This window comes from Natator depressus, chromosome 3 (assembly GCF_965152275.1).
Source record: "Natator depressus isolate rNatDep1 chromosome 3, rNatDep2.hap1, whole genome shotgun sequence".
Taxonomy (NCBI): domain Eukaryota; kingdom Metazoa; phylum Chordata; order Testudines; family Cheloniidae; genus Natator; species Natator depressus.
The window spans coordinates 191,768,627-191,840,715 of NC_134236.1; the positions used below are offsets into that span (position 1 = coordinate 191,768,627).

Sequence of the window (72,089 nt, forward strand, 5' to 3'; positions counted from 1 at the left end):
AATATTTAGGAAAGTCTTCCAATCATTCTGGAAATGATAGGAGGAAAAAAATCAACAATTATTGATAATCCTCTCAAATAAAACAGCTTTCATTTAGCATTGGTTTGCATATTGGCTTTTTCACTGATAGATTTGAGGCAGACATATACATAAAATAAAATCATAAAATGTAATTTTAAGAAAGTGAGAGAGGCATAAAACTTACATTATATGAATTCTGCACCAATCAATCTCGGGTACATCCTTAACTTTTCATTTTGTAATCTTGGAAGCAAAATGTGCAAAAATTGCCATTGCAAGCAGGGAATAAATGCTTTGATAGACATGTAACAATGCCTCTGGATGGGTTGCCTGCAGGGACTGAATTCAGGACCTCAGAATCTAAAAAGCACAAGCCTCTTTTGCTAGAACTATAGGACCAAGGTCTTAGCTTGGAGGCAGTAGCAAACTCATAAACTTCTATAAACATCTGAGCCACCAGAAGGGACAGAGCCACACAGTCAGCATGGGTTACACATAGCTGAAAAGCACTACATTAATGCTAACTCTTTTTGTAATTTTATAAACCTGAACATTCATAAAAGCTTGTTACATTTTTCTTTGTTCTTGTAGTTAAAACATCACTTGAACCAGGAGATCTGGCTCTGGCACAGATTTTCTGTGTGACCTTAAACAAATCAATGAGTGTCTCTATGATTCATTTTCCTTATCGGTAAGATGAGGCCAGTTAGGTGAGAATTAATTAACTGTTTGTAAAGTGTTCAGAGATCCTTTGTTTGAAGGCAGTCTGAAAGTGCAAAATATTATTATATTTACGGATACTGATTTCAGTTTCTGGTTTTACCTTTTGGCCAGTAAACTGCATTTTCACTTATCAGTCTCTCTACATTCATTTTTAACTTTGACTGCATAATTCTGCAGTTGTTCCAGTAGGAATACATGAGAGAAAATCATGAGCTTAAGTCTTTTAAAAAGCAAAGAAATGCTCATGAAAGCTCCAGTGAGACAAAACTACTTAATACTACTATTAAACATTAGTTACTACTGTGCTCTGCTAACGGACAACACGTCATATCCCAGTGCCCATGCTACTGCTATATGCAACCAGGATACTATTGGCAGTTTAAAAAAACCATCAGAGGAACCTTGTATTTTTTATTTTTATCATTCTGTTATAAAATTTGGATTGGTATTAGTCTATCAGTTATTTTTAGTTGAAATTGAAGACCAGAACCCCAGTTCTACTGAAAACAAATAACTACTTGATCAGAAAATCTCTTTGCTTCAGAGCAAACTGGAGGTAGGAGGTGTGATGGGTTCGGTCACAGAGACCGCTTTGGGACAGTCAGCTGACATGCTGGAAGTACCTTTGAGCCTGTTTTCCCTGCCAACTTGGGATTCCAGAACCCTGCCTTGTTGAGCCAGACACGCTAGCCTGCTGCAACACAGACTCAGGTCTGGTCCATGCCCCCAAAGCTGCAGACTTTAACCAAAAACTGCTCAGCAAGTCACCTATCTGCAACACCCAGACACCCAGCTCCCAATGGGATCCAAACCCCAAATAAATCCGTTTTACTCTGTATAAAGCTTATACAGGGTAAACTCATAAATTGTCCGCCCTCTATAACATTGATAGAGAGATATGCACAGTTGTTTGCTCCCCCAGGTATTAATAACTTACTCTGGGTTAATTAATAAACAAAAGTGATTTTATTAAGTATAAAAAGTAGGATTTAAGTGGTTTCAAATAATAACAGACAGAACAAAGTAAGTCGCCAAGCAAAATAAAGCAAAAACATGCAAGTCTAAGCCTAATACTTTAAGAAACTGATACAGGTAATATCTCACCCTCAGAGATGTTCCAATAAGCTTCTTTCACAGACTAGACTCCTTCCTAGTCTGGGCCCAATTCTTTCCCCGGTACAGTCCTTGTGAGTTCCAGCAGACATCTTAAGTGGAAACTAGGGGTGTTCTCATGACTGGCCCTCCTTTTGTTCCGTTCCACACCCTTTTATAGCTTTGGCACAAGGCGGGAATCTTTTGTCCCTCTGAGTCCCCATCCCTCTTTCTAAATGGAAAAGCGCCAGGTTTAAGATGAATTCCAGTTCAGGTGACATGATCACATGTCACTGTAAGACTTCCTTCTTCATTACCTAGGAGCTGTCTGACACATACACAGGAAGGCTTGCAGGTAAACAAACCCATTTACAGTTCATTGATTCTGAAGCACCCTTAATGGCTTCCACTTAATATGCTTACATCAGTAATACAAGTTTATATCTTATCTTCCTAACTCCAGACACAGAAATAATACATGCAAATAAATAGGATGAACACACTCAGTAGATTATAAGCTTTGTAATGATACCTTACAAGAGACCTTTTGCATGAAGCATATTCCAGTTACACCATATTTACACTCATGAGCATATTTCCATAAAACATTATGGAGTGCAACATCACAGGAGGGAAGACTCACATTTACCACCTCATATTGGCTTAATTTGAATACTGATATTTTCTTATTTAGAACTCAGTCAGCTACCTTTCAGGAAGCTTATTAACTCTTTTAATGCAACATTTTAAATTGCACTAAAGAATGGCATTGATGGATTAAGGTTAAAACAGACCCAGATACACCCCAAAATAGGTGTGCCTTTCCCCATCCCAAAGAGACCGGCTCTCAACTTACTTTCCCCCAGACACTTCTTCCCAACCTAGCCTGCTGTAGAGATGGGTTTATGAAAGATTGTGATTTGGAGATGCTCCCTGATAAGGGACAGTATTATGAACATAGGAATTTGGAGATGTGCCCTGGAAGCAGGGGTTGGAACACCACATGGCTGCGTGCAGCAGCTTACCAGTGACACTCTCCCATTTGTTTCATGAAAGTGTTATTCCTTTCTCATTCCCTGGTTTGTTAGATAATGAACCCCAAGATCGTTACACCCCCCATATCCCTAAGCAGACTTCTCCTGACTCCTCCCTTCTCCAGGCTGGACTTGTCTTCCTCTTGCTCCAGAGACCTTGACCCCACATGAAGCAAGGCAAGTACATCCCACCAGGCAGCCAGCACTAATCAGCTGGGTGCTCTTCTGTCTCTGACCAGTGGGTGAGACCCAGCTGCCTCCATCTACAGAGACTGGATTCCAGTGATCCTATCTGAATTTGCCTCTGAAGAGCTAGGCTGCAGTTTTTATGTACAGTAAGTTTCAAAGGAACCTATGAGTATAGGGTATGCCAATGAGGCGGTGAGTGAGTATTTTCAAGGGCTTCTTATGTGGTACTGCATTGGCGACTTTCTTAACTAGGGTTGCCAGGCGTCTGTTTTTTGACCGGAACGCCCAGTTGAAAAGGGACTCTGGCAGCTCCAGTTGGCATCGCTGACTGGGCCGTTAGAAGTCTGGTTGGTGGCACAGCAGAAGCCCGGGGCTAAGGCAGGGTCCCTACCTGCCCTGACTCCGTGTTGCTCCCGGAAGCAGCCACCAGGTCCCTGCAGCCCCTAGGTGCTGGGGCAGTCAGGGACTGTGAGGCTCCGCGCGCTGTCCCCACCCCGAATACTGGCTCTGCAGCTCCCATTGGCTGGGAGCCAATGGGAGCTGGGGGGGGGGAGTGGGGCGGTGCCTGCAGGAGCAAAGGCAGCGTGCACCTCACAGAACTGCCTGGCCACCCATGTGCCTAGAGGCCACAGGGACCTGGCAGCCGCTTCCTTGGAGCCACAGTAAGTGGTCCAAACAGGTTTACACAATATTTTTTTCTTGCCTGTAGGAACAGGGGGAGGGGGAAATGGCATGACCTTTTTTCAGCCAGGAATGGAGGTTAAAATATGGGTTCCTAACATGTCCCTTTATGTCCACAAAGAGAAGGAGGCAGGGAGGAGCCTCTTACAACATAGTTAGGTACAAACTAGGTATTGCAACTGTTTAAAACTTATACTGTAGCTGGGAGGGCCTTTGGGTTTGCAAACAAATGATAGTTCTGAAAAAGCTAGTGTCAAAACACAGCCACGTGCCTCACACTGGGCACTGAAAACGTTTCAAAGCGGGGTTGATCAGAGCGCTACAGAACTTTCAGTACACAACAGCAGGGACCACACGAACACTGACTGTGTGGCAGGCTAGTAGCGCAATGCAGATTTATACCCCAGCCTGCCATGAACTATGTCTACACCTCAGAGCTACAGCTCCAGTACTGCAGCTGTGATGCCATAGTGTAGGCACTTCCTGCATCAATGGAAGGGGTTTTCCCATCAATGTAGGTAATCCACTCCTCTGAGAGATGGTAGCTAGGTTGATGGAGGAATTCTTCCATCAAACTAGCTGCATCTCCAGTGGAAGTTAGGTCACCCTAACTACATTGCACAAGGCGTGAAATTTTTCATAGTCCTCCTAAGCAACGTACTAGGTCAACCTGAGTTTTAGGTGTAGATCAGGCCTACGTATTCCTATAGACGAGCCATCAAATACTGCAACAATGGGAATGATATTAAAATCCCATCACTTTCTGACCCTGAAAAACCAGCAATACATCACATTCCTCTTGACATGGGTCACACTGAGAGAGAATGTGATGGTAAACAGTTGAAATGTTATGTTCACACACAAAGCTTGTCCACACGTTCTAAAAACTGTTTTGGTAGTAGGTCTAGGAACCTCATCAGTCTGAACCATTTCAATCTGAATTGTTTTAGTGCCAGTTTGGACGTGGACTAGCTGAAACAGTTCAAGTAGTCTTCTCACATGTCCCACAGCATATGGGTAGCTGTCACAGAGCAGGTATACCCCATCACCTCTTTAGTGGTACTATGTCCCTGCAGTCAAGTTCAAATGACTGCCTCTTCTCAGGGCGGTGCAACCTAACGGTCCGAGTCGGGGCGGGAGCTGCTCTTAGATTCCAGGCAGCACAGCCTACTGGCCTAATTCTGTGAGGAGGGCCCTGTAGCTCAGAGACGTCTGGGAAAATGGCCAGCATCAGTGGGCATCCCTAGAGTCAGGGCACTCTGGCCCAGAGACCATCGGACCGCCCTTCAGCGCAGGTCTGTATGGCCTAGCCCCCAGGGTCTGTGGGGCCGCCCTCCCGTGCAAGGCATACAATTCCAATAAATTTGGAATTTTCAATGTATTCTTATTTTAATGACACACTTGATATTTTTCCTAACAGAATGTAAATATCATTAGAAATTTAAATCAAACAATTTGCAATGTATATATGTTATATTTAGTAGGGCTGTCAATTAATCGCAGGTAACTCACACAATTAACTCTAAAAAATTTAATAACTCGTGATTAAAAAAATTAATCGTAATTAATTGCAGTTTTAATCGCACTGTTAAACAATAGAATACCAATTAAAATGGTATTTTTGGTATTAAATTAAATTGTATTAAAATTAAAATGTATTAAATATTTTTGGATGTTTTTCTACATTTTCAAATATATTGATTTCAATTACAACACAGAATACAAAGTGTACAGTGCTCACATTATATTACTTTTGATTACCAATACTTGCACTGTGACAAAATGACAAATAAAAGAAATAGTATTTTTCAATTCACCTCATACAAGTACTGTAGTGTAATCTCTTTATTGTGAAAGTGCAACTTACAAATGTGGATTTTTTTTGTTGCATAACTGCACTCAAAACCAAAACAATATAAAACTTTAGAGCCTACATGTCCACTCTGTCCTACTTCTTGTTCAGCCAGTCACTAAGAGAAACAAGTTTGTTTACATTTATAGGAGATAATGCTGCCCACTTCTTATTTACAATGTCACCTGAAAGTGAGAAAAGGCATTCGCATGGCACTTTTGTAACTGGCATTGCAAGGTATTTACGTGCCAGATATGCTAAACATTCATATGCCTCTTCATGGTTTGACCATTATTCCAAAGGACATGCTTCCATGCTGATGACGCTTGTTAAAAATAAATGTGTTAATTAAATTTGTGATTGAACTCCTTGGAGGAGAATTGTATGTCTCCCGCTCCATGGTTTTACCAGCATTCTGCCATATATTTTGCGTTACGGTAGTCTCGGACGACGACCCAGCGTATTTTGTTTGATTTAAGAAGATTTAAGAACACTTTTGCTGCAGATTTGACAATACACAAAGAAGGTTCCAAAATCAGATTTCTAAAGATAGCTTCAACACTCAACCCAAGGTTTAAGATTCTGAAGTTCCTTCCAAAATCTGAGAGGGACGAGGTATAGTGCATGCTTTCAGAAGTCTTAAAAGAGTAACACTCTGATGCAGAAACTACAGAACCCGAACCACTAAAAAAGAAAATCAACCTTCTGTTGGTGGCATCTGACTCAGGTGATGAAAATGAACACGCGTCAGTCTGCACTGCTTTGGATCGTTATCGAGCAGAATCCATCATCAGCATGGATGCATGTTCTCTGGAGTGGTGGTTGAAGCATGAAGGGACATGTGAATCTTTAGCGCATCTAGCACAAATATCTTGTGACGCCGGCTACAACAATGCCATACAAACTCCTGTTCTCACTTTCAGGTGACATTGTAAACAAGAAGCGTGCAGCATTATGTCCTGCAAATGTAAACAAACTTGTTTGTCTGAGCGATTGGCTGAACAAGAAGTAGGACTGAGTGGACTTGTAGGCTCTAAAGTTTTACATTGTTTTGTTTTTGAATGCAGGGTTTTTTTGTACATAATCCTACATTTGTAAGTTTAACTTTCATGATAAAGAGATTGCACTACAGTATTTGTATTAGGTGAAATGAAAAATACTGTTTCTTTTGTTTTTTACTGTGCAAATATTTGTAATAAAAATAAATATAAAGTGAGGACTGTACAGTTTGTATTCTATGTTGTAATTGAAATCAATATATTTGAATATGTAGAAAACATCCAAAAATATGAACAGCATGATTAATTGTGATTAATTTTTTAAATCGCTTCACAGCCCTAATATTTAGCAAACAATGGATTACATATTTTTCTTCAAAGTACATAAATATAATTTTTAGGAATTTTGCAAACATATCCACTACATGTTATATTATTTAACCATGCACTGCATGCTGGATTTTCATGCACAGCGTGTCAACATTGCATCAATATCATAATTAGAAAGTTAGCATTCAAATAGATTTGCGGTGCATGCTTATCATGATTAGCAAAAGCATGAACTGCATATTTCTCTTAACAGCACACCAATATCATCATTAGAAAATCAGGAGTCAAACGGATCTGAAGCTGGTGCATATGTTAAACATGTAACACAGAACCCAGAAAGACTTTCTTTAGCATAAGTTTATATTTGCTCATAATCACAAGAGCTATCTTGATACCATCTTTTACAGGAAAACCTTTAAAATACTGGTTTTAGAGTAGCAGCCGTGTTAGTCTGTATCCGCAAAAAGAAAAGGAGTACTTGTGGCACCTTAGAGACTAACAAATTTATTTGAGCATAAGCTTTCGTGAGCTACGGCTCACTTCACTTCAGAAAATACTGTTTCTGTAAACACAATATGATATAAACCTTTTCAATAAACTCTCGTAATAGTGCATTGGGATTCATGAAGGTATCATAAAACCATTTGCGTAACACTTCTAGTATACTACCTTTAACTTCACAGCAAAAAGCTTTGATTTTGGGGGTAATCTTAGTACTGAGTACACATATGCAATTAGTTATTACTAGTTCCTCTTTTTGGTTTAAATTATATAAAAGGTTTTTAAATGCTGTCTCTGTTTATCTTATAAAGTTGTGGTTGTCTGCTATTTTTAAAATGCGATACGGTAAAAGAATGGCAGCTTGATAAAATGTATTTATTTCATTAGTATATAAAAAGTATTACTATAACAGTATTAATAAGATTTTAACTTGATGAAAATGTGAAGTAGAGAATTGCTAGAGAATTAATGGTCCTATCACTCTCACTGTAAACTAGCAAGCAATTAAAGATTCTTCCAAACGCAGGTACAGATTTTCTGTTTTGGTATTGGTCTAATGTGCTGATTCCTGGTTATAAAGAATGTATGTAGAAGTTAATATTTTTCCTCTCTGATTTCATGTTATTTCTGAAAACGTTTGAAACAAATCAAGTCAATATGCAAGGAATGAAGCAGGTGACCCATGTGGGAAAAAAATAGCATGAATCATAGAATATTAGATTTGGAAGACACCTCAGGAGGTCATCTAGTCCAACCCCCTGCTCAAAGCAGGACCAACCCCAATTAAATCATCCCAGCCAGGGCTCTGTCAGGCCGGGCCTTAAAAACCTCTAAGGATGGAGATTCCACCACCTCTCTAGGTAATCCATTCCAGTGCTTCACCACCCTCTTAGTGAAATAGTTTTTCCTCATATCCAACCTAGACCTCCCCCACTGCAACTTGAGACCATTGCTCCGTTCTGTTATTTGCTACCACTGAGGACAGCCTAGCTCCATCCTCTTTGGAACCCACCTTTAGGTAGTAGAAGGCTGCTCTTAGATCCCCCCTCACTCTTCTTTTCTGCAGACTAAAAAAGCCCAGTTGCCTCAGCCTCTCCTCATAAGTCAGGTTTCAGAATAACAGCCGTGTTAGTCTGTATTTGCAAAAAGAAAAGGAGTACTTGTGGCACCTTAGAGACTAACCAATTTATTTGAGCATAAGCTTTCGTGAGCTACAGCTCACTTCATCGGATGCATACTGTGGGAAGTGTAGAAGATCTTTTTATACACACAAAGCATGAAAAAATACCTCCCCCCACCCCACTCTCCTGCTGGTAATAGCTTATCTAAAGTGATCACTCTCCTTACAATGTGTATGATAATCAAGGTGGGCCATTTCCAGCACAAATCCAGGGTTTAACAAGAACGTCTGGGGGCGGGGGGGAGGTAGGAAAAAACAAGGGGAAATAGGTTACCTTGCATAATGACTTAGCCACTCCCAGTCTCTATTCAAGCCTAAGTTAATTGTATCCAATTTGCAAATGAATTCCAATTCAACAGTCTCTCGCTGGAGTCTGGATTTGAAGTTTTTTGTTGTAATATCGCAACTTTCATGTCTGTAATCGCGTGACCAGAGAGATTGAAGTGTTCTCCGACTGGTTTATGAATGTTATAATTCTTGACATCTGATTTGTGTCCATTTATTCTTTTACGTAGAGACTGTCCAGTTTGACCAATGTACATGGCAGAGGGGCATTGCTGGCACATGATGGCATATATCACATTGGTGGATGTGCAGGTGAACGAGCCTCTGATAGTGTGGCTGATGTGATTAGGCCCTGTGATGGTGTCCCCTGAATAGATATGTGTGCACAGTTGGCAACGGGCTTTGTTGCAAGGATAGGTTCCTGGGTTAGTGGTTCTGTTGTGTGGTATGTGGTTGCTGGTGAGTATTTGCTTCAGGTTGGGGGGCTGTCTGTAGGCAAGGACTGGCCTGTCTCCCAAGATTTGTGAGAGTGTTGGGTCATCCTTCAGGATAGGTTGTAGATCCTTAATAATGCGTTGGAGGGGTTTTAGTTGGGGGCTGAAGGTGACGGCTAGTGGCGTTCTGTTATTTTCTTTGTTAGGCCTGTCCTGTAGTAGGTGACTTCTGGGAACTCTTCTGGCTCTATCAATCTGTTTCTTCACTTCCGCAGGTGGGTATTGTAGTTGTAAGAATGCTTGATAGAGATCTTGTAGGTGTTTATCTCTGTCTGAGGGGTTGGAGCAAATGCGGTTGTATCGCAGAGCTTGGCTGTAGACAATGGATCGTGTGGTGTGGTCAGGGTGAAAGCTGGAGGCATGTAGGTAGGAAGAGCGGTCAGTAGGTTTCCAGTATAGGGTGGTGTTTATGTGACCATCGTTTATTAGCACTGTAGTGTCCAGGAAGTGGATCTCTTGTGTGGACTGGACCAGGCTGAGGTTGATGGTGGGATGGAAATTGTTGAAATCATGGTGGAATTCCTCAAGGGCTTCTTTTCCATGGGTCCAGATGATGAAGATGTCATCAATATAGCGCAAGTAGAGTAGGGGCGTTAGGGGACGAGAGCTGAGGAAGCGTTGTTCTAAGTCAGCCATAAAAATGTTGGCATACTGTGGGGCCATGCGGGTACCCATAGCAGTGCCACGGATTTGAAGGTATACATTGTACCCAAATGTAAAATAGTTATGGGTAAGGACAAAGTCACAAAGTTCAGCCACCAGGTTAGCCGTGACATTATCGGGGATAGTGTTCTTGACGGCTTGTAGTCCATCTTTGTGTGGAATGTTAGTGTAGAGGGCTTCTGCATCCATAGTGGCCAGGATGGTGTTATCAGGAAGATCACTGATGGATTGTAGTTTCCTCAGGAAGTCAGTGGTGTCTCGAAGGTAGCTGGGAGTGCTGGTAGCGTAGGGCCTGAGGAGGGAGTCCACATAGCCAGACAATCCTGCTGTCAGGATAAACCAGTCATAAACCAGTCGGAGAACACTTCAATCTCTCTGGTCACGCGATTACAGACATGAAAGTTGCGATATTACCATAAATGAACTTCAAATCCAGACTCCAGCGAGAGACTGTTGAATTGGAATTCATTTGCAAATTGGATACAATTCACTTAGGCTTGAATAGAGACTGGGAGTGGCTAAGTCATTAGGCAAAGTAACCTATTTCCCCTTGTTTTTTCCTAACCCCCCCCTTCCCCTCCCCGACATTCTTGTCAAACCCTGGATTTGTGCTGGAAATGGCCCACCTTGATTATCATACACATTGTAAGGAGAGTGATCACTTTAGATAAGCTATTACCAGCAGGAGAGTGGGGTGGGGGGAGGTATTTTTTCATGCTTTGTGTGTATAAAAAGATCTTCTACACTTTCCACAGTATGCATCCGATGAAGTGAGCTGTAGCTCACGAAAGCTTATGCTCAAATAAATTGGTTAGTCTCTAAGGTGCCACAAGTACTCCTTTTCTTTCCTCATAAGTCATGTGCCCCAGTTCCCTAATCATTTTCATTGCCCTCCGCTGGACTCTCTCCAGTTTATCCACATCCATTCTGTAGTGGCAGGCCCAAAATTGGATACAATACTCCAGATGTGGCCTCACCAGTCCCTAACAGAGGGGAATAATCACTTCCCTCGAACTGCTGGCAATGCTCCTACTAATGCAGCCCAATATGCCGTTAGCCTTCCTGACAACAAGGGCACACTGTTGACTCATATCCAGCTTTTCATCTACTGTAATCCCCAGGTCCTTTTCTGCAGAACCGCCGCTTAGTCAGTTGGTCCCCAGCCTGTAGAAGTGCATGGGATTCTTCAGTCCTAAGTGCAGGATTCTGCACCTGTCCTTGTTGAACCTCATCAGATTTCTTTTGGCCCAATCCTCCAATTTGTCTAGGTCACTCTGGACTCTATCCCTACTCTCAAGCGTATCTACCTCTCCCCCCAGCTTAGTGTCATCTTCAAACTTGCTGAGGGTGCAATCCATCCCATCACCCAGATAATTAATTAAGATGTTGAACAAAACCGGCCCCAGGACCGACCCCTGGAGCACTCCGCTTGATACCAGCAGCCAACTAGACATTGAGCCGTTGATCACTACCCGTTGGGCCCGACAATCTAGCCAGCTTTCTAGCCACCTTATAGTCTATTCATCCAATCCATACTTCTTTAATTACTGGTCATGCAATTAAAGATGGCATCATACTGGTCATGCCCAAAGAGGATGATTTAGCTTGGAGGCTCCAAAATAAGCAGCCAGTTAAGGATCCCAAATTGTATTTATTCTAAACAATTTTATTTTTAAAGTCAATCCCTTTGGAGGTGGCCTGATCCATGATTTTCAAATGGCTCAGCTTAGCAATGCTAAAGCTCACCATGTTTGGTGACGCACACCCACAAACACCCTCTGCATATGTGAGCTAGTCCCTCCTCCTCCTGATCTGTGAGGGGTGCCCTTGCAATCACCCCCTCCCTGGGTGGGAGGAGTCCCTTTCAGGCCCTTCCGTGTAGGGCGGGGGAGGCTGGGGAGTCCCGGGGAGACCCTTTCAGGCCCCTCTGTATGGGATGAAGGGGGAGACCCTCTCAGGCCCCTCTGTGCTGGGGAGGAGGGGGAGATTGGGGGGAGTCCCTCCAAGGCCCCCTTGTACATGGGGGCTGTCTGTGTAAGCCGAGTGGTGACAACCCTGTAGGGCTGCCCCCTCTAACAGCTGGGGGGCACCTTCTTGTGCTCAGGTGCCTGCCCTGGCCAGGGATAAAACCCCTCTCCCTGTCTCTGAGAGGGCCCCCCCCCGGGCATTTCCATCAGCACTCGCGTCGCCCCCGCCTCAGCCCCCTTGCCCAGCGGGCGCGGCCTCAGGCTCATGACTGCACTGCGCCTGCGCCACGTAGGTCAGTGCACCTACCCCCCCCCCCCACCGCGCGGGCCGCACTCCGCCTCGGTCACGGTCGCGGTACACCCCTCTACCACCATGGGACCAAGCCCCGCCCTCTCCGATTATGATTGGCCAGAGGCCCAAGGCCAGCTCTTATTCACCGCCTGACTAGCGGACGCTGAACCCACACCCGCAAGGCCCCGCCTCTTCTCTATCTCCCTTTCCGGATTAGCTTGCGTCACCTTGACCCCGCCCGATAAAGCTAGCTTCTTCCTCAGATTGGCTCTGGCTCCCGAAGCCTCCTCGGCTTTAGTCACTTTCCAGATAGGTCACGCCCCAACAGCGGAACTTCCATTGGCCTCTCGCCCAGCCACTCAGGATGGACTCACCACCCAGCACCCCGCCCCCGGACAGCGTGTTGTGTGTCCATAACCGCCGCGGAGCTCCGCCCGCGCCTTTTTGTGGCGTCATCCACCTGCGCCCGTGTTCCGGCCGGTCCCCAGGGTTCCCCTTCTGGCCTGAGCCCCACAGCACCCCCCCCCCCCCGACCACAGCGCCCTGCCGGTCACCGTTTTATTTTCCGTACAAGCCCAGCGTAGCAGCGTTTGGCGCCTCGGACGCTCCCCAGTCATCACTGCGAGACACCACTTGACTGGCGTTCAGGAGAGAGCGTAAGGCTGGCAAGTATGGGCCACGCGTAGTTCAGAGGCCGTTATTAGCGTCATTATTCATTATCCCTGGACCCGAAAGGAGCGCAGTACTTCAGCTTGCCAGCTAGGCACGAGTCGGCTCCCGAGGAAAATGGATTACAGTGAGACTAGCTCCTGCTGCTGTCAGACGCGCTTCGAGAGTCAGAAAAATGCTCATACCTTGTTACAGTGTTGAATTGCAAAATTAGCTGCTGGTGTTAGGGGGCGGCAGTTTAATTGGCAAATCAGTCCTCAGTTTGCACGCGGTTTTAAACATGCGTGTATAAAGAGAACGTAGTCTTGGTTCGTTATTTTTTTTAATGAACACTTTTGGGGTTAAAAAATAAAATCGGTCTGAATCAGCAAAGAGGCTGGATAGTATAGTACTGCAGACCCTTGGTCAAGAAAACATGAAACATGTAGCACAGAAGAGTGTGCTCGGGATTATGAGAAACTTAGATATAAGTGTGCTTACCAGAGTTCACAGGTGGTATATCCAAAAGGCGACCTGTTTGGGGTACTTTGCAGAAAGCATGCATAGCTTTCTCGTAAAGGTGTTCCTCTTTTCAGGGCTTGTAAGATGTTTAGAATTTGTTTCCTGCACATGCAGGACTGTTTTGCTGCTCATGTGAAATGAAGGCTTCTGCCCAATGTGCAGTTGCAGTCAAAAGTGCTCACAATGTTAGGATGCATGAAGAATAGGATGGTGAATAATGCAAAGAATATTACAATTATTTTATATAAATCAATGGGATGTGGCCTGATTTGGAATTCTGTGGGTAGTACTAGTTGCCCTATTTCAAAAAGGATATTGCAAAACTAGAAAAGGAGGTTCAGAGAAGGACAGTGAGAATGATGAAGGGTATGGAAAAACTCAAATGAAAGAGAAGGTTGGGATTGCTTACCTTAGAAATGTGACAAATAGGAGAGGGTATAAGAGTATATAAAACTAGGGGGTTCACACACTTTGTAACTTGTTTCAGAGTAGCAGCCATGTTAGTCTGTATCCATAAAAAGAAAAGGAGTACTTGTGGCACCTTAGAGACTAACAAATTTATTAGAGCATAAGCTTTCGTTAGCTACAGCTCACTTTATTGGATGCATACAGTGGAAAATATAGTGGGGAGATTTTATATATACAGAGAACATGAAACAATGGGTGTTACCATACAGACTGTAACAAGAGTGATCAGGAAAGGTGAAAAGAAAAGGAGTACTTGTGGCACCTTAGAGACTAACCAATTTATTTGAGCATAAGCTTTAGTGAGCTACAGTGAGCTGTAGCTCACAAAAGCTTATGCTCAAATAAATTGGTTAGTCTCTAAGGTGCCACAAGTACTCCTTTTCTTTTTGCGAATACAGACTAACACGGCTGTTACTCTGAAATCAGGAAAGGTGAGCTATTACGGGGGGGGACGGGGGACCTTTTGTAGTGATAATCAAGGTGGGCCATTTCCAGCAGTTTACAAGAACAGTAGGAAGGGAAATAAGAAAAGGAGTACTTATGGGACCTTAGAGACTAAAAAATTTATTTGAGCATAAGCTTTCAGTTTTACTTGGTGTAATGACACATCCACTCCCAGTCTTTATTCAAGCCTAAGTTAATTGTATCCAGTTTGCAAATTAATTCTAATTCAGCAGTCTCTCGTTGGAGTCAAAAACCAGTCTGAGAACACTTTAATCTCTTTGGTCACCTGATTACAAACCTAAATGTGGCAATTCTTCAACAAAAAAACTTCAAAAACAGACTCCAACGAGAGACTGCTGAATTGGAATTAATTTGCAAACTGGATACAATTAACTTAGGCTTGAATAAAGACTGGGAGTGGATGTGTCATTATACAAAGTAAAACTATTTCCCCTTGTTTATTTCCCCTCCTACTGTCCTTGTAAACTGCTGGAAATGGCCCACCTTGATTATCACTACAAAAGGTGTGTCCCGTGCGTCGTCGTCATCATGTTCCCCCCCCCCCCCCCCCCCGACCCCCTTTGCTGGTAATAGCTCACTTTTCCTGATCAGTCTTGTTACAGTCTGTATGGTAACGCCCACTGTTTCATGTTCTCTGTGTATATAAAAGCTCCCCACTATATTTTCCACTGTATGCATCCGATGAAGTGAGCTGTAAATTTGTGGCACCTTAGAGACTAACAATTACTCTTTTTTTTTTTTTTTTTTGTAACTTGTGTAGGCCGAGCTTATTGTATGCATGAGGGGCTTCTTGCATCCCTCCCTTCCACAAGTTCCCAGTGTGCCACCCTCCCCCCTCATTCCACAGCTCCTCCATCCTTTCCTCATACTAGGTCTCTGTGTCCCCCTTGCCCTGTAAGAGCCCTTGGCATGGGGAACAATGTGCTCCCTTTCCCTGTGTGCCCCTGGTCCACCATTCTCTCCATCGGGGTTCTTGTGTGCCCAGCATGCCTCAGTTCCCCATTCTCCCCACAGTGCCAAGGGCTGTGTGCCCCCGGTTCCTCCTTCCCCAGCCCTCTCCCAGTCCTCCTTCCCCCATGCCAGGGGCTGTGTGTGCTCCCAATTCCCTGTGTTCCCATATACCTCTGTGGAAGCAGGAAATGTCATTTTGTGCACAAGAAGCTCTTGTAACTAGATTGTTCTCTAAAATGCAAATGCTCTTTAGGAAGCATTCCAGATGTGCATAAAGAAAGCTATCGCTGTGATTGCTGATGGATCCACTGACAGGTCTGTAGCTGAGCAAGAGTCAGTGTATGTCAGATTTGTCCAGGAGGGAAAACCTATTATGTAAGCAAAAAGAGCACAACATGTGGAATCTAGGACAGGTAATGATATCACACAAGGAATAAAAACAGTTTTAAGGGTCATGGGAATCAGGTTGAAGAGCTGTATTGAATGTAGATGGTGCAGCAATGACTGTGGGCTGTCAAGCCAAGTTTAGACACGCTTTTTTTTGTTATGCATTGTGTCAACCACAAGATTGAGATTTTCTGGGTCTCAGATAAAAATCTTCAACAGTTTGAACTTAGTTTGAAAGACATCCTTACATTTTACTACTTCGTGCCAACAGTTTGCAGCAGCTTCTATCTCCTTGGCATCAGCAGGATCTTGCTGACCATGAGCTCTTTTGGAAATACAGGAGGACTTGTGGCACCTTAGAGACTAACAAATTTATTTGAGCATAAGCTTTCGTGAGCTGTAGCTCACGAACGCTTATGCTCCAATAAAATTGTTAGTCTCTAAGGTGCCACAAGTCCTCCTTTTCTTTTTGGAAGTACAGTATTCATTATATATGCTGGGCTGCTAATCAGGTCAAAGCTCTGAATGCAGTGATGAAAAATGATCATTTGTCTATTGCCCAAATTTGCAGAAAATGAGTCAGGAGCCATTGTAGCTTTTGGGGGATATTCTTAAGGAGATGAGGACAGGCAAATTTGTGGAAATACTGTTTTTTGTGATGATTTAATTATTATTGTGATGGAAGCCTTTCTCTCAGAAAGGGTCTCTGGTTTGTGGAGGCTCTGCAAAAGCTGAAAAGTGCTATGCTGGTACTCACAACAGTTGAATGTGCTTTCCAGCTCTATCATGTTTTCTCTGCTGGTCTGACGGGGATTAGGAGCAAAACATCTGTGGACACAGTGACAATGAGCTATTAACAGCCAGCAGCAATGATTGTTGTTTGATTTTATATTACAGTAGTGTCTAGGAGTCCTCGTTATGGGCCTCATTGTATTAGACACTGTAGACACACATAGGAAAAAGATAGTCTCTGCCCCCAGGAGTTGACACTCAAAGTAGGGGACATTCTGCATGATCAGATCTACGTTTCAAACCAGATGTTATGCATGATATTATGTAGGTATTAAAATTATACTCAAATTTGAGATAATTGTTCAACCTGCTAAGCTTTTTACATATCCATGTTTTATTAAATATTTGACTCGTAGGGAGGTTAATCCTCCATTTGTTAGGGAATTCATTTGGCGAAAGTGAAATCTCATTTGAGAAGGTAGTGGAAATGGCTAACACCAAAGCTGGTAGCGCTTAGAAATATAGATAAATATTGAAGTGAACAGTGAAATATACTAAAATATTGAAGCAGCAGAGTAAAAAATTTTTTCTTTTCTGTTTGACTATTACGTAGAATCCAATTACACACTCTTTTCAGCCTAAATCTGTGGTTTTAATTCAGCAAAGAATAGGCGACCAAAAGTGTAAACTTCTGAATTTCTCTTTTTTTTTTTTTTTTTTTTTTGGTGTAATGTTGGGTGGAAATGTTCAGTATTTCAACTCTGAACAAGGATGGATTGATTTAATTTGAAATGTTTTAAATCACCAATTTTAATCAAGATTAAATGAGCAAGCAGGAAACCTTGATTTAAAGCGTCAATTTTAATCGTGTTTTGCATTTGTACTTTTTAATTATTTTCCTAAAGAAAAGTTAATTCCATTGGTTGGAGACCATTCAAACATGTTGATTTGCAGCTAAATACAACCTTCACACTAAATATTGTACTTCTTTTTGCTAACTAGGCAGATAAGCTATATTAGTGCTGCTTCCTGCAGCTCCCATTGGCCGGGAACGGCGAACCGCGGACAGTGGGAGGTGCGGGGCTCCGTGCCTGCGTACGCTGTAGATAAACTGGACTGACCTGCCAGCGGCTTTATCCTGATGGGCCGGGTGCCAAAGGTTGCCGACCCCTGAGCTATACGTATACATATTTAAGCAATTATGTCGTTTCACATATATTTATTTAGATTCTTAATGTTTAAATTTTTTGTTAGAAAATGGTGACATTCATTTCTTATTAACTAGGTGATTATTTTATTCATGATTTACGTCATGAGTAAGAAAGGAAATTGAAAATGCCTTTTTTGTTCATTTTTAATTGAATTACAAAATATTTTTATTAGTTAAAAATACCGTATGTGCTGGACACACAAGGAAAAAAAGTAAGTTTATCAAAACATGTTTGCATTTAAAACTAACTGATTTATTAAACAAATGAAGTATTATGTATAGTTAATGAATTGAAATAAGTGTTTCTGGTCACCATATACTTCAAGATTTTGGAACTAGTAAATTTCATCCTCACACCTCATTGTTTTCCTTTTCCGGACTATGAATAAAAATATTTAATGCTTTTTCAACTCCAGATTGTTTTTTCCACTTTGAATTAACTTGTCATTAAAATGAACTAGTTGAATAAACTGAATTGAAGGACGTGTTCTCTCTGCATCTGCAGAAGAAGCTACTGCTGTCAAAAGCTGGTTTAACACTTCAGCAGACTCTTGTTCCAGGTGCTTAGCCAGTGATTTCCACTAGTTCAGTGGCTTGACACTCTTTAAGACTTTGGGCAGCAAATATGTATTGTTTGAATATTTTTTATTTAGTTTAAATTACTTCAATAGATTGTAAGTTTAGGCTGTATGGTAGGTTAATTTTTAAAAATTAACCTATTTAAAATTAAATTTGAAATTATGACAACCTATTTAATTTACATTAAAATATGCTTTAAATAAAAAAATTGATTTTTTTATTTTGAAAGTTTGATTCCCCCCCTCCTTTGACTTATGTATGTAACTTCCATTAATAAGAGCTGAAGTTGCATGCTGTATCTTAAGTAATAGTACCTGATGCCTGATTAGAATTTTTTCCCTCTCTCACATCATGACTTAGTTTTTGTTACATCTTACATCTGTTTGTATCTCTCTCCACCCCCCACCCTTTACCTTTTTATGTCTGTCACCTGAGCTTCAATTCATTTTAAAAACAGCGTGTACAAAGTTATATTTGCTCCCCAGGAGAATCATAACATTGCCTGCGTATAAATTAGTATTAGTTAAATTATTTACAGAATCATCTAATTTAACTCCCTTTATAATACAATTAAATCACAGGTCAATAGATAATTTAATATAGAAAACTAATGTTTGGTAGCATTTTAAACTTCAGCAAATGGTTGCTGATTGTGATCCACTTCTCTTTTTCTGCGTGGTCTTCAGATGATGAAATCTTCTCTGTCCCTCCTTCTGTGTGGCCCCTTATGTTTTCCTCATCTTCTCCTGAAGAATGAATGTGTTCCTTGATATGCATATATTCTACGTTGGTCTGGAGATCAAGCAGCATATACCTGTTGGAGTTCCTATATCTGCATTGGTATTTTTGAATAAATGAGAATCCTCATCAGGCAAATGCATTCTAATGCTTTTTTGATGATCAGCTTAAGTATTATAACACCTTCATTATTACTATGGCTCAGTTTTGTGGTTAAATGTATTTGGAGAATGGGAGGGCTTTTTCAGCTACATTTGCTCATATCAGCATGTTGGGTTAATTACTGCAGGGCAACCTTTCAACTGAGATTTAAAAGCCAGGATCCCATCTACTGTATGTTGACATTAAAGCACTAATGTCACATTTTTCATGAATAATAGTTTGCCTCTGTGTCTTTAGCCAAAATACTCCTCTTTACTGTGCTGAGTGCCATGTGTGGGATGCAAACTTTCCTCTATCCCAGAAGTGGCTATACTCACTGTTGGATTTTTTGGTGCCTTGAATTCTATTGAGATTAAAGGTGGTATAACGATAAAGTATTATCAGCCACAAGTTACCCTTCCAGCAATATTACAGCCCCATTTATCCAAACCCATTTGCCTGAAATGCTGTCTTATTCAAATCTCTTATTCTCCTCCCTACCCTGAATTCTTCTTAGGAATTGCTTACCCAATAGTTTATTCTCCAAACTATCCAGATTCTCATTTAACTGAATGTTTTACTGGCCCTGCAATGTTTTGGAAAAATGGGATTGCTGTGCTTAACTAACAAACAAAAAAACTGATTGAAAGTTGGCAAATCCAACAGACAAAAGTATACAGCAACAATCCAGGAGAGGAACTAATCAAGTCTGTGATAAGTTTATTTTGAACTTGGAGGTAATTGTTTGTGGTTTAATAACTGAAATTTAAGGATTGAGGAGGACAGGATTGCCCCTAGATATATGGAGTCATCTATGTAGTCTTATTTCCCCTTCAGCATCCTCTATCCTGTAGATGTGAACGTGCAGCCTGCATGTTGATTTTGGCCAAGACCACTCACCCCCCAGCTCCCCATCCAAAAAAAAACAAACTAATTTTGTGAAGATGCATGTTTTCTAAAGTAGTGTTAGTTTTTTCTTTTGTATTTAATGTTATCAAAACCATTTAAGCTAACTGCTGCCTTATTGTTGGCATGTGCCAGCACTGTAACATATCCTGTGTAGAGATTAGTTTCACTGAAATAACAGTGTAGTGAAAAGAGAGAGGTCCCCAAAGAGCAGGAGTAGGAACTTGGAAGTTCCTGTTGCAACAAACAGAAAACATGCAAGTTCAACAAATCCATTCCCATGCTGAGGAGGGGGAGCACGCTTCTCCTGTCAGTGGAGGGTACTCTGTAGGTGGTGTTAATCAGCTTTGTTCTAATGTGTGGTTAATTTTCATTCTCATGTCGCACAGATGGGGAAACTGCATGCAGGGTCAACTAAGTCATTAGTAACTTCATTCTTGGTATGTGGGATACCAGAGTTAGCAAAAAAAATATTTTTTGTCTGTCCCTCTTCTCCCTTTCTTTTCCGTTTTTCTGTCTTCTGTTCTTTTGGTCCAGATCGGGGTATGGAAAAGTATGCATCTATGCTCATTTAATAGAGGTATTTTACCGATGGCAACTGCAATCATGTGATCCTAGCCAATTTTAATCAGCAGTAGAATGCCCCCTCTCCCCCCCGCCCCTGTACATCTGTCTCTGGACAGGTCCAGCATGCCTTTGACCTCAGCCAATGTCTCCCCTAAGAGGGGGAAGACTTGGTAGGGCTCAGGGAAAACTCCAAAGGAGAGGTGCTCGGTCTCTCACCAGAAGGAGCCAACTTCCAAAAGGCCGTGATCGCCTGCTAAGTCTACAGTATCAGAGGCCTCAAACTCTTGACTCAGTACTGTGAGGGCAAAGGACTCTTCCTTTGGTACCAGTGGGGTCGGGAGATCCCAGAGTGTTTCTCTGAAGCACGGCTCCAGCAGGCCCTCACAGTACTATCTATGAAGGGAGGCCTAGGACATATACACTCTCTTTAGAACAGCACCATCTACACCACACTTACCATTGATGCCTTCTCATTCAGCACTGTTGGTACTGGCAAAATCGAAGCACCAGACACCTTTGGCCCCATTGCCTACGTATTCCAGATCAACAGTACCATCCACCTCAACTGTTACATTGATACCAACCCACTCGGTACCACGGGAATTCTGCTACTCCAAGGACTTGTCAGTTTTAGATGAGCTGGAATCCCCACTGCTTGTGAGTACCAAATGACTCTCAGTACCAAAACCCTAGTCTCTGGATTACCACTGCTTCCTGGGAGTACAAGATTCTCTGCCTTTGTCTACTGGGGCCACCCCTTTGGAGGACATTGAGGCAGATGAAGGAGGCATTCAGTCAGTCTCCTCTTTATCAGTATGAGATTCACCTCCACATAGGTACAGGAACCCCTACTTTGACAAGGATATTTGTCTACTACAGGAATGGCTGGATCAGTCCTGGGTACCACCCACTCTGCCATATGGGACACCCCCCCCCCCTCAAAATGGCCATGCTGGGATGCTTGGATGGTGTATCAGGAGCAATTTGCCAGACCTCTGGCTCCATTGCACCAAGAGGCTAGAGCTACACGGTCCCTCTACCAAATCCCCAACATGAGGAGATCTTTGAAGAACAGGAGACTAGGGCGGGTAAGGAGGCCACCCCTCAAACTCCTGTTTCATCTTTGTTTCCAGATAAGGCAGTCATGCATCCGTCGCCATTGATGGCTGATGATTTTTGCCAATTCTAGGACCTTGTGAAGAGGGTGTCTGACACCCTTCGTATGCCTTTTGAAGAAGTTAAAGACTCACAAGGCTTACTCGTTTGTGACCCTCCAATTTCAGATCACAAACTGTCAGGTGATCATGGCCAAGTATGACTTCATGAATTACAAGTTTGCAGCCCTTTTATTGAACATCTTCCACAGGAGCATAGAGAACTCTTTCAGATCATCATGAAGGTTCAGTTATAAGCCAGAACCTCTCTCCAAATCTCATTCAATGCCCTGGACACCTCCACCATATCCATCTTCACTGCGGTTGTTGTGTAGCGCGTCACAGTTCCAGCTGTCGGGGTTTCTGAGAGAGTTTCAGAATACTGTTGAGGACCTCTCGTTTGATGGTCAGAAGCTCTTCTCAGGGACTATGGATGAGTCCCTACACACACTGAGGGACTCCAGAGCCTGTTGAGGAGGTCTCTGGGTACATATACTCGTACAAACAAGGAGATTTAGCACATCTCAGACTGTCCAGAGATTGCACCCTGCCCAGTTCTCTGGATTTCACAGAACCACCAAACCCGCTGGAAAGAGACAAAGATTCCAGAGGAAGAGAGCTTCTCACACTCCTTCAGAGAGGATGCAGTCATCATCAAAACAACAGTTTGGATGGGTTGGTTGAGGGTTCAGTACCTTCCTCACCTCTAGCTTGCAGGCTGCTATCTTTTGCTCACCTTCCCACTTTTGGAGACAACCTTTCCCATTTCCAGTAGGGTTGCCATCATGTTGCCACAGACAGGTGGGTCAAGGAGGTTATAACATTGGGCTACAACATCCACTTTACATGCTCTCTCCTATCTTCCTTACGAGTCCCTCTTTAGGGACCTCTCTTATGAGACTACACTGAGTCAAGAAGTGCACACTCTCCTTCACTTAGGAGTGAGAGATGGTCCCATCTCCTCGGTGGGAAAAGGTTTTTACAAAAATATTTTCTCATGCCAAAGAAGGACAGCGGGTGGAGACCGATCTTAGATTTGAGATGACTGAACAAATTTATAAAGTCTCAGAAGTTCAGGATGGTGACTCTGGCAGCTGTAATTCCTTCTCTAGAGGCAGCAGATTGCGTTTCGGCTGTCAACCTACAAGATGCCTATGTTCATATTAGAGGTACATCCCCCACACAGGGGAAAAAACAATTGTACATTTTACCATGAGTCGGGATCATTTTCAGTACTGAGTCCTTCCCTTCAGTCTCTCTTCATCCCCAAGGATATTCTCAAAGATTTTAAAGGTAGTAGCTGTTTACCTTCATCAATAAGTGAATTTAGTCTTCAGATGCAGATCTCAGACGTGTACCTTCCTGGAGACCAGAACGTCACAGCCGATATGCACAGCATGCACTTTTTCCATGACTGTGAATTGGAGTTGGACTCAAATTCTTCAAGGAATATTCTAAAAGTGGACTTCCACAAGTGGGCCTATTCACCACATTCAGCAACAAGAAGTTCCCCCTATCCTGCTTAAGAGGAGGCCTACGTCTCCACTCTTTGGGATATGCCGTTCCCTTTCTTTGGACAAAGGGCCTTCTCTATGCATTCCTTCCAACATTGTTCATACTAAGAGCGATGAACAAGATCAAATAGGACAAGGCCACAATTATCCTTATAGTACTGACCTGGCTGAGACAGACTTCGTATCCTTACCCGCTTCACCTATGCGTCCAATGGGCATTTAGTCTTCTGACCATTCCTCATCTCTTCTCCCAGGATACAGGTCGCATGCTTCACTCCAAACTAGGGTCCTCTGCCTCTGAACATGGTTCCTAGATGGTTCAGGGGATTAGAATCCACTGCTCAGTAGGAGTATAACAGATATTACTAAACAGTAGAAGGAAGTAAATGCAAATTACTTATGTTCAGAAATGGAAAAGGTTCAACCACTGGTATCACTGTCAGTACCTTGTGCCTGAATCATCTTTGCTCTCAGCCATCTTGGATTACCTGCTGGATTTGAAGAAATCAAAGTTATCAGTTACCTCTGTTAAGGTTTATCTGGCCACGAGATCAGCATTTTGTTCCCCACTAGAAGAATTTTCTGTATTTGCTCACCCTGTGTCTCAAGATTTAATAGGGATTTAGGGAACCTCTACCCCCAGGTTTAGGGTCTTACTCCTTCTTGGGATCTCAGCCTGGTGCCAGATACCTCATGGGACTTCTGTTTGAACCTATGGCAACCTGCTCCTTGTTTCACTTATCTATGAAGATGGCTTTTCTAGTAGCTATCATGTCAGCCCACAGGGTTGGGGAGACTGGGTCCTTGATGACTGACACACACACACACACACACCCTCCATTTATGGGTTTTTTTTTTTGTTTTTTTTTTTAAGGACAAGGTCTCTTTGTGGCCACACCCTAAATTCTTACGTGAAGTGCGTTTGGATTTTCCTCTCAACCAGACCATCCATGTACCAGTATTTGTTACTAAACCACATAAATCTCAACATGAGACCTCCTTTCATACTTTAGATGAGAGACGGGCACTGGCCTTTTATCTAGCTATGACCAAGCAATTTCAGAAATCACCTAGACTGTTTTTCTCCATTGCAGAAGGATCCCAGGAGTTCACAGTCTCTCCATGGAGACTTTCAAGGTGGATCTTTGGGTATGTTGTTGCTTGCTACAATGCAGCTGGTGTTCTACCTTCCCAAAGGATAACAGCACTCTATCAGAGCACAGGCAACTTCTAGAGTGTTACTCAAGAACATTCCAGTGTCTAAGATATGTGGAGTTGCTACATGGGCTGCAGTGCATACATTTCTAAACGCTATGCATTGGTACATGTGTACAGTCTTCAGTCTTGGACTCAATTCTGAAGCTGTAGGGAACTGCTCAGGAGTTGCCTGAAGTGGAGTCCCATAGCAACTACTCCAAGATGAAAAGAAAGTTACTCACCTTGTGCAGTACCTGTTGTTCTTTGAGATGTGTCTCGCTCTGGGTGCTCCACCACCTACCCTACTTTCCCTCTGCTTTGGATGGTTCTTTGATGGACATTTTGATAGAGAAGGAGCTGAGGGCAGTTTGCCTGCACAGCTCTATAGGTCCTCTGCACGCAACACGAGGTTGTATACAGCTCATATGCGGGCCAAATGGACTCTGCTAAAATTAAACCTCTGATCACAGGGGGACACATCTCAAAGAACCACAGTTAGCGCACAGGGTGAATAATCTCTTCCTTTGCTGGTTGTCAACCATGTTCTATAACTTTATTTAATTAGGAGACGCAAGGACAAAATAAACACACACAAATATAAAATTGTACTGCATACGGGTATTTGATACTTTGCCTTTCTGTGAACAACATCCTGTGCATGCAGCTCTGTTCTCTCCCAGGAGCCTGGCAGTTGACCGAAATGCCCTGTAAACATGTGGTATCATACCTCGGGGGGCTCAAACATTTTAGGGTTAGCTCAATGTGGAAAACGTGATCTGATGCAGACCTGAGAGGTGTGAATGGCTATCATTCATCTCAATGGGGTTATAATTCTGAAGACTGCAGATGACAGTTCCAGTGTTAGCTTTGTTAACTATTTCACGGTTGATCATTTTAGCAGAAACATACTGCTACAGTAACTGGAATTGTGGATAGAATTTGAGTAGAGTACCACCCCAATCTTCCTCACATGTGAACCCAGCAGGACTTAATGAATAAAAAGAAACTTCTCTCTCATAAACCACACTCTTGCCAGGAAAAGGGAAAGATCAAATCTTTCCTCTAAAACAAACTCCAGGGACTTCACAGCTGTTTGCTGTTATCTTGGCTTTTCTGCTGGCTTTGCGGGTTGTTCATTGATTACTGTTACAAAATACAGCTTCTCAAACTTATGTGGCCAGTACCATTTTCAAAATGTAAAAAAGAGTTTTTGTAAAATATTTCTCTCTTCCTTAACCCCCCACCCCACCCCACAAAAAATCCTCGTCTTATCTTGTTTGCCTGACTCTATCACTTGTTTATAATTGCTGATTCCATTTTGTGGTGGTACTTTATTCCCCTGATAGTCTTTATTTCTACTACTCCATTACTATTTTCAGGACACCTAGTTTCAAGTACAGGCCTATACGCAAATGTGGAAGCAGCAAAGAGACTCTTTCCCTGACAGTGGCTGAGCTGCCTCAGAAGCCAGTGAGGAGATCCCTAGCCTAGGACAAACTTCAGGGTTCCACAGTATGTCAGTTGGTAATCCCAACTATCACCAGAGAGGAATTAATGGTAGAAATTTTGGCTTTGTCTACACTATGCAGCTTTTAGCAACGCTGCTGTGCCGCTACAGCCGTGCCACTAAAAGGTGGGCAGCGTAGCCGCTGTTTGTCAGCAGGAGAAAGCTCTCCTGCTGACAAAAAACTTCCTCCCCCAATGAGCGGTATTAGCGTTGTTGGTGGGAGAGTGCTCCTGCTGACAAAGCGCTGTTCATACCAGAGCTTTTCCTTGACAAAACTTTTGTCTTTCCAGGGTGGGAGGTTGGGGTGCGTGGTTTTTTGTTTGTTTGTTTTTAAAGACCTGTGAACGACCAAAGTTTTGTCGTTCACCTGTCCATGTAGACAAAGCCTTAGTGCCTAATCATGTCCCTAATACAACAGGGGTGTAGTGTACTGCCAAGTTCTTGCAAAACAGAATCCTATGGGTCCAGGACACAATCCTTCAGAATGTCAGTCTGACGTCCTTTTAAGGTAGAACAAGGCAACAGCTTGTTAGAAAGTTGCTCTGGGGATGACTCAGGGTTGTTTAGTGAAGGAAATTGCCTGCTTCTTCCAGTTGAAAGGTGTGTAATGAATGAGGCAGGAGATTGAAGGAAGAGAAAAGATGGTGTCATGGTTAACACAGTTGAATGCTGACCTGCAGAATTGGATTCTATCCCTGCCTGAGTCAGAGTTCCTATATGATGCTAAGCAAGTCACTTAAAGCAGACTTGCTCACAGTTTCAGGTTTCACAGCTCCTGATTGCGTGTTCCTAATTTTTTGGGTGCCTAACTTGAGCCCTTGAGGTCTAATAAGAACTCTGAAAAAATGAGGTCCTGGGCATCTCAGATTTGGCATCCAAAATTAGTGAAAACTTTGACTGTGATCTCTGTGTGCCTAAGTCCCCGTCTGTAGTAATACCTCTCATCTCACAGGTGTTGTGAAAATACATGAATAAATATTTTGAAGTGCTTGGATACTAGAGTGATGAAAGTGACAGAAAAAACCAAGAGGAAATTAATAATTGTATATTCAGAGAAGGGTTTGAATAGTGTGCAGTAAGTAAGGGATCAAACCACGCATTGAAAACACTGAGCAGAAAACAAAACATTGAGTAACTGCTCATTACGTGAGCACTGTCCATTCTGTGAACTGAATGAGGCAGGGGTGCTGTGGAAAAAATATGTGATCATGTAATTAAAGACTCTCATAATGCATGTACACAAGGGGGCTGAATTAAGGTGCACAGACAAGCTTATCTGGGCCTAATGCATTGGAACACTTGTTCATGAAGAATTCATCTTGTGAAAACATGGTTTCAGTAATAATTACAGCTGGTCAAAACTTGGAATTTCTATTTGGTGGGAAATTTTGACATTTCAAAATTTTTCATTCCAAATTGGAAAGAGAACAAATTTTTTTTTTAATTTGTGTCAAAAAAAATTGTTTTGGAAAACTACAAAATTTTGATTTGGGATTTTGGAATTTGGCTTCAAATTTTACATGCTATGCATTACTACTATAAAAATTTATAAAAAAGACTTGATAGAATAACAGTCAAACAAAATTCTGAAATAAAACTTTAAAATTTTCCAAAATACAGAATTTCCAAAATTCAAATTTTTTTTCCTTCAGTTTTTCTTTTTCAAGAAATTTTGTTGAAAATGATAGTTTAGTGAAAAAATTCATTTTAGTCAAAATAGCTTTTTCTGAGGAAAAACTGGACTAAAATTTTCTGACCAGCTTTAGTAATAATTCCATGGGTCTCCGTGCTCCCCCTACTTCTGTGCTGAGCAGGCGAGAGCAAAAATGCCACAGAGGGCCCACATGTAAATGAACTGCAGCTACATGAGATGCTCCTGCTTTCCTTTTGCAAAATAGTTGATGCAGCAGCAGCTGTGTAGGAAAGCGGTGTCGTTGATATAGCTTTTTACACTCTACCTACAAAATGATTAATAGGATACCTTTTTTTTTTTTTTAAAACCGGCGAATATTTCTTTACATTATTGCTACAGGACCATGGAGTTAAATATTTGGTGTGGTTTAAAGATCTGATATTAAAATAGTGATGTTCATGATGGGCCTTCATGCTATATTGCATTTAGGGCAGATACTTGAAACTGCCATATGATTAGCTGTATAACTGTTGACATTACTTCTGCAATGAACTAATTGGCTACACGCCTGTTAATCGAATACTTCATGAATTCACTCCCCCCCCCCCATATTTTAAAATACAGTCCTGCTACCCCATAATATTTGGTGCAAATGGTAATTGTTTCTTTGTAGATGGAGATGGCAGAGGAAGATAATAGTGGGGAAGAATACCCAAATGAAATTCATGATTATCTGTCAGCATTTGAAAAGTCTCTTGGTTCTGTAGGTGACATGCTGAAGACTATGATGTCTGTTTCTAGGAGTGAGCTTCTTGAAAAGGTAAAGAACAACCCCCAGCAGCAACCTTTATTATTATTATTTATTGTTTTATTGTTAACTTGTATTACAGTAGCACGTAGGAACCCAATCAAATAACGGACAGTCCCTGCCCCAGAGACCTAGTATTTAAATAAATCTTTTCACATTTATAGAACACTTTTCATTTCAAAGTGCTTCACAAGCTATATACTTATAAAATAACACTGAAATGTAGCCAGTGCATTAGCCAACTAGCACACAGTAGTGGGTCAGTAAGGTCATTTAGGCCAAGGATGTGAGGGCTTATCCCCACCCCTATGAAAAAGGCCATAGGATCTTTACTGTCCCCCAAGAGTACAGAGAGGAGTTATTTTTCCATAGTTTTATGTGAAAGACCTTCACACAGTAATCTTCGTTGTTCTCAATTTATATATATTTAGGAAGAATGAGTTGACTCTGGAATTTGAACTTTTGGTTCCAAGGAGTACAGAACTTGATAGTTAGTCCACTACGCTATCCCTTCCAGCACTATTAAGAGCAGATCTAAGGGAGTCTGTAGAACATATCTTTTTCTGCATGTAGATTCAGTGCAAGGCGTACTGCCAGAGGACTTCATACAAGCAGCTATATATTTTTAACATTTAAAACTCAATTTGTAATTTCTTTCTTTGGGGCAAAAAAGCTCATACGTAAGGGAACTTGTTCATCCATTAAGGATTCCTAACATGAATAAATTATGAAGAAATCAGTCCTGACAACACCAGTCTTTCGACAGTATCCATGTTAGAGCTGGTAGTCTGTATGATGTTATCAGAGTTCCTGGAAATCCTGTAGGATTAAAACAATAAATTGACTTTGACAATCAAAAAAAAAAAATCTCATTACCCATTTCTTCTTCCTTCGGTGTACAGCCTAAAGTGTTCCAACATGCCTAGTACACATCATCTAATGTGTACAGTGTTCATGGTTGTTAATTGTCTGTGGCATACTAACCTTCTATTATAACTTTAAATGGATTTCAGTAATTTTTTCTTGCATTCTGAATTTCTGTACTGTTTTATTTTGGGGCTAGGGAGAGTTGTTTTGAGAAAAATCCTGGTGATGAAATGTGATCTTTATCCTGAGAGGTTGGCGTAGCAGGTGCTCAGTACTTCTCAGCAACCAGCTCCATCACCTTTTATTAGCCTGTTGCATTTAATGTTAGACTGGATAAAAAGTCAATAAATATACAGCGGGGAACAATCCTGCAGAGAGAGACTTTGATGACTTAGGCATGGTCTACACACAGTTTTTGTCTGATGTGTAACTATTTCCGTTGTGGGTGTGAATTTCTCCATCGAAATTAAATCAGTACAGTCCTTAGTTATATCAGTATATAGGTGCTTTATACCAATATAGCTTATTCCCCTTCCCTCATGGGAATAAGCCATCCTGGTAAAACACACTGTATTACTTTAACTGTCCCAGTAAATTTAAAGCAGTACAGTTCTTGTGTGTAGGCAAGCCCCTGAAAAATATTTCCCATCGCTAGTTTTATGATAAAAGTTCTCCTGGTAGCTAAATTACCTGTATTAACAGCATATTTAAGGACAATTGATTGCAAAACCATGTACCATTGGTTCTTGGCCACAAATCTATTCGTATGGAATTATACTGTGTATATTACTGAAAGCTACTATACATCTTTGTTAAAAACAGTGCAGAATCAAATGATCACATTTGTTTGTTTTTTAAGTTGGACCCTCTTGAACAAGCAAAATTGGATTTGGTTTCTGCATACACGTTAAATTCAATGTTTTGGGGTAAGTATGCTGGAGGAGGGCAATAAGAGGAAGCAGAGTTTATGGTGGCCATTTTAACTTTTTTTTTTGGGATGGCTGCAAATTTTAAATAATCAAATTCTGTAGTTAAATATCTAAGAACCCAAGTTTGCTATTGTCCTTCAATCAGGGTAAGTGATGCTGAAATTCTAAATTAAATTAAAGTTGGTAATTGCATAGACTAGCAACAGATATGTAAATGAGGATGTTGGGGTTTTTTGGCAGCCTCTTCTGTCCTTTTTGGCTAACCATATTAGACTGGTACTGGAGTACTTGATTAGAATATTTTTAAATATAGATATTTGAACAGAGCAGGTAGGCTCCAATCCTGCAAATGATCACATGTGGACACATCAACCCATTTGTGTATTGTCAGCTGCAGGATTGGGACCTTAATGATTCCTGCCCTTAAGTTCAACAAAACACATTTTCTTCTTGCAGTATACCTGGCCACTCAAGGAATCAATCCCAAGGAACATCCAGTGAAACAAGAGCTGGTAAGATTCCCATATAAAATGCATTGCAAAATCAGATTTTCCTAGGGCAAGTAATTCTTACATAATTTTAAATCTACATTTTTAAATGTAATTTCAGTCTCCATGCACTGGTGTAGTGTATGCATGGCATTGTATAACAGTTGATATAAGATGCTTAGCTCTCCAAATTAAGAAAGTCATGATATTTTTAGTTCAAAACAGTGTCATCTGTGGAAAGCAAAGTTGTCAAGTCTGGTAAAATTAGAAAAGCAGAATAATATAAATGGTGTCATCCTACCGTCCCTTTTCCCCCACCTTTTGTTTGAGAATTGGATTCTGAGCAGACCAGCTTTTCACTGTATCTGTTGAACAGAAAAATGTTACATGTCTAATAGTAATTTATAGTTTCCAGTATGGTGTTTTTTCCCTATAAATACTTGGAATCATGTTAATCTGTGAGGCTGCCTTTTCTGACTTTTGTATGACTAAAAGAATAGTGTGGTTGATTTACTAGCAAAGACGGGAAAGATGCCCCCCCTTTTTCCAGTTCCTCCATTAATTCATTTTCTCAGCAGTAAAGAATCCAGTTCAGCAACAAAGCTAAAAGCTTTTTTGGCATCAGTTGTATGTGTACTGTCCAGTAATTCTGCATTAGTGACATATTTACAACCTGTAATAAATCTTTTAGGTTTGTCTCTATATTCCATTTAGATACATGAGTACAGTATATAAGATCTGCTATCTTGGAAATTCTGCTGACTTCAAAAATCAAATCATTTAGTTTGAAGAAAATAATAGAAATATTATACTAATACTAAGATTAAAAATAGAAATAATTATGCCCATTAGAACTGCTTATGTAAATAATAATAGATCGGTGCTGTATGAATATATTTTACTTAGAGTACACAAAGGTAATTCTACATAATCAAGGTAATAGTGCTTATCATTGAAGAATACAGAAAACTACTCTGAATATCAAAAGAACGTGTTCTATTTATAATTTGGATTTTGCAGTCTGTAGTGGATCATGGAACAAAAATTGGATTGTTAACTTTTCATGGTGATTCAGTTTGTGCTCCTTCTTACACTATATTGGTACAAAAGCATTGCACTATTTTAATCTATTCTTTAAAAATATACAGCATACAAATCTAAAGCAAGTGGTATACTGGTATTTACTTGACAATTGCTGATGGTTTTAGTTGAAAGTAGATTATCTTCTAGTTTCTCATCCAGTTTCTTTTTACAAGTAACAATGTGAATGAATAAATGTTTCTTTCATCCAAGAGTAATGTCGTGATCTTATCACTCATGTGGAAAGGGTAATCAGAAACAGTTACTTTCCCACTGTTTTGTTTTTAGAACTCTGCTCAACATGTACCTATAGGTAGTACTTGGGGTTTCAAATTATATAAATGACTCTCCTTCCGGCTGTCAGAGTTAATTTTTTCTGTCACCTTGTTGCGATGTTTCTGTCAACTCCTCTTTTGCTTTGCTAATATGTGTCGGGTTGCTATCTGTTCCGATTAGCTATCTGTCATACTACAGAAATATTACAGCGTACCATAAATTCATACCCTGTAAAGCTTAACGAGTTAAAACTACACCTTTTACATGGGAACATTGGCCAGCATTTTCAGAGATCAGTTTGAGATGTGGGTTCTGACCTTTCTTGAAAAACAGGTAAAGGACTTTAGAGATCCAAGGTAGAAAATGTTGGCCATGCGTGTATATGACAAACATGCTGCATGTTAATATATGTATTATCTGTGTATGCAAAATGTATATATTTTATTGTATATAATTCAGGGAATATGTAAAGTGCTACATAATGGCTGTTCATTAACTATTTGTCTAAGGTCTCATGGGATGCCTGTGGGAGAGCTGACAATTCATAGAATATCAGGGTTGGAAGGGACCCCAGGCGGTCATCTAGTCCAACCCCCTGCTCAAAGCAGGACCAATCCCCAATTTTTGCCCCAGATGCCTAAATGGCCCCTCAAGGATTGAACTCGCAACCCTGGGTTTAGCAGGCCAATGCTCAAACCACTGAGGTATCCCTCCTCCAGTTGAACTAGATCTGAGTCCCACAGGACATTCCTTCCTCTGTGTGTGTTTGTGTAAAATACTCATCCCAGAATAATCAAGAGTTTCTTTTAAAAAAAAAAAAAAAAAAAAAAAAGTCATGCTTTCTTGGTTTTGGTTGGGCAGATTAAAATTTTGGAGATATATATTTTATATTTATATAATGCACATGTGGCTTAATTTTGCAGGCTTTACTTGGGCAAAATTCTTATCGACTTCAGTGGGTGTATGACCTTTTTAAGGATTGGAAGAGTAGGCCCCAAGGTTGTAATAGCATTAGACAAAATACTACAGGAATGAGGATACCTATGCCTAGATATATAAAGATGTTTGAAGTTGTACTACTAATGGCCGCATATGCTTATTGGTACAATTACCATGTGTTGCAGAAAATCTGCTAAAAGGGCAGTCTTGAGTTTGCAAAGAATCCACTAGAGTTTGAACAGAGATGAAATATTTTATTCGGCTGTATATTATGGAATGCATCATGTTCTGTATGCTTTGTTCTCACTGATCTCTATTTTAATAGTACATGTCTTCACAGAATAATATCGGGTGTGCTTTTTATTTAATATCTTGCAGGAGAGAATAAGAACGTACATGAACAGAGTCAAAGAAATAACAGACAAGAAAATGGCGTCCAAACTGGATAAAGGAGCTGCAGCAAGATTTGTAAGAAACGCATTATGGGAACCAACACCTGAAAATAATCCTAAAGTGAAAACTTCTGCTAAGGCAAAAAAGAGAAAAATGAACTAGTTTTTTATTTTCCCTTTGGTTTTATTTTTGTTTATCAGGTAGGGAGATAACTAGAAAATTATTTTTTAAATTGTGTTTTGTATATGTTTTGCGTCACATAAATGATGAAGTAAAACAACAATTTGGTGAATATGTCTTTAGCAAAGATCTAAACTGTAGGGGGTCACGTTGCACAGCTTCTGCTGAGATCTCACCTGTATATACACATGTATATCTGAAAGTGAAAGTTGGTCCTTGGAGATTAGCTTGGCTCTTTAATGAGAACGAACTAATCATTTTTGCCAACTCTTTGTAATAATATGCTATTTCATGATTTGCTTCTCATTCTAATAATTTTGGGGGGTAATTTTTGACTGGCTGAAACTGTATTTTCTTAGTTATTGCTAAATTTAATCTCCGAATATTCAGCCAGTCACAAGTGATGGACATCTAGTCTGTGTGAATTGTTTACGTAGGAGCCACTGGTTTTCAAGTACACCTGTGTATGTAATGCTAAATTTGTAGAGCATACTATCCTTTGTATTGCTTATATTAAATATACATGATGCCTCTTTTTCAATCTCTCAACTTGAATTAAGTGCTGTTTATGGGCTTTTAATGTTTCCATGGCCTTTAAGTATGGATGAGAGCTTAGTGCTGGCACTGCAAGATGGACAGGTTAGCAGGGATTCACTCTGGGAATGGTGGGAAGAGGGGTCACCTTTTGCTATTCCCTTTGATGCTGAGTGTGAAAAGTATTCTCTAGTACAGTAAAAAGTATTGAAATACTGGGCAAATACCCTGTTTTATATAAGCCTTGATTAATTTGTACTCTTTGTAGGAGCGTATGCATTCTTAATCTGTTGGGAATTTGTTCAGGAGAACCTGTTAGTTCATGTTTCCATACACTGCAAGCTCACAAATGAATAGTACAAATTTGGGGTTTTTTTGGCGGAGAAGGTCTGCTGTTATAGGATAGCTGTGTTGGGAGTCGGGGGTAAATGCCTGTGATTAGGCGTGCTCTGATTTGAAGGGTGGAAGTGCTGACATCAGGGATGGGATGAATATAAGTGAAGTGTCACTACCTGCTTGCAAATGGAGAACCCAGTATCAGACATACTGGGTTAAATATACTGTTTCCCTGCACCTTGTATAATTAAGACCTCAATCTTGCAATTTACAATGTACTGGCATTAGGGGCATTCCTGCACAGAGTCCTTTGACTTAAGTGGGGGCTTCTTGGGCACACAGGAGTCTACCCGTACGTTGTAAATTGCAGGATTGGGGCCTTGAAATGGGGCAAAGTGCGTGTAAAATTCTGTCAAATCGGAATGGGTAGCATTTTACACTTGCTTTTCACCAGTGTAAATGACAATGCAAGGTTCAGTGCAATGGTGAATTGGGCTCACTGAACCAATCCCAACAATCTGTGATTCACCTGTAATTTACATTAGGTCTCTCACCTGTTAATGTGAATGAGCAAGATACACTGAATTTCTCCGTTACACATAATTGAAAGCTATTGGATATGATATGGAAAGTTATTGTTCTCATAGTTATCCTGAAGAATTATACCACCATGTGCTTACATATAGTCTAGACTGATTAGAGTGAGATGTTGTAACTAAAGCTATATCTCCATTGACCATTCAGAAATCTATTTTTAAAGGGAAATGTTTTGATAAACTGTCCAGTTGTCAGAGTAGCAGCCGTGTTAGTCTGTATTCTCAAAAAGAAAAGGAGGACTTGTGGCACCTTAGAGACTAACAAATTTATTTGAGCTTAAGCTTTCGTGAGCTACAGCTCACTTCTTTGGATGCATTCCAGTTGTGTTTATTAAGCACAAATGTTATTAGTTTTGTATGTTTAGAAAATGGCTCTGTGAATGTTATGATGAAGAATAAACAAGCCTAATTAAATACGTAAATATCTTTTACGCTGATTTCTGGAATAATTGCTACTATTTGTTCGAACAAAGGATTTTCCTCCTCCAAATGGTCATTCGCAGGCATAACTTTACTGCCACAAGTAGTCTCATCAATTGTCCATGGAGCCACGCACATGAGTTATGTGTGTTAAAGGTGCATAAGTGTTTGTTTGCTGGATCAGAGCCAAAATAAGGACACTCAATTCCCTGTGAAAACAGGTATATTTATGTATAACTGAATAACTCAGTCATGACTCATCTTTGGCTTAGCGTTATACCATTTTTAATCTTAAGATATTTTCACAACTATATAAGCTAACATATAATAAAAATCGATGGTGTAAATCAGTACTGTTTGTAATAGGTGTGGGGGGAACTTACTCCCTTTGGAAGTCTGTTTGTCCTTTTGAGGGCCTCCTAGGTCCTGGTCCTGCAATGTCCTCCATGTGGATGGACCACTCTGCAGGGACCCGTTGACTTCAGTGGGGTTCTGTGTGGGTGGAAAGCTCAGCAGGTACATAATTTATTGCAGGATCAAGTGTTAGTCTAAAATCTTAAGTTCTAAAGCCGGCCTGAGGTGTTGACCAATATATGCTGTGCTTATAAAATATGCTTAACATATTGATATTCTGTGTTTAATGCATATTAATATATGTGGTATCAATAATACATACTGATAGGATTTTTAAGTGTGTGTGTGTGTGTGTATATATATAAATCACTATCAGTATGTATTATTGATACCACATATATTAATATGCATTAAGCACACAATAGCAAAATAACATTACATTGTACTTACATTTCTAGCAGTTACGTGGCTAATTCAGGCCATGATTAATTGAGACCATTCAGCAGTTATATAACTAATTCAGGGCACTCAAGCCAAATATTGTGTGCTTAATGTAGATTAATATATGTGGTGTCAATAATGCATACTGATGATGTGATTTTTATATGCATATAAAATCACATTACAATATATATGTACATAAAATCACATCAGCAATATGTATTATTGATACCACATTAATATGCATTAAGCACACAATATCAAAATAACGTGCATATAGATTTCTAGCTGTTACATGGCCTGAATTAGGCTGTTTTTTTTATAATCCTGTTCACTTATGCTAAGTATCCCATACTTCACAAATCTGAAGTTCAGCTCTGGCATTAGAAAAGAAACTTGTCCAAAGACAAAATAGCTTAATGTTCTACCAAGACACAAGCCGAGGAGGAACCTTCATGTACAGTACCTCGAATGTTAGTATCCAAAACAAAGATAAGGAAAGAGCAGAACAAGAAATTAAGGAACTAGGACGAACTGGTGGATTAGATTTTAGCGACAGGTAAAGTTTCATAATTTGTAAAATCGTCCTATAAATACTCCTAGCTAAAATGTGTAACTTTGGGGCACACCTTCTGTGTAAGGTGAATGTAACAACTGTGCACAAGACAGCTTCCTGGAAATTGGTATCATATTGAACCTTTCCTCCTTTACTAAACTATTATTGACTTTTAGCAGTAATCCTGGCTGGCATTGGTTTTTAGGCTCTTGAATGTATTTCCTACAAAACCAAAGTGTGGTCAAACAATTGACTATACAGTTTATCAACAGCGACATAGGATAGTCATGCAGGAGATCAGATTTCTGGGCCAGAACAATAGTCCTAAGTACAGAAACTAGGCCTATGGTACAGTGCAAAGGGGATGGTCATTAATGCTCTGTTTACTTAATTCTCATCTCTAGTCAGCCTGTGTACAGTAATACTCCTGGGGGAATTCTGTGCCACTGCACATGCACAGAATTCATGTCTGGCGCAGAATTGTTTCTTCAGAAAATACATTCTGCCCAAGAAGTACTGCAGTTCTGCCTTTTGCCCATCAGAGGCCATTGTGGCACCAGAACAGCCAGCAGCATGAACACAGCCAGATGCATTCTGGTCTGGTGCCACAGCGCCTCTGTGGGCAAAAGGCAGAACTGCAGCACTTCTTGGGCAGAATGTATTTTCTTTCGGGGCGGGGGGGAATTCTGTGCATGCGTGGTGGTGCAGAACTCCCCCAGGAATAGAAATTCATCACAGCACTGTGCCCATGGAGCCAGGATAGGACAAGCAGAGTGGGTCAGACGGGACTGCTGGGGAGGGGGTCACAGATGGGTTCAGAATGGTTAGTGCAGGGGACAGACTCGGGTACAGGCTCAGGAGCTAGTGGGATAATACCATTGAACCAGAGGCTAAATGGGAGTGGGGGTGCAAGGCCACATCAGGGCCGGGGGCAGGGAGGGCTGCAGGGACACATGGGGATGGGGGAGGCAGATGTGCCTGACTCAATGGGAGAGGCTTGGGATCAGCCAGGGTCTGCATGGGGGAGGCTCCCCAACTCCCTAACAATCCCACACCCCCTCCAAAAAGAAACTGTTCTATACTTCTCCCACCCACACCCAACAACCCTCCAGGTTCACTCCAGGCTCTTTCCCTCTCCCTCAGCTCCTCTGTTAACCCTGACTCCCCCAAGCTTTTTCATTGCTTCTGATGGGTGCGGGAAATGTGTTTCTGTATTGTAACTTAAATAAATTACTCGAAGTTCCGTATTAATATGCCTCGTAAGGAACATATTTGTCTATAAAATTACCAGAATCTTTTTTTGTCTGTATTGTTGTTGACAAGTATTTTGAAATAAATTACCAAAATAATTGAAACTGGCTTGATTATATTGTCGTTTTGACAAAGTATGCAGAATTTTTCAGAATTTTTAATTTTTTGGTGCAGAATTCCCCCAGGAGTAACAGTAGGGAGCCAGCTGTGCTTTTCAGTCATCGGGAAACCAGCAGGATAGCAGCAATCTGAAGGGAGGGGGGAAAAAGAATTTGCTAGGGAAAGTTCTGGGAAGAAGCTTCCTGAAGTTTCAGCTATCTAGTAAAAGCAAGAGAGGAATAGTCTTGGGGAAACAGGATTGGTTAGCTAAATACTTGGCAGCAATTGCTTACTAATGACTTAAAATCATAGAAATATAGGACTGGAAGCTACCCCAAGAGGTCATCTAGTCCAGTCTCCTTGCCCTGAGACAGGACTATATATTATCTAGACCGTCCCTGAAGAGTGTCTAACCTGTTCTTAAAAACCTCCAGTGACGGAGATTTCAACCCCCCTTAGTAATTTGTACCAGTGCTTAATTACCTTTACAGTAGGAAGTTTTTTCTAATGTGTAACCTAAGTCTCCCTTGCTACAGTTTAAGCTGATTACATCTTGTTCCGTCCTCAGTGGTTAAGGAGAAGAATTTTTATCACCCTCTTTATAATAACCTTCTATGTATTTGTTCCACTGCTGTCATGCCCCCCTTTCTGGCTTCTCTTCTCCAAACTAAACACACACACACACAGACACACATACCCCGTATTTGCTCATAGGTCATAATTTCTAGATCTTTAATCATTTTTGTTGCTCTCCTCTGGGCTTTCTCCAGTTTGTCCACATCTTTCCTGAAGTGTGGTGCCCAAAACTGGACAGACTACTACAGACGAGGCTTTAACACTGCTGAGTAGAGTGGAATAATTACTTTTTGTGGCTTGCTTACAACACTGCTAAAACATCCCAGAATGGTGTTCACTTTTTTTGCAACAGTGTTACATTGTTGACTCTCACTTAGTTTGTGATGCACTATAACCCTCAGGCCCTTTTCTCTCTCTAGTACTCCTTCCTATGTCATCATTTCCCATTTTGTATTTGTGCAATTGATTATTCCTTCCTAAGTGGAGTACTTTCCATTTGTCCTTATTGAATTTCATCCTATTTATTTCAGATGACTTTTCTAATTTATCAAGATCATTTTGAATTCTAGTCCTGTCCTCCAAAGCGATCACGACCCCTCCTAGCTTGGTATTGTCTGCAAACTTTATAAATGTATTCTCCATGTCATTATCCAGATCATTTGTGAATATACTGAATAGAACTGAGGCCAATATAAAATACTAACTGTAGGCCCTGGTAATCACAGTAGGGTTTATAGTTTCATATGCAAGTGTAGCAGGGTGGTTTCACTTGAATACTGAAGTATTAAAAAATATCCCAATTAAGTGTTAATCATTACTGAATATTACTGAAGGTTAAATATCTCCACAGATAAAATGTAAACTCTGTACCTTCCCAGGCAATAGATGGTTGTAAGAATCTAACTTTCAAGGGTATGTTTATGGACTTGTCATTAACATGCGTATATATTCTTTCAGTGGGTTTTGTCTTTATATTCTGAAGTTACTGATGAGAGAATAGTACTATTATTTATTTTGTGTCAGTTAAGATTGTGTTGTGATAAAATATGTACTTAATGTATGCTTGATAAGAGTGAGTGTGTGTGTGTGTGTGTGTGTGTGTTATGTGGACAGTGTAAGATTTAGGATCCTTCATGAGGAATGTCCATGCTTTTTAAGTTTTGTATTATGAACATTCTGTGATAGTTTAGTATGTAGTAGGTTAGCAGCTATAACTTGTTTTGAAATAAAAAGTTGTTTGTTTGGAATTTTTAAAAAACAGTGTTTCCTTTTTCATTTGTGTAGATAAATGAAAATGCAGCTTTTAAATTAATGGGGTGGATGAGTCACCAGATTATTAAATTAAAGGAATGAGTGGTAGTAGACAGGCTCTTGTAGAACCCTGCTTTTTCACCATGTGCCTGACTTAATACCATGTCCAGTACATATCTAAGGGCCTGATTCAAAGCTCACTGAAATCTATGGGAAACTTTTCATTGACATCAGTGGTCTTGAGATTGCGCCCAATATTAGCTAGGCACAGTACAGCCTTCTTTCTCTCCAAACTTTGGTGAAAAGAGCTAACTATTCAAGTATTGGACCCAAGTCTGAAAGCTAGGTCTCTTGATTTCACAGTGATGGTTTCCTCCCGGAGTGCCACCTGGAACTGGGGTACCACTGAGACCCCTGACCCAACAGCCTGGGCTCCCTCTCACACTGTACTGCTGTGACAAGCTGCAAAGCCCTCCAGCCTGCACTTTCACCAGCATACATACGGGTAGGGGCATACCCAGCTGCAGTTACAAGCAGGCTCTCTGACTAGCCCCTGCCTGTGAAGGCTTCTCCTAGCTCCTCAGGTATGAACCCCCTCTGGAGTATAAACCCAAAATGATACCATCTTGCCCTGCACATGGTACTGTACAGTGTAAACTCATAAAATTTGCCTCTTCCCTCAATGTGGAGAGGAATATGCAACAGCCTTTTGCCCCTGAGTTATGATTCCCACACACTTCACTCCAACTCACTGTTTTAGATAAAGCAAAAACAAGTTTATTAACTACAAAATATAGATTTTTAAGTGATTATAAGGGAAAGCAAACAGATCAAAGCAGATTACTTAGCAAATAAACAAAAAGCCCAAACTACACTTAATATACTAAATAGATTGGATATGAATAGCAGATTCTCATCTTAAGAGACGATACAAGCAGGCTGCAGATTCTTAAGGGGCAAGCTGCACTTGCTTTACAGCTTGGAATCCTCAGGTGTTCATTCACAGGCTAAAAATCCCCTCCCCCCAGCACTTCCCCCAGTTCAGTCTTTGTTCCTCAGGTGTTTCCAGGAGTATTCCTGTGTGGGGAGCGAAGAACACCAGATGATGTTACTCCCTGCCTTATATAGCTTTTGCATATGACGGGAATACTTTGTTCCCAAAGTTTGGTTCCCAGATCAGTGTATGGAAAAATACTGATATCCCAAGATGGAGCCTAGAGACGTGGTCTCACCACATGTCCTTGTAGAGTCATAGCAGCCATCCCTCTCTGTAGCATTCTCAGGAAGGCTCCCCAGATGGGAGATAAGCTTCTCCCAAGGCCTATTGTTTTTTCCTAATAGCCCATTGCCCTGTCTAGGCCCTTCCCCACCCAGTATCTAGACTGAAAGCATCTTGTCTAGTGGGTATTACCCAGTGTAACTACATTTGAAATACAGATACATAGTCAATATTTATAATTTCAGATACAAAAAGGATACATGAACACAAACAGGATAATCATTCAGCAAATAACTTTTCTAATGACACCTCACATGACTGATCTTGCATAAAATACATCATAATTAGGTCTAACCTGGTGGCTGAACTTTGTGACTTTGTCCTTACCCATAACTATTTTACATTTGGGGACAATGTATACCTTCAAATCAGCGGCACTGCTATGGGTACCCGCATGGCCCCACAGTATGCCAACATTTTTATGGCTGACTTAGAACAACGCTTCCTCAGCTCTCGTCCCCTAACGCCCCTACTCTACTTGCGCTATACTGATGACATCTTCATCATCTGGACCCATGGAAAAGAAGCCCTTGAGGAATTCCACCATGATTTCAACAATTTCCATCCTACCATCAACCTCAGCCTGGTCCAGTCCACACGAGATCCACTTCCTGGACACTACAGTGCTAATAAACGATGGTCACATAAACACCACCCTATACTGGAAACCTACTGACCGCTCTTCCTACCTACATGCCTCCAGCTTTCACCCTGACCACACCACACGATCCATTGTCTACAGCCAAGCTCTGCGATACAACCGCATTTGCTCCAACCACTCAGACAGAGACAAACACCTACAAGATCTCTATCAAGCATTCTTACAACTACAATACCCACCTGCGGAAGTGAAGAAACAGATTGATAGAGCCAGAAGAGTTCCCAGAAGTCACCTACTACAGGACAGGCCTAACAAAGAAAATAACAGAACGCCACTAGCCATCACCTTCAGCCCCCAACTAAAACCCCTCCAATGCATTATTAAGGATCTACAACCTATCCTGAAGGATGACCCAACACTCTCACAAATCTTGGGAGACAGGCCAGTCCTTGCCGACAGACAGCCCCCCAACCTGAAGCAAATACTCACCAGCAACCACACACCACACAACAGAACCACTAACCCAGGAACCTATCCTTGCAACAAAGCCCGTTGCCAACTGTGCACACATATCTATTCAGGGGACACCATCACAGGGCCTAATCACATCAGCCACACTATCAGAGGCTCGTTCACCTGCACATCCACCAATGTGATATATGCCATCATGTGCCAGCAATGCCCCCCCTGCCATGTACATTGGTCAAACTGGACAGTCTCTACGTAAAAAAATAAATGGACACAAATCAGATGTCAAGAATTAGAACATTCATAAACCAGTCGGAGAACACTTCAATCTCTCTGGTCACACGATTACAGACATGAAAGTTGCGATATTACAACAAAAAAACTTCAAAACTAGACTCCAGCGAGAGACTGTTGAATTGGAATTCATTTGCAAATTGGATACAATTAACTTAGGCTTGAATAGAGACTGGGAGTGGCTAAGTCATTGTGCAAGGTAACCTATTTCCCCTTGTTTTTTCCTACCTCCCCCCCCCCCCCCCGACGTTCTTGTTAAACCCTGGATTTGTGCTGGAAATGGCCCACCTTGATTATCATACACATTGTAAGGAGAGTGATCACTTTAGATAAGCTATTACCAGCAGGAGAGTGGGGTGGGGGGAGAGAAAACCTTTTGTAGTGGTAAACACCCATTTTTTCATGCTTTGTGTGTATAAAAAGATTTTGTGTACTTTCCACAGTATGCATCTGATGAAGTGAGCTGTAGCTCACAAAAGCTTATGCTCAAATAAATTGGTTAGTCTTTAAGGTGCCACAAGTACTCCTTTTCTTTTTGCGAATACAGACTAACACGGCTGTTACTCTGAAACCAATCATATCATAATATCACTGAGAAGAATATGGTGTGCAGTATCACAGTGACTAACCTACTAGGCCAGAGTGTATTTCAGCCAAGTCATAGTACCTTTCTGTCTCTCACATATCCCACCTGAAAAGATGTATTTAATAAAGATTGTTTATTATCTGTAGATCTCAAAGCACTTTACAAGAGTGGATAATCCAATTTCATAATTGGTTTAACTAAAGAGATTTTGATCAACATGAAATAATATGCAGGTCTAGCATCTCAGATATGAGGGCTCTGTTTCCAGCTGTACCACAAACTTGCTATGTAACTTTTGGCAAGATACTTAGTTCCTGGAAAATGGACCTGTGTGCAAACCCCGAAGGCCAAGAGAAGGAGGAATAAATTGATCAGCACCTGGAATTTCCCTTCTTTTTTGAACAGTAGCTCTGACTGCTTGGGAGGCCAGCGTAGAAAACCTTCTCTTATCAACATGGGTTTGCTTTCCCTCCATTAGCTTCAACGTCAGAAAATACCTGTAGTTTACACCAACGGGAATTTTCATTGGGCTTGTCTTCACTACTGTGCTACATCAGTGCCTCTGCATCAAATGCAGCGGCGCTGATGTAGCACGTCTGGTGAAGACCCGCTATGTCGATGGGAGAGCGCTCTCCCCTTGACATAATTACTCCACCTCAACGAGAGGCGGAAGCTATGTCAGTGGGAGAGCATCTCACACCACCATAGCGCAGTGTAGACACCACTTTAAGTTGATGTAACTTAAGTCACTCGGGGGGGGGAGGTCACAACCCTGAGCAACATAAGTTACATCAATTTAAGCGGCTGTGTAGACAAGTCCTTACACTTTTTTTTTTTCTTCCTGCCCTTGAACACTGCCTTTTTCATATGCCAAAGTCAAAAATCTACTCACCTGACATGTTTTTCGGTGTAATGTAATGTAGTCACATTGGATGCTCAGAAGCATTAGACACCAATCTCAAAAATACTTACCCAATTTAATCACAATTCTCAAAAAATGTTCTAATTGTCCATGAGACTTACCCTCAAAACGGCCAAAGATTTTCCTTTTTCTTGGAATTACAAGGGGGATCAAAATCAGTTTTATAATGGGATTCTGGTGGCAATTCTAACTATGGAGCGGCTACCCACTCTCCATAGTAAACTACACCCACTGCAGAAGTAGCACTAGAACCCTGATTCTACAGCTCCAGAACAAAGGCTTCTGCCACTTGGACAGAAATAGGTGCTTTATTAGCTATAGAAGGACTTCATGGTCTTTGTAAATTGCACACTGTCACTAGAGGAGAGCAGACTCACATAAGCCCCTATCCTGTCATTGGATAAGCATGCACAGACTCTTATTGACTGAAGTGATGCTCTTTGTGGGCACAAGGGGCTCTCTGTGCACATCTGATTACAGAATCTGGCCCATAGTTCCTGCTCCCACTGAAGCCAATGGCAAAAATAAAAACCAAACCTTCTTTTGACATCAGTGGGAGCTAGATTGGGCCCCAACTTATCCATAGCAAAAGTCATTTGTAACTTTGCTTAATTACAATATTTTTTCCAACATGGCTGGTGCACAAATATGCAGAGATTTAGCATTATGGAAAGTTTGAAGGGACAGTAAAAGGCCATTTTTGAGATCGACACTAACATTAAACAAAGTTGTAATTTCAGATCAGCTTAATTTTTTTTAGTGGCCTGCAACTTGAATAGAGCTGAATAAAGCAGTGGTTTTCAAACTGTGGGTTGTGACCCAGTCGCGGAATGTAAGGCACTGGGTCTTGGCGGCTCTGGATCAGGCCGTTAAAAGTCCCATTGGCAGTGCTGCCCGGCTAAGGCAGGCTACTCCCTACCTGTTCCAACACCGCGCTGCATGCTCCTCACTCTGCCCCCCACCCCAGGCGCCGGCTCCACACTCCTTTTGGCCGGGAACCGGTTAATGGGAGCTGTGGGGGGCGGTGCCTGCGGGCAAGAGCCGCACGAAGCCGCTTGCGTTCCTCCGCCTAGGAGCCAGACCTGCTGCTGGCTGTTTTCGGGGCGCAATGCGCCAGGGCCGGTGGAAAGCCTGCCTCTGCACCCTGGCTGCACTGCTGACTGGGAGCTGTCGGAGGTAAGCCCATGCCCCAACACCGTACTGCAATCCCCTGCCCCAGCCCTGAGGCCCCCCCCCAAACTGGGAGCCCCTTCCTGCACCTCAAACCCCTCATCCCTTGCCCCACCCCAGAGCCTGCACCCTCAGCCCAGAGCCCTGACCCCCTCCCCCACTCCAACCCCCTGTCCCAGCCCAGAGCCCCCTCCCACCCCCTGAACCCTCATTCCCAGCCCCACCCCAACCCTCTGCCCCAGCCCTGAGCCCCTCCCACACCCTGAACCCTCATTCCCTGCCCCAGCCCTGAGCCCCTCCCACACCCCAAACCCCTCATCCCCAGCTCCTTTGGGTCGCGGGCATCAACAATTTTCTTCAACTGGGTCACCCGAAAAAAAGTTTGAAAACCACTGACCTAAAGTATGGAAATACTATACCCACTGCGTAACAGAGATGCTGAAATAGGTCATTTTTCAAAGAAGATACTTTATAGCATCGCACACCCTTGGTTACTCCGAAGTTTACCTGCTATGCTAAGCCTTTTTCTTAAAAAAAAAAAAAAAAAAAAAAAAAAAAATTATTCTTGTTCAGGCTTTAGCAGCTTAGGGGACCAAAGTCTTGTTTGCTTTTTATATGATCATTTTGTAGTCATCAGTGATAAGTGTAGTAGAAAAAAACACATTAGGCTTCTGCAATTTCACGTTGTAGGTTTTCTGCTTTTTGCTTAATTTGCTCTGAATGACGTTGCTTACAAGAAGAGTTCCAATGTAAGGGTCTGCCTGAGCATTTTCAATCCCTCCAACAGAGCAAGAACTGTGTGCAGAGCTCAGCTTTTGGTTTCATTTCTGCTTGTCAACCGGGGACACTTGTAGAGAATGCTTCAAGCCACCACTAAAATGATGCCTCCCGGCTGAATTACATCCCCTTTGGAGGGGTGGGTCACAGAGACGTGGAATAGCTATTGCTGGTGATGTAAAAAGCAGGGCTCACGTTGCTCAGTTTTCATTAGCTGTACTGAAGAGGAAAGAGCAAAGGCGTATGTTTACTACTAAGCTGCATGAATGTCTTGGAGGAATAACTGCTATATGCAATGGCAAGGCCTCCGTTTTGTTAAGTTATATATTTCAGAGTCTAGGATACTAAATATTTGACTGCGGATAAAAAGCTTTATAAATGGAACATTTAAGAGGCTATCTTTTACTTTTCAGTGTAGTGTTGCCTTGTCATGCTTCATTTCAATTTGGCAGCCTCCTGTGAATGGAGGAAGAGATTTCAGCGCTCCAAGAGGTTTCTCTTCACTCTAGTGTGGACACATTCTGTGGTAGACTTTGAGGTCTGTATTAAACTCTAGCAAGTCAGCCCGGTTCACCTTTCTGTTTCTCCAGTTTTACACCAACAGAAGAGCTTTGATTTCAAAGGAATCACGTAAATATGCAAGAGTGAAAAAAATCTTGGTTCTCATGCAATCTATGAACCTCCTCAAATCTGAGATAATGTGCTTCAGAAGAGAGAGAAACGTGAATAATGCTCACCCGGGGACACTTGTGAACAGACAATATCAAATACATCAAAATGATAAGACCAGATCCTCAGCTGATGTTAATTGGTGCAACTCCACTGATGTCAAAGGAGCAATACTGACTTACAGCAGTTGAAGATCTGACCCATAATGAAATGAACTTTGGTGGTGGCCTTTGTGGTATTAATTACATTTTTCCAGACGTTCCTGTTAACTGCTGGAAATGGCCCACCTTGATTATCACTACAAAAGGTTTTCTTTCCCCCCCACTTCCCCCCCCCCCGCTCTCCTGCTGATAATAGCTCATCTTAAGTGATCACTCTCCTTACAGTGTGTATGATAACACCCATTTTTTCATGTTCTGTGTGTATATAAATCTCCCCACTGTATTTTCCACTGAATGCATCCGATGAAGTGAGCTGTAGCTCACGAAAGCTTATGCTCAGATAAATTGGTTAGTCTCTAAGGTGCCACTAGTACTCCTTTTCTTTTTTCCAGAATATGTTTAAGCTTTTTTCTTCATCAAGTTTCTGTCCCCTTAAGAACGAATTAGTCATTGTTTAAAACCACACAATTACCTCTTCCTTATTAAAGCTGAAAGATACAGTGAACAGTGTTTATACTATCTCACTTGACAATCTGTTTAATTTGTTGCCTTGGGCTGATGAAACCTACTCCCCAAGCACATGCAAGAGAGAAAACATGTAATGTTTCCATGGAGAGGGGCTTTCATGAAGGCTGTTAGCATCATAAGGTGTTCTCTGTGTATGATACATATATCCTGGTAATGCATTGCGGTAAACTCCTCCCTCAACGTAGATCGAAATTAGAGAGTGTATTAATGATATGCTAGTTTGGGAGATAATTTGGATAGGGCCAGTTCTCCCCTCCTTTATACCAGTTTAACTCCTTTGATTTCAGTGGAGCCACATTGGAAAAAACAGTGTAACAGAATGGAGAAGCAGGCCCAATGTATGTATATGCCTGCATATGTAAGCAGCTAGTATTTGTTGGCCTTTGGTGGTGTTTAAATCAGATTTCCTTTTATTATAGGTGGAACCAGTGGCAACACCTATCTTAAGGTTGCCTAACAATTTCCATTCTAACACTCTCTGTTTTCAGTTGCTTATACCTTTACCAAACTTTAACTACTTGGACTGAAATTTTCCATGCTTGATCTCTGCCACAGGCTGATTTTTTTTTTCTGAGAAGTGTGAGTAAAAATATTATAGTTGTTCTCAAGAACGAGGCTAATAAAACGTAAGTTCTTCTGTCAGTGTGAGGAAACATTGGTGGCCATGTTTTTATAAGGGCTGGAGCATCCCCATGGTTTGGCCAGGGAAGTTGAGGGTTGGGGTGTAGTCCTGAGGACAGAGAGGCACCTTCCACTGTCCTTGTGAAAATCTGTCTAGATTTGGGCCAAACATAATCTCTGAAAATTGCCATTTGCACATGCACAGTAGAAATTGTCCCTTATTTCACTGAACCTTCCAGTTGCACTGTGCATGCTCTCAAGCCCCACTGAGCTTCCTGCAGAGTTTTGAAAAATCCCACACAACTGTGGGGAAAAATATCAGTTTCATAGATACCAAGTCCAGAAGGGACCGTTGTGGTCATCTAGTTTGACCTCCTGTATAAAACAGGCCATAGAACTTCCCGGGAACAATTCCTAGGGCAGATCTTTTAGAAAAACAGCCAATCTTAATGTAAAAATGGTCAATGATGGAGAATCCACCACAACGCTTGGTAAATTCTTCTAATGGTTAATTCCCCTGACTGTCAAAAATGTATGCCTTATTTCTAGTCTGAATTTGTCTAGATTCAGCTTCCAGTCTTTGATCATGTCATACCTTTCTCTGTTAGAGTGAAGAGCCCATTATTAAATATTCGTTCCCCAAAATAGTGTGGGATCTATTAATTGAGGACAGATTTATGCTCTTCCCTTTGTGCATATGCAGTATGGCACAGGGCCAGATCTACAGCTGGTGTAAATCAATGTAATCATCAATGGAACTACAGCGATTTATACTTGCTGAGGATCTGGCCCTGTATCATATTGCATATGCACAAAGACCAGAACCATAAATCTGGCATTACCTAACTTTTGATGCTTGACTTTGCAATCTTAATAGCCTTCTTTTATCATATTATTTTGGAATATTATTGTTTATACTTCATACTTTTAAAATTTACTGGGCTGCTTTATGCCCTTAGATGCATACGTGCAGCTCTCACCGGTCTCAGTTACATTGGTGTCAGGTTGGAATAACTTTTATATCAAATTTACACTGGCCTCACTAAAATCCAACTCTAACCTACTGTATCCCCTTTCTGGTAATTGCAACTGAAACCTAATGATTGCCACAGGTTGGTCTTTTGCATACATTAAAGAGATGCAAAATCTTTTAAGTATTTTGCCACAGCTCAAAACATAGAAAAGAGCTCCTACACACGTCAGAATCTAATGATCTCTACTCCAGATTTATACTGCTAGAACTGAGATCAGTACTAAGCTGAGTGGTGCTAAGCAATACAAAAAGAAGTGTTCTTAAGTTCTGTAAACATAGAGTATGCCCAGCCCATTAACAAAGATCCCAAACTCAATTTCCTAATTTAAATAGGATTAAATCAAAGATTGTGGTAGATAAGTGAGCCACTTCTGGGAAGAACTTAATATTTCTAGATATACCTGTTCCCTATAGTGTAATTTTAAAAAAAATCATGGCAAATTTCCCAGATCCAGACCAGGCCCTCTTATTTTGTTCTTATTAAACATTTTAAGCATGCAAAAACCTTTTCTTCTTTGCCTTATGCCCCCAAATCTCAGGAAAAATTGTACTGTCAGCAAATTAAGGGCCAGATCCTGCTCTCAAATATGCATACATTGACTGCAATGGAATGAGAGTTGAACCCAGATGGTCTCACAATGAGAGTGGGGAACAGAACCCTGCAATGCCCACTTCCTGCTGCTTGCTCTAACCGCTAAACCACACTGAACCAAGCAAGGGTGTGGACACCAGACATGTTTTCCTTCCAATATATCCCACTATGGGCTCAGTCCTGGCAACCTTACAAAGGGAAAAAGTCCCATTCACTTCCATGGGAGTTTTATGTACAAAAGGAAAGCAAGATCAGGTCTTACATTATCCACTATCAGCTCATCTCTGCAATGCAATAGGATGCCAATGTGACAAGAATTTAAATGGGAACCTCTGTATTTAGATTTGCTACAGCGTATGCTACAAAAATAAATATTAATATCGAGAGCAAATGCTTAACGAAGCACTTCCCCAATCAAAGGTACCGCGTGGTAATGTTGGGCACTTTGTTATTCAGGACCCCATGCTGTGTCTTTTTCCAATACAATTTCCCACCAGTACAAATCTATCATTGGTAGCATCACTGGGAGCTATAGTGTAGACAGGCTTCTGGCATTTTAACTATGTTGTCTCCCCTTGCTCAGAACAGGTGCAAACCGTACAGTTGTTAAAATGGCAGCAGCTGCCAATGCCTCATCTACACTAGAACTCCCACCAGAGTAGCACTAGTTGGACCTTTTCAGGAAGGAAGGCTACGTTAGACAAGGCCTTTAGTTCCATCTTGGATCAGCTCTCCTAATTTCTGGCTCTGTTATTCCATTTCCAAGCTTCAGTCTATTTATATTTCCTTACCACTGGGTGGCAGCAAAGGAGCACTGAAAATTCAGTAGCCAGCTGTGAGGCCTTATGCATTTTTAAAGCATTAAAAGAGGTCCTCTTGAGGTTTGGGGGGGAAAAAAAGCTAAAAATACAAAACTATTACAAACATAGGGTAGGTGATATCCCTACTGATACCTTTCCCACCTATCAGGTAGTCATAGTTGCAAATCCAACTTTACCAAATTATTTCTTTTTAACAAGGTTATTGTAGTAGACAGTACTATGGCTGGTAAACTTCAGCCGATTTTAGCAGCTTTTATGAGCAAACACTGATATTTCCGTATGCTCCACTTACTTTCTCTCCAGTGTCTGAGAAATGTATATGTGTTGCGATCTAATCAGTGCATAGTTTGAAGGTAATACATTGATTTGTAAATTCATCTGAGATCATGGGTCTGTTTCTCCCCCCACATACACCAGTTTTATGCCAGTTCAATGCTATTGACTAGATTTGCTCTTAACCTACATTGGTGTAAGTGAGAAGAGGATCAGGCCCTATCTGTTCATTCATTTTTACACTTTCACTTGGTATTCTATTTTTGCTAGTGTTTATGTCTGGTCAAAGGCAGAATTTCCCTGCTACAGACTTTGAGACCTTAGATCCTCAGCTGATGTAAATTGGCATAGTTCCATTGTGAGTTGTGCTGAGTAACATCAGCTGAGGATCTTGCCCTGTGTGGGGGGGTGCAGGAGAGAAAAACAGTCAAGTGCCAAATCCCCAGCTAGTATAAACTGTTATAGCTCTGCTAAAGTCAATGGGGAGACACTGATTTATAACAGCTGAGGATCTGGCCCCAAACGTCTCCAGGCCTCTGTTTCTCTTCCCACCTCTGTCCTGAGTATGTAGCTGGCAAGCTCTTCAGGACAGGCACACTGTCTCTTTCTCTGTGTTTGAACAGTGCCTAGTGCAACAGGGCCCAATCATGGTGAGAGCCTCTAGGCGCTGATATATAAATTATTATTTATTTTTATTATTACTTGTCTAGGACCATGGGTGCACTTGGCATTTAACAAACCAACAGATAGTCCTGACCTGAGGAACTTACGTTCTAAGGCTCAAATCCTGCTCTCATTCATACCACTGTAAATCTAAAATAGCTCCTTTGATCCCAGTGGGTTTATTCCAGGTTTACACTGGCATAAATGTGAATAGACTCTTGGCCTCAGTTAAGCCCTGTTTTAAGGGCTTCTCTGGAACAAAGGCCTGTGGGTCTGATTCTGCTCTCAGCTACCCTGGTGTAAATCAGGAGTGACTCCACTGAAATCAGGGGAATTATGCTATTGTGAAACCTATGTGGGGAGGAGAATCAGGCCCTATTTTGTGTCCTACCCTGCATTCCTTGTGCACCCAAAACTCCCAGTGACTTCAGTAGGTGCAGAAGGAATGCAGGGTCAAGTCCTTTATTTTTCAGAGGCACAGTCCATTGACAAATGTAGTCAGATGACTATCAGTGATTTTATCCCCTCGGATTTTCAGTAGAACGAGTCATTCATATAAAGTTACAATAGCTTAGTTCCAAGCCAAGTACCCGATTATCATGCAACTCCTCAAAGTGAAAATGCAAAATACTCCGCTCCCAAAGACAACCCAACAGTGGGAATCTCAGCATCTTTTGGAAAAATCTACGGGGCAAAATAGGTTATTATGCACACACAATTTTTGATTCTATTTTATTCTCAGTTTTTATATAGAACACATTACTGACTTTTTTTTCTTCTCCTTCCCCTTTTCTGTTAACTCCTATGGTGGTCAGATACCACAGTGATGGGAGAAGTGTCCAAATCAGAATAGAAGAGAGAAGTGAATTTAGAATATAGGAGAGAATAGAATAGAATAGAAGGGCTACTCCTCCTGCTCCAGTTGAAGTCAACGTGAGTTATGCCATTGGTTTATATAATTCATTCATTCTCCTATGTATTCATTCTAGACTTGCCTTCTGGTGCGAGATGATATCCTAAACACACAAGGCAGGGGGCATAGAATCATAGAACTGGAAGGGACCTCGAGAGGTCATCTAGTCCAGTCCCCTGCACTCAAGGCAGGACTAAGTATTATAAAGCTACAGTAGCATGAAGCTACTGTAAACAGTACTCTCCCATTCTGTGAGACATTGCACAAGGGTTCTGAAAGTGCAATGAGAGGATTTTCCTTGTTCCCATTGAGGGCCTCAGCAAAGTTTCCATTGGCTTTGATGGGCGCACGCCTGCAGTGATGTGATCTCCAAAATCTTCCCGTTCTCTGGACGTGAGTCTCTTCTTTGAACATAGGTCTTTGTGTGTCACAGCTCAGCATTCTGCTTGATGGGATTTTGGGCTGGTGGAAGCTAAAAGTTGTTGGCCCTTCCCATGTCAATGGAAAGACTCCTATTGACTTCAGTGGGGGTTGGATTGGGCCCATTGTCATAAATGACTGGAAGTAAGGGGCCTTACAAAGCAGATGTTTCTCATGAGGGAAACAGCCAAAAGGGGATAGCAGTTTACCTTTCCATGAGTGTTGCGAAGTGAGACATACAAACATTATCTACAGGTGCAGAAACCTGGAACCCACATCTGAAACTACAGCAATCAATCCTCCTTTGCTTGGCTTTCAGCCAGTGACATATGATGCAAAGAAACCAGAATGGGGGACAAGGAAAAATTAATTCTTTTGTACTTCATTTCCCTTAAAGAACAAGTAGGCCTGGATCCTGCACAACATTTCCCTGAGTTAGATCTCTTGATTTGCCTTTGTATCCCATTGGCTCCCTGTGGGAAAGGCTGTCCAGCTGGATGGAGCAGCTTGCAGGATTGGAGTCTTATTTTGTCTTTTCTTACCCCAGCGTGTCCATTGTCACTACTGCTGTCCACAATGGATTTGTATGGAGTTATTGCAGAACAAAAAGAGTTTATTAAATTAAGTCTGTTGAGGACAGACTGGCAGCAAAAGTTGAAGTTCTATCATTTTGATTATAGGTTTATTATGTCTTGATGATGGATGAGTGGAGGAAATTTACAAACTTTTCACAATGACACAAGGTTAGTTTGCTGGTTGTGGCTAAATATAATTTTCTGGCTGTCTTTATTGATTATGGAGATAAGTCCTTTAAGATTTAGGCCAGATCTTCAGCTGGTATATATCAGCGTCTCCCTCTTGACTTTGGTAGAGCTATGCTGATGTACGCTAGCTGAGTATATGACCCTTAGCATTTAATGTGTTGTCACAGATACGATATTTTTATGGCTAGTCTAGGTTTTACAGCACGTAATTTAGAAATGTCACTTAAAAAAGACAAGCACTTAAATCCCCAGGAAGCTTAAATCATCTCATCAAAATAAACAGAACATCTTGCTGAATTATGCAGTACATTCAAGATTGTTTGACATGTGCATCATGTCATATGCTAATGGGACCCATGCAATCTGAAAAAAAAAAAGATGGCAGATCTGCCATTGTAAGTGGGAATACACTAGATGCCAGATGTGGTTTATTTGCCATTGGGGCCTTGTCTACACTAGGATTTTAGGGTTTGTTATTAGAACACGTTATTTAATGCCTGCTAAAGGTCTAGCGTAAACAAAACAGTATGTAGACTTTGAAATGGGTTAAGCTGTTTGAGTTAAAACCTAGGCTCCCCACTAGGGTTTAACTCGACCAGTGTGGAATGTGTCAAAGGCTCACTGCCTTGTCTATACTAAGCTTTAAAAAGTGTTAGGGCTTGTCTACACTACAGATCCTTTGCTGGTACAGCTATGCCAGCAAAGCCCCCTTGTGGAGGAACAGCGTATGCTGGCAAAAGGAGTTCTGGCATAGCTACAGCGCTTCCCTGAATGACTTCAGCTATGCCAAAAAAAGCACGCTTCTGTTGGTATGGTTGTGTCCACACCAGGGGTTTTTCTGGGAAAGGTATGTCACTTTGGGGTGTTATTCCTCCCCCCCCCCCGCCACTCTCCTAGCCAACATAGCTATGCTGGTAAAACTTTGTAGTGTAGAGCAAATATTAGTGTAACCCACTGGGCAGTGTGTGTTATGGGCCCCCCTCTGTGCCTGATCAACAGAAGATGTGTCAGTCACAGCTCTAGCTAAAGAGTTTTAGCTCAAGCTGCAGCAGCTCGTTCTTTTAGCTCTGGAGGTCCTCAGTTCACTCACTGGTATGTTGGCCAAGATAGCGGCTAACATATTCTAACCACACACCTTTATATCTTAGTTTAGACAAGGTCTGCAATTTAAGAATTGCTTCTGAGGGCTTCAGAACTCATGTATCTCTCCATGATGTCCCAGGGATGCAAGTTCTATATGCATTTTAAGGGGTAGAATCTAAGTATCTGATCCCGTGGGACACTGAGTGTGTCTTGAGAGGTGTTGAGTGCCTGCAATTTTCCGTGATGTCAACGGGAGCTGAGAATGCTCAGTGTCTTGCAGGAGGCACACAACACCTTTCCAGATCAGGCCCTTACTGCTTGGAGGCAGTGCAGAACTGGGATCCTTACATGGAGGTTGAGTCTGGGGTCACAGATTGTGTGTCTGGAAACAAGCGGTGAAAACCGTACTGAAAAGGAATGTGCTGTGCTCTGACTTACTGGTTGGAATTTAGGCTGGAAGTCAGACCAAAGAGTGCTTTGGTTGGCCTATTGCTCTGAGGCAGGCAGTAGAAGGGACCAAAGATAAAGAAAAGGGTTTCCTGAAGATTCTCAATCCAGTCAGAGTCCTCTCATTGCTGAAAGACTGAGGGGCTGAGAGTTCAGATATCACCCTACCTACAGGAAGTCATGCCCAGTGGCTGATTGCAGGAAGATCTAGTTCTAGAGGAGGCTATTGTGAAATTCTCCGGTAGGCAAAGTTGCAGAGAAGGACTAGTGATCTCTGTAATTGAATTAATGTTACTTTTGGGGGATTTACTTGTATGTACAATCACAACATTTGTCCTCTTGTTTTATTGTTTGCTGAATTTGACTCTTGTTTTCGGATCCCTGTCTGTCTTAGAGTTATAGCCTGCCACTGCCCATCTCTGTTAGTATCTGAGTGCCTTCCACGTAAAATCGATAGCAATAGTGAAGTTCTTTGTGGGCTTCATGGAGTAGCGAAATTCTGTTTGGGTAAGGAGGTTGTGGTTTCGAGTGATTACGTTTGCACGTTTTTTCTTTTGCTTTGGCTTTCTTTTATTGTTGTTTGCTAGGGGTTTAGGGGTAGCAGGGTGTGTCATTGCTGAGGTTTAAGGGTGGGAGGGTGGGTCATTGTTGAGGTTTATAGATAGAAGGGTGGATCGGTTTTATGAGTGTCATGCTTATTTGGGGAAAGGTTTTTTTCCAGACTTTACGGAGTCCGCAGCTTTGTGCTAGTGCTTATGAATAAATGTTTGTTTTCTTCCACTTTCGCTCACCTTGGCATTTGCTTTCTGTAATTCCTTAGGTGGGGAGGGAAGAGGTCTACCATGTCTGCCTTTGAAACAAGCTACTGTGTCACCCCAAAGGGGTCTAGGAGGTAACTGTCCCTGAGCTCTATATCCAAATAATGAAAAGGTTCATTGGGTAGCAACAGAATGCAAATGAAATGGTAAAAGTAAACCAGCAGCATTTCCTTATTGTTCCCCATCGTTAATGAAGCTAATAGGACAGTTCCAATTTTTACATACAATACATTGGGAAAAAGCTAATAAAGAGTGTAACTGAGAGGAATTCCTCAGTCTAGAATCTCTTTTTGCCTCATTATCCGCACTGTAACAAACACAAAGCCCACTATGGCTTCTTTCTGAAATCCAATGGAATAAGACAGAATCAAACAGGAAAAGAGATTGGCCTACATCTTTAACTGGTGTAAACTAGTGTACTTTATTGCCTTCAAGAGCTATGCCAATTTGCCTCATTGAGGATATGGCCTACCATGGGCAGATGTCACCACACGCAGCACTACAAACCTCAGGACCCTTGGGAAGAGAGCTGGTAAGTCAGGAGTAGTGTTTTCTGGATTGTGTGTGTTTCTCCTACAATTATGAGTTCCATGTGAGCAAACTCTTGGAAGATCACAGTTCTAATACTTCAGTACTTTGCACTTTAATAACACCTTCCATCTGAAGGTCTAAAAACATTTTGGACTGAATTCTGCTGCCCCCTTACTCACACTGTGAAGTATTCACACCAGGAGTTTCACTGAGTTAGTAGCTTAAGTGCGAATAAGGGTTGCAGAACTGGACCCTTTATAAATAGTAGTTCTGTGATAGCACTTCTTAGTGAACAGGGCACTGAGAACAAGATGTCATCTGCTGCCAGCAAACTCCCTGACTTTCTCCCCCACACCATAGGCATATGTGCACACCTAGGTTCCTACCCCACCATGACCCTGCTAGTAGCAGATCATTTGCTGTTGTGCCCTGGTTGCAAACTGTACATGCAGCTCACTGCATGAAGAGCCACTTGCATGGAAACACTAACAAAGTATTTCCTTGAGAGGTAGATGAATTACAATACCATTTTAGAGATGGGAAGGCTGAGGCTCAGAGAGATTAGTTGATTTGCTGAGATCACATGGCAAGTCTGTGACAGATGCGGGATTCGAACCCAGATCTCCTGTCTGCCAGTCTTGTGCTTTAACTCCTACGCAATGCTTTCTCTCCTCAGTTGGCGGGTGTGGTTAATATTATTTTGTGGTTTAAAGCTCTACAAAGCATCATTATGGTTTAAAAAAACCTAAACCTGGAACCATAAAGAAAACTAAAGAGAGAGACCTTTGATCAGCCACCACTTGACATAGCTATCCTTCCCAGAAAACACAATGGCCCAGTTTCATCTGTGGTGAAACTCCATTGGTTGAATTTGACCTATCGTGGGAGGTAATTCAGTGCAGTGAGTGGGCAATAATCTTACATATAAGATCTCTTTCAGGAAGTCTCAGTGAGACTGTTTCTTATCAATTCCAACCCAGCGCACCACACACAAGCGTGTCTCTCTTTGTCTTCATCCTCACTGATCATTTGTTATTCAGAAAAGTCTGCTCGCATTTTACAAACCTAGCAAGGAAGGTACTTACAATCTCAATTCTTATTGTTGTTACTTATATACTATAGCACCTAGCAACCCCAACTGAGACTGGGCTCCACTGTTCGAGGTGCTGTAGAAGCACACAGAAATAGCCAGCTCCATCCTAAAGGGATTACCATCTCAACAGACATGACAGACAAAAGGTGTGAGAGAAAACAGAGACATAGAGAGTAGGGCTGGTTGAAAATATTCCCTCAAAACTGTATTTCAATGGAAAATTAGGGTTTCGAAGAAATGAAATTTTTCACAAAAAGTGTCTGCTTTCTGTGGAAAATTTCAATAGTTTCTTGAGAAACATAAAAAGTAGATATTTGCCAGAAAGTCAAAAATGTTCTCTCAAAATGTTGACAAAATGAAAAAAAGTTTACTTTTGTCAACCTGACTGGTGCTAACAGAGGGGTGATGCAGCGAGGCTATGGCAGAGCCAGGGATCCCCTTTTCAGTTAAGTGCCCTAGCCACTGGCCTACTCTCATGGGTTGGGGAGGGATAGCTCAGTGGTTTGAGCATTGGCCTGCTAAACCCAGGGAGTTCAATCCTTGAGGGGGGCCATTTAGGGATCTGGGGCAAAAATTGGGGATTGGTCCTGATTTGAGCAGAGGGTTGGACTCGATGACCCCCTGAGGGTCCCTTCCACCCCTGATAGTCTATGATTTACTTATCATTCATATTGACACTTTACTTAAATCAGCTTACAGACCTGGCCTCAGTGGACTTCTCCAGATATTTATCACTTAAGTCTACCAGCGTTGCAATTGTTAGCCCGATTGTGCAAAGCTCTATATCTGGGATGTTGCCCAGACACCACAAGAAATATAGTCGTAATAATGAAGATAGTTTGTGACAGGACAAAAAATAAAGAATTTAGCTAGGAATACAGAGGAAGAAAATGCATAAGCCCTCCCTCCGCGCACACACTTATCCTGGAGCCTTCCCCTCTGAGCCTCCTATAATGTCAACTCTGTTTACTCCTTGAGTAAATGTCTGGTGTCACTTTAATAAATCAAATGAACTGTGTTCAAAGAGATATGAAGTCTGTCATTTGATCATTTGCATTATTTCCTGTACGGTACATGATGGAAATGTAGTTCATCCCCACCCCAACAATATGGTAATACATCTCAAAACTTGTACGCCTCAAAAAGGAAGCAATTGGCTCAGAACTACATGGATGGAGTTTGTAGAATTGTGAGGTAAAGGGGCATTTGCCTTTGGTAAAATTTTCAAAAGTGCCTAAGTGACTTAGGAGCTTACAGCCCAGACTTTTAAAGGCCTTTAGGTGCCTAGCTCCATTGATTTCAATGGGCATTAGGTGCCTAAATACCTTCGATTCTATGGGTCCTAAGAGCTTAAGTCTTGACAGTTCTAAGTGCCTCCTAAGTAATTAAAAAATTTCACCCCTTGTCTACCCACAAAAATTGTACCTGTTTAACTAAAATCATGTTTTAACCATATGATGACAGACTTAAGTCAGTTTATAGCTGGCTTAAATCAGTTTAGCTGAATTCAGTAAGGCAAGCCAAATGAATCGAAATCAGTTGTAAATTATTTAAGTAGGTTCCTAGAGGGGTTGGCGCCAGTTTAGCTAAATCAATTAAAAACCCAGTTGTAGTTAAATCATTGCAGCTTGTGTGCGTAGACCAGCCCTTAGGCCAGGTCTACTCTAAAGACATCTGCTGGCATAGCTATGTTGGTCGGGGGAGAAGAGGTGTGATATCTGACCGACATAGCTGGGCAGGTAGTAACCTTTAGAGTAGATGCATCTATATGGGCAAAACTGGTGTGGCTTGTTTTGTTTTAGTTTTTTTGGTGGGGGCTGGTTGGAAAAGGCTGTACCCTCAAAAGTGCAGTTTTGCAGGTATAAAGTTGTATCACACCAGGAGTGCTTTGCCAATACAGCGTACCAATATTCCTATATCAGCAAAGCACTCTGGTGTAGCCATAGTCAGCCCCTAAGGCAGCAACCAACAAAAGGAATGCCCTATAGAGAACTGGGATGAGGGAAAATGAGACCCTAACCAGGCGCTCTTCAGGCTGCAAATAGTCCTCAAGTGCACCGTAGTGTAGGCTGGCAGTTTTCTCTTCTGCGTATCCAGTAAACGTAGGGGCAGACTGGATTGTTACAGGGATTTTGTAATTTACACATTGACCTCTGGACAAAATTCCTGGATGACTGGGCATGATACAAGACAATGCAGGAAGGATCCGATGCCTGCAAATGTAATGGGAGCAAGGGAAGATGTCTCTGAGCACGGTACGAAGATATTTTCTGGTCTATTCTCTCTTTAAACCATTTATCATATTTTGGGGGTTGGGTGGTTAGCTACAATGGTTTATTTAGCTCCATCACTAGAGACCTGTATGGGCAGATCCTGAAGTTCCTGCCCAGTTCTCAGGAGTGTGTCTGAGTAAAGACTGAGCAAGCACTGAGGAAATATTAACAGTCAGATTGTGCCTCATATAGTCTCCTCCATGTGCAGATCATCCACCAGTCACACAGAAGCAGGAATCAGCTGCATCTGTCGCACTTTCATGCTCATCCCTGGCGTAGTGGAAGGCTCTGAGTAGGTCTCAGGATCCATGAGCGGTGTGAGTATGGCTGCAGCTGAGGGGCAAGAAAGGAGCTGGGGTAAATGTGCATCCTCCTCCCTGGCATTCTGGGGGGGATTTTGTTAATTCTCTGCAGGCCCTAATCATGTTGTTGGATCTATGCAGGTGGATCCTCAGGCCCATGTGGATCTAATTGCAGAATGGAAGCCTTAAACTGGATTAAATTTCCCATGGATCTCCTTCCATGCTGGGGACCCCCTTTCTTTTAGGCTTGTGCCCTGATCTAGCAAACCACTTAAGCATGTGCTTAACTTGATGCACGTGACTAATCCCCCTATAGTCTTGCAAGGGAAGAGGTGGAAGCTCCATCGTTTGGGACATTTAAAACTGGTGTGAACAAAGAACTAGAAAATATACTGCAAAGAACCATTTTGCACATCATGGGGATGGATTTAGATTATAAACTGTTTGGGGCAGGAATAATCTTTGTGTTCATACAGCACCTAGCACAAAGGGTCCACTACAATCTGGTAATACAAATACATAATAATAATAACTAGTGTCCTAATGCACTGTTTTCATCTCTAATTTCTATCATTTAAACAACGCTGGTTGTTGTTACTAAGCTAAGGCAGGTTGGGGAAGGAATCCTGTTTGAAAAGGAAGCAGCTGAGGAGTTACATCTTATGTTCTTCTGTTGACATTTTCATGTTTGCAAAGTCTCACAGCTTGATTTGCTGATCCCATGAAATCATCAAGGGAATGAAATAAAAATACCTGGAAGATAGTTTGACAGGAAAGCACATTGTGTGACATGCACTAGTCCACCCTGCTTGGCACATAAAGCATTAATAAAAAAAAAAGGGGAGGGGGGAATGATACAGCAGGCAATGGGAAACACCATTCTAAATCTGCATGGCGTAGGGTCTCTAACGATAGGCTTTTATCCTGTTATGTCTAATTGCCACAGAACTAATCATTAATAAATGGAGACCTATTTACTCCCTGAAATGTTTTGGACAGTATACCAACTTCTCCTGTTGGGCTGCTGAAAGCACTGTTATGCCCTACTCACATAGAACCTGGGAAAATGGTATGTCTTCAACGTTAATGAAACGTCATTTGTCATAGGATTTGCAGGTGTGACTCGGTTCCTACATTATAATACACGATGAAAGCAAGGGGCTGGATTGCAGGCCTGTTGCCAAGCCTAATGTACATTCTGTAAGTGTCACTAGTGCAGCGTTCCATAAATCTTGCTCATGAGTGCGAAGTCTTGACATGTGTGATCTTTCTATTCTAAGGTCAAGTGAGACTACTTCACAACTTAATTTTAGCTTTGCTGTCTCTGCAGATGTTAATTTACAAGGAGGCTTCATTGTTCAGTGCCCCCTTGTGTAGGGTTGAATCAAGATGTGGCTCAAAGTAGATATTTTCTGGTCTGGACAGAACTGCATGTGTAAAAGGCCACTCGTACCATGCTGCTCAGTGTGAGGTTCCTTTGGACTCCGCACACACCAGGTAGAGCAGCATGTTGAAGTTGGAGAAGTGTGATTTATTCTCACAGCGTAAACACGAATGACAGCCAACCATAGCGTCAACCGGAGATTTTTGCTAGGATACTGTGAAGGTTAGGACATGAAAGCTGCTAAAATTGTTTGCAGGAGTGTGTTGTTTTGAAGAGTCGCAATTGCAATACATTCAGCTGCACTCTTGCATTCCCTTCAGGGGCCAGATGTTTAGTTGACAATAAAGCCAGCAACTGTTCAGCTCAGAGAGAAACAAGAAATAAAGACTTAGGGCTGGTCTATGCTACCGCTTAAGACAATCGTACTTACGTCACTCAGGAGTGTGAAAAAGACAGTCCCCCGAGCGACGTAAGTTGCATTGACCTAAGCGCTGTCCATGCTGGTGCTGTGTCAGCGTGAGACGCTCTCCCACTGACATAGCTTGCACCTCTCATGGAGGTGGAATAATTATGCTGACAGAAGAGCACTCTCCTGTCGGCGTAGTGTCTTCGCCAGACGTGCTACAGCGATGCAGCTGCGCCAATGTAGCGCTTCTAAAGTAGACCTGCCCTCAGTCTCGCTGTCTTTGCCGACGGTCCATCCTGCCTCCTCCTAAAGAGGCTGTTTGCACAGCAGCACAGTTTGCTTTCACATCTGCTGAACTCATTCAGAGAGAAGAGGCAAACAATGGAGACTGTAGGCCATGTCCTCAGCTAGGATTGATTTTTCACCAGCTGAGGATCTGACCATGTATCTTTTCCTGATCTGTTAGTCAGTCATACCCACAGCTTTCAACCTTACAAGGCTGAAGTGTCTCAATATATAAATGTATGTCAAACACCCAAAATCATAGAATCATAGAACTGGAAGGGCTCTTGAGAGGTCATCTAGTGCAGGCCCCTGCACTCATGGCAGGACAAAGTATTATTATTCCAGACCATCCCCAACAGGTGTTTGTCTAACCTGCTCTTAAAAATCTCCAATGATCTCCCTAGGCAATTTATGCCAGTGCTTAACCACCATGTCAGGAAGTTTTTCCTAATGTCCAACCTAAACTGTCATTGCTGCAATTTAGGATCCTCAGAGGATAAGGAGAACAATTTTTCACCTTCCTTATAACAACCTTTTATGTACCTGAAAACTGTAATCATGTCCCTTCTCAGTCTTCTCTTCTCCAGACTAAACAAACCCAATTGTTTCAATCTTCCCTCCTAGGTCATGTTGTCTAGACCTAAATCATTTTTGTTGCTCTTCTCTGGACGTTCTCCAATTTGTCCACATCTTTCCTGAAATGTGGCACCCAAAACTGGGCACCACACTCCAGTTGCAGCCCAATCAGTGGGGAGTAGAGCAGAAGAATTACTTGTCGCGTCTTGCTTACAAATAGATCCCAGAATGATATTTGCTTTTTTTGCAACAGTGTTACATTGTTGACTCATATTTAGCTCGTGATCCACTATGAGTAGGGCTACGAGTTTGTCACGGAAGTCATGATTCCGTGACTTCCAGAGACCTCCATGACTTGAGCCCCCAGCGCCTGGGAGCTGTAGGGTCCCCTGCTACCCCTGGTGGCTGGGAAATGTGGGGGCCCCACAGCTCCCAGCCAGGGTGCGGGAGGCATGGGTGCCTTGGAGCTCCTGGCCATTGTGGGTGGCCAGGGTGCCCCGGAGTTCCCAGCCACCGCGGGCCACCTGGTTGCCCTAGAGCTCCAAGCCAGGCCCACCTAGGTGGTGTGGGGAGCCTGCAGCTCCCCATTTTGTCATGAATATTTTTAGTAAAAGTCAGGTAGGTCATGGGCTTCCATGAATTTTTCTTTATTGCCTATGACCTTTCTGTGAATTTTACTAAAAATATGCATGACAAAATCTTAGCCTTAACTATGACCCCTAGATCCCTTTCTGCAGTACTCCTTCCTAGGCAATCCTTTCCCATTTTTTATGTGTACAACTGATTGTTCCTTCCCAAGTGGAGTACTTTGCTTTTGTCTTATTGAATTTTATCCTATTTACTTCAGACCATTTCTTCAGTTTGTCCAGATCATTTTGAATTATAATCCTATTCTCCAAAGCACTTGCAACCCCTCCCAACTTGGTATCATCCACAAACTTTATAAGTGTATTCTGTATGATATTACCTAAATCGCTGATGAAGATATTGAACAGAACCGGACCCAGAACTGATCCCTGTGGGACCCCACTTGATATGCTCTTCCAGCTTGACTGTGAATCACTGATAACTATTCTCTGGGAATGGTTTTCCAACCATTTATGCACCCACCTTATAGGAGCTCCATCTAGGTTGTATTTCCCTAGTTTGTTTATGAGAAGGTCATGTGAGACAGCATGAAAAGCCTTACTAAAGTCAAGATATACCACATCTTCTGCTTCCCTCCATCCACAAGGCTTGTTACCCTGTCAAAGAAATGTATTAGGTTGGTTTGACATGATTTGTTCTTGATAAATCCATGTTGACTGTAACTTGTCACCTTATTATCTTCTAGGTGTTCACAAATTGATTGCTTAATTATTTGCTCCATTATCTTTCTGGGTACTGAAGTTAAGCTGACTGGTCTGTAATTCCTGGGTTGTCTTTATTTCCCTTTTTATAGATTGGCATTATATATACCCTTTTCCGGTCCTCTGGAATCTCTCCCATCTTCCATGACTTTTCAAAGATAATCACTAATGACTCAGATATCTCCTCAGTCAGCTCCTTGAGTATTCTAGGAGGTATTTCATCAGGCCCTGGTGACTTGAAAACATCTAACTTGTTTTAAGTAATTTTTAACTTGTTCTTTCCCTGTTTTAGCCTCTGATCCTACCTAATTTTCACTGACATCCACTATGTTAGATGTCCAATTGCTACTAAACTTTCTGGTGGAAACAGAAACAAAAAAGTCATTTAACGCTTCTTCCATTTCCACATTTTCTGTTATTGTCCCCCCGCCCACCCCGTTGAGTAATGGGCCTACTCTGTCCTTGGTCTTCCTCTTGTTTCTAATGTATTTGTAGAATGTTTTCTTGTTACCCTTTTGTTTCTAGGTAGTTTAATCTCGTTTTGTGCCTTGGCCTTTCTAATTTTGTCCCTACATACTTGTGTTATTTGTTTATATTCATCCTTTGTCATTTGACCTAGTTTCTGCTTTTTGTAGGAAAGTGAGGCACACAATAAAAACCAGTTCAGAAGGAAATGTGAAGAATTCATTACTATAATATGCATAAAGGATTCTTCCACCACAAATTCATGTCCCTGTATATGAGGTTACAAACAGTGGGTGCAATTCCTCCCTGTGCAGAGAACCATCACAACATGTGCCCCCCCAAAGCCCTATCTGGAAGATTTAAGTGGTGTATGGGTCTTGGTGCTGGTCCCTTCCATATTATATTATATTATATTATTTATATTTATATTATTATTTATTATTTATTAAGTCTTTGTATTTCAGTAGCACTGAGACCCCAGTCGAGACCACTGGTAAGCTCTGTATCCACACATAATGAGTACGTCTACCCTGCAATTAAAAACCCATGGCTGGCACATGCCAGATGACTCAGGCTTGCAGGACTCGGGCTAAGTGTCTGTTTAATTGCATTTGGGCTTGGGCTAGAGGTGAGAGGGTCCCAGAGCTGGGGCTGTAGCCTGAGCTGCAACATCTACATGGCAATTAAACAGCCCCTTAGCCCGAGCCCCGCAAGCCTGAGTCAGCTGACATGGCCTAGCCACGGGTGTCTTGCAGTGTAGACATACCCAATAAAAGACAATCCTTGCCCCAAAACTGCTATTGAGAAAGGAAAGATGAAGTGAGTTCCCGAGGTCAGGCAGCAGGACAGTGACAGAGCTCGGAAGAGAGCCCAGATTTCTTGTAGTCCTAGTCTGGTGCCCTATTCACTGGACCACACTGCCTTTTCCATACAGCTGGGTAAATGTCACCCACTGGGAATACAACAGGGACCCCATCTGACAGACTTTTCCCTTGCAAATGATCCTTACATGAGAGTGCTCGTTCCCTTGCCTACGTGGCTAGTCAAAAGACTAAGGATTACCCTCTGTACTGAAGGTGTAGCCTGATCAGGCTCTGTGTCAAGGTATAGTTGAGAGTCCTGGTTGGCTATGCTGTCATTTCAATCACATTAGGGTGTGATAATAAACAGAGGAAATAGACACAGAAATACACACAATTAGCATGCATGAATATGTTACATTTTATGTTAATTTGGCTAGTTCAAGAAGGCCACAAATTCTGTTATCTTCTATTGTGTTGAAAAAAGGCTGAAAGAAATCTCTGGAGCTGTTATGTATTAATTCCCTCTGCTTTGAGAGTTCCATGATAGATACCTCTGAATTTTATAGCATTGTATATTTCATAAGGTTCATTCGTTCGCCAAGTATTTATTTAAAGGTTTCTGCGTTGTAGTCAGATCTTAAGTAATACAGTTGTATACATTAGATGGAGACAAATGAACCGAACACAAGTGCTGTTTCACCTCCTCTCTAAGAACCTTGTGCTGAAAATAAAATTCACAAAGTTGCAAAATATGTTCCTCCTGAAAGAGTGCTGTGATTTGATTTCAAAGGGATTTTCAGAAGGATATTGAATTTCAGGTTTTGTTTTCCCATAGCAGTGATTCTGGCCAAAACCTTTTTAATCAAAAGAACCAACTGTAACCTTGTTAATAACTAAGAAAACAATGGCCAATATGAAAAGGCCTGCCAAGAACCACAAGTCACTGCTGTTGGCAGAATAATTGGTAGATCATTATTTTGGTTGAAAACAATATAATTTGTATTTCTAATTTTGTAGAATTACTTAATTAATAACACATGCTTGCAGGGGTGCTGGAACAATTTGTATAGTAGGGTTACTGAGAGCCATTGAACCATGTGTAGGAAGTTTGTGGGAGTATTAGGGGGGGAGAAAGTGCCAGGGTAACAACAGTGGACGATGAAGTACTTTTGGTGATGAGAACTCTAAATTCTTTGCTGTTGTGTAAACTGGTAATCCTTAAACATGTCAGTTTCAAATGGATTTGTTTCCTGCATTCAACATTTGCTGTTATGGTATATAACTTAATACACCACTTCCTCAGCTTCTTTTCATTCTCTCTCTCTCTCTTGCTCTCTTTTCCCCCCTCAAAGGAGAACAGCTTCAAGGTGGGGCAGGTCCTTCAAGAGTCTAATTTTGTTAAGTTGTGCAGCCACAGGGAAACTTGATGTAGTATCCCACAAGCCAATATGCTCTGGTAATGTGAGAGTGTTTCACCCGCTACATTACGTCTAGTACTTGATTAACCATTGTTTCACACTGATGAAGTAGTCTGTTCTCTTCATGATTCAGATCCTCTTCATAATCCCTTTTCTGTAAATCTCTTCTTTTCATTATATGGCCATAATTATTTCTTTCTGTAGAGTGCATAACCTAACACCTATGTACATTGAGTGCCAAGGTTTGAAGCCATAATAAGCTGAATGCTCACCTTAGAAGCCATTATTTCAATCATTAGAACACAGTTTATTCCTCTAGAGAACATTAACATTTGAAAATGTGTCAACTAGAGTATGAAATTTATCATGATCATGGACCACCTGCCAACTAATTAGAATACAACATTCTGATTTCCTGTACTCCAGTATTAATCTAACATTTGACATCAGTTTATATTTTTAAGTTATTTCAGTTCAGTGCCTGGCAAATCGCTTGTGAAGGCCAAAGAAATGTGATTTGAAACTGAAAAGAAACTGCAATCAGGAGGAGGTGAAGAGCCAAATATAAGTTCAAAGTGCTCCTTCAAAAGACCCAATTTGCCATGCAAACAATGACAAAATCTTATGGCAGCAGCAAGGGCAAAGGTAGCTAAAAATTGCTATTGTTGGGTTAATCTGTAGTTGTTTAAAAAAGTAATCTCCCATTCTTGAGTTAAAAAATCTTTTAAAGGTAAACTGTACTGCAAATATGAAAAAATAAGTTATGCCTAGAAATATTTGCTGGGTGTCCCCACTAACTATAATGATATGTTTACTTTAAGTACATATTCAGCCACTAGGTGTCTCTGTGTGCTGTTTATAATTCCATACAGGTGTGGTTGCTGGTAAACACGGGAATCAAAGCTGGAGCTTAAGCGGTTCATTTGTGGTTGTAGTTGTTTTCTTTGAGAAATTCTTTGAGACCTGTTTTATTCCATATATTATTAAAGTAATCATGATGCTGGGTGGCACAGAGTGGAGACTTTCAGCGCAAAAATAAGCGTTAATGTATCTTTTATTTTTTATATAATACACACACACACACTTTTGTGAAACAGTCTGACACTCTAAATTTTAGACATTCCAGAATGCAACATTCTGTAACATCATTATTAACTGAAGTTCGATGGAACTCATGGTATCAATAATGTCACAGAATGATGCATTCTGGGTTGCTGCCAGTGAACTCATAAGTCTCAGATGATTTCACTTCATAGATGAAAGGAAAAGAATTTTTAAAATGGTAAATTGAAACTTGTTTCTCTGCTGAATGCCTCTTCTTTTCAGAGCCAAGTTAGTGGGCACATTTTATCACATATTTCAGGGTTTAACATACCTCTCAATTTGCCAAGGCCAAAATATGGGACACAGTGGGTGGCAAAGACCCCAAATAAGGGATGTACAAATATTATTTGGGCAGGAAATGTAAAATGCTTCGAATTGACTCCTTTGATGCAAATAGCTCTTTCTGTAACCTCAGTTGTATCCTTCTTTGTTTCTGATCAGAGTCATTTGCTGCAATAAAAGGGAGAGGGCACTAGATTTCTATAGAATGTAGGTAACTTTGGAACCAGAACAAATTTCGCCCCTCCAAATTAAGCACACTTAAGATCTATGCAGAGCCTTAACTCTGGTTTCATTTGAGCTTTTCAGTTCACCTTGAGGGTCATGGGCCAACATTTCATCAGCAAGAAATTCTGGACTGGGCCCTAAATGCCTACATTGAATTAAGCAACAACAAACAATAGGGGAACTCAGGTAACGTTGCAGTCTTGGTCAAAGTTGGTGAGTAGCACATGACAGTATATGGTACAATAATAGAGCAATGCTGAACTTTGGATCAGGCCTTTGAGACTAAAATATCTCAGTCTTTCTTTCTTTCTTTCTTTCTTTCTTTCTTTCTTTCTTTCTTTCTTTCTTTCTTTCTCAGGCAAAAGTTCAAGAGATCTTATTTATTAATAATGAATTACTAACTGATTCATTATTTTATTTAATTGAGAGTGCTGTGAGTCAGCTTCTCCTCACTCTAAGCACTGTTTGGACAGGTTCTCCCTGACAGCACTGCTTATTCTTCTATTGTAATTTGGACTGTACGCTTTTCATGTGCTTGGCTCACAAAGTACCCTCCAGAGATGCAGTGCACTTACGAGATGAATACAGGAAGCTTTGAAGTGTGCTTTCCATCCTGAACATTCGGCAGTGTGCGAGTTCAGAGACAGTCTGGGTTTTTCACCAGTGGTGCTATTACGAGTTAAACTTCAATGGTAGGGCCCAAGGTACTGAGCAAACTCACAGTACGGAGCCTCCTCAAACTTCTGTTCAAGCACCATTTTTTTCTCCTAAACAAATATTTGAAAACTATTCTCCAGTTTTCTTTTCCCTGAATAATGAAACAAAAGGAGCAGGGCCTTGCGGAAGAATTAGTGGAATAGTAATGGCAGCAAATAGCAATAACTAGAGAGACCTCTCAGTGTTACAGCTGGAGACTAAAACGTCTCCAGAGAGAAAGGGTGGTAACACTTTATCTTCAAGTTCCAGTCAAGAAGATTTTATAAAGCATTAATTAAAGAGGAATACTAGATGTTATAAGCGTGTTATAAACATGAGTACATGGTTATAAGCACATCAGTAGAATAGGTTATGCAAATCATTGTCCTGCTGGACTTTGTAACAATCTATAGCAATTGACTAACCACTTATTAAAACATCTATTGACCTGCTAGACTGTTTATAACTGGAGCCTTTATACAAGGTATGACCCAGAAAATGAAAGATGATCATGTAAGCCAGTCACTTTACAGTTGAGTTTAGGAATAGGAGTGCTCCCTTCGAGCTCACTTGGGAAGCTGTACCTAGCAGGCATCATTGGAGGCAATGTGGAGCGATGTTGCCCCAGGAGGAGATCATGACTCAGAGAAGCACAATCCCTCCTGGAGTGAGTTCAGGGGCTCAAAAGATGGCTGGGTCCTGCAAAAGGGAGTGAAAAGGAGAGGAAGGCTCTTTATAACCTGCCCACACCGGGGCACCACACGCGAGCCAGCCATGACCTGGCCCTAAGGGATGGGCACATGGCAGGGTGGGAAGCAATAATACCTGGACATCTGCTACCATCACAAACACAGGAGGCAAAAACAGACTCCAAAGACTAAACGGTAAGGGTGGGACTGTGACTGGCCTTGAACAAATGCACTTGGAGGGGTGAGGGAAGGAACAAGAAACCTTCTGCCATTGGGCCCTCCTTAAGGGGTAGGTTGCTGGAGTGCATGCCAGTTAGCACAGTGCTGGTGCTCTCAGTGTACTGTGTGGCAGTAATAGTGCTTGTTGGGGTTTTTCTCCGCAAAGGGGGCAGTGAGTGATGAGGCCAGGGTTATAAGCAAAGCACGTGCCTTATGTCTGCATGTGATGGGGTATCTCAACCCCACACTGGGCCAGAAAGAGTTCATGAGAGCCTGTGGGCTCAGCCAGTCCCACTCCGCTACACCTGTGGTAGGTGTCAAGCCTGGAGAGAAGAGTTAACAGGGCTGAATCTAGCTGAGGTGGGTGTAGGGTGACCAGACAGCAAATGTGAAAAATCGGGACGGGGGTGGGGGGGTAATAGGAGCCTATATAAGAAAAAGACCCTATAAGACCCTTTATTTATAGGACTATTCCTTTAAAATCAGGACATCTGGTCACCTTAGGTGGGCGTAGGGATATGTTTGTAGAAGATTTTAATTTAGAGATGCTCCCTCATAAGGAAACAACGAGGAGTCCGGTGGCACCTTAAAGGCTAACAGATTTATTTGGGCATAAGCTTTTGTGGGTAAAAAACATCTGGAGAAGTGGGGTTTTTACCCACGAAAGCTTATGCCCAGATAAATCTGTTAGTCTTTAAGGTGCCACTGGACTCCTCTTTGTTTTTGTGGATACAGACTAACATGGCTACTTTCCCTCCGAAGGGACAGTATTATGAACATAGGAGTTTGGAGATGTGCCCTGGAAGTGGGAACACCGCATGGCGGGGTGCAGCAGCTCACGAGAGATGCTTGCAAGTTTATCCTATTAAAGTTTGATTCCTTTCTCATTCCCTGGTTTGTTAGTTAATGAACCCCAAGATCATCACTGTGGGGGCTGGTCAGGAAGGCATGTAGACTGCTGGCTCTCACACAGAGGTGCCGACTTTGTGATTTCCCTGGGGGTGCTGGACCCCTGCTCCACCCCTGCTCTCTGCCTCTTCCTGCCCCCCTCCTCCCCCTCCCCGAGCGCCTCCTGCACACCACTGAACAGCTGATCATGGCGGGCAGGAGTCGCTGTGGGGAGGGGGAGGAGCTGATCGGCAGGGCTGCCGGAGGGTGCTGGTGCCATGGAATCAGGGCCTATGCTCTCACATGGTGAGAGAACCCTGGCTGGAGCCTGCGAGCTGACTTGGCCTGCTGGCAGACAGATCTTGCTTGAAGGAAGGTAGACCTGCCACAGGGAGGGGTGAAGAAAAGCTCAAGGAATGAGTCTCTCTTCAGGATTCTCTGCAGGGAGCAGGAAGATGCCTGCAGGGTCAGGGAGTGCTGTGACAGGGGAGTGGAGAAAGCAGAATCAGCTGGGTGGCTAAGGGTGCTAACAAGTTCTGCAGCGAGCCTACAGAAGAGGTTTAGAGCAGGGTTTCTCAACCTATAGGTTACAACCCAAAATTGAGTCACCAGAATGTGCAAAGATGTTGTGTGGGAGGCCCGGCACTCACCCCATGGGGCTGGGCTCCAATCCCCAGCTCCAGGCATTGCGACTTGGTGCACAAGGTTTCAGGGTTATTCAGGTTTGGCCCAGCTACCCATCCTTCATGATGACAGGGGCCTGGCTGGGCCAAATTTGGTTGAGTGGTGCTGTGACCCATATGCCCAGTCTCAATGCCTCTCACATAGATTTGGCTCAGCTGGCCCTCCCTCTGAGGGCGACCAGGCCAAACCTGAGCAGTGCTGCCACCCTGGAGGTTACAACGCCTGAAGCGGGGAGCTGAGCCCAGCCAGATCCACTGGACAGGAGCCACCGCTACGGTACATGCAGTATACTTACTACGTTAATGTGTATGGTAGATATCACATTAGTATATATTTAGTGAGCCAGATGTTTTTTTCACTAAAACTATTTTTTGGGTCACAACACGCCATCAAGATTTACAAATGGGTCCTGAGCCCTAAAAGGTTGAGAATCCCTGGTCTAGAGAGAGTGACGCTGCTACACAGTGAGCCTGGGAAGAGGCTGTAGGAAAGACCTAAGACAGGTCAAGGTAGGAAGTG

General features: G+C 41.9%; 1 protein-coding gene across 4 annotated transcripts; it reads left to right on the forward strand.

Annotated features, from left to right (window-relative positions):
- Positions 1–12,828: 12,828 nt before the first annotated feature.
- C1D (C1D nuclear receptor corepressor) lies at positions 12,829–37,706 on the forward strand. Of its 4 annotated transcripts, XM_074949547.1 has the most exons (8): positions 15,586–15,769; positions 18,753–18,768; positions 19,270–19,317; positions 28,111–28,127; positions 28,295–28,441; positions 30,156–30,222; positions 30,682–30,737; positions 33,387–37,706. In XM_074949547.1, the coding sequence occupies exons 1-8, from the start codon at positions 15,698–15,700 to the stop codon at positions 33,561–33,563; spliced, it is 600 nt and encodes a 199-aa protein (XP_074805648.1). In that variant the 5' UTR covers positions 15,586–15,697; the 3' UTR covers positions 33,564–37,706. The 4 variants fall into 4 exon arrangements, with proteins under 4 accessions (XP_074805646.1, XP_074805645.1, XP_074805647.1 ...); XM_074949545.1 differs by lacking the exons at positions 15,586–15,769; positions 18,753–18,768; positions 19,270–19,317; positions 28,111–28,127 and adding an exon at positions 12,829–12,971 and having other exon boundaries at positions 33,387–37,705; XM_074949544.1 differs by lacking the exons at positions 15,586–15,769; positions 18,753–18,768; positions 19,270–19,317; positions 28,111–28,127 and adding an exon at positions 12,829–12,967 and having other exon boundaries at positions 33,387–37,704.
- Positions 37,707–72,089: the final 34,383 nt, after the last annotated feature.

What these genes read in the sequence shown, in the direction of transcription:
- C1D (XM_074949547.1), top strand. Translation starts at nt 15,698, where the DNA reads ATGTCAGATTTGTCCAGGAGGGAAAACCTATTATGTAAGCAAAAAGAG. An exon ending in GTTAAATTCAATGTTTTGGG is followed by an intron (nt 30,223 to 30,681) that starts GTAAGTATGCTG and finishes TTCTTCTTGCAG; the next exon opens with TATACCTGGCCACTCAAGGA. An exon ending in ATCCAGTGAAACAAGAGCTG is followed by an intron (nt 30,738 to 33,386) that starts GTAAGATTCCCA and finishes AATATCTTGCAG; the next exon opens with GAGAGAATAAGAACGTACAT.